At 47.1% G+C, this 65,044-nt stretch overlaps 3 protein-coding genes across 3 annotated transcripts; 1 reads left to right on the forward strand and 2 right to left on the reverse strand.

The window, feature by feature from the left end:
* The first annotated feature begins 6,133 nt into the window (after positions 1-6,133).
* On the forward strand, positions 6,134-43,722 carry LOC144160540 (uncharacterized). Its single transcript, XM_077691806.1, has 2 exons — positions 6,134-6,788; positions 43,510-43,722. The coding sequence occupies exons 1-2, from the start codon at positions 6,563-6,565 to the stop codon at positions 43,617-43,619; spliced, it is 336 nt and encodes a 111-aa protein (XP_077547932.1). The 5' UTR covers positions 6,134-6,562; the 3' UTR covers positions 43,620-43,722.
* On the reverse strand, positions 10,352-13,225 carry LOC144160539 (uncharacterized). Its single transcript, XM_077691805.1, has 6 exons — positions 12,797-13,225; positions 12,430-12,465; positions 11,345-11,485; positions 11,191-11,259; positions 11,002-11,049; positions 10,352-10,941 (listed from the first exon to the last, which is right to left on the reverse strand). Exons 1-6 carry the CDS (start codon positions 13,063-13,065, stop codon positions 10,704-10,706), a joined length of 801 nt encoding a protein of 266 aa, XP_077547931.1. The 5' UTR covers positions 13,066-13,225; the 3' UTR covers positions 10,352-10,703.
* LOC144160537 (uncharacterized) lies at positions 28,507-40,076 on the reverse strand. The gene is made up of 5 exons (XM_077691803.1): positions 39,812-40,076; positions 33,594-33,851; positions 33,217-33,477; positions 31,513-32,133; positions 28,507-28,559 (listed from the first exon to the last, which is right to left on the reverse strand). Exons 1-5 carry the CDS (start codon positions 40,074-40,076, stop codon positions 28,507-28,509), a joined length of 1,458 nt encoding a protein of 485 aa, XP_077547929.1.
* Positions 43,723-65,044: the final 21,322 nt, after the last annotated feature.

The following is a 65,044-nucleotide window of genomic DNA, read 5'->3' on the forward strand; positions in this document are numbered from 1 at the left end:
GAGAAAGGAAAATAGTCCTAGTCGTGCGAGTTTCACCGTGTGTCAGAATCTGACCCTGATACCTGCACAGCGGGACTCACAGCAGCCGTGGCGCCGGCAATAAGCGCTACCTGTTAGCACGTTGGAGAGGTAGGAGGAGCGGCCGGGTTGCGAGGCGAAAAGAGACAAGTAACGTAACGAGAAATGTTTAAGGCGTGAGGATGCGCTGATTTAAAGCACAAATGGGACTACGAGCTCGCATAGCGCCAGCATGAAGAGAGTAAAAAAGGGAAACTTCGGCAAGCTGAACGTCCGGACAATGACGCAGCAAAACGTCTACAACCAGCGTTAGAGTGGGCAAAAGACGCCTCGCCTTCGATAACGGCTTGGGAAAATCATTTAACCATACTATTGAGCGCTCCCAGTAAGAAAGGTTTTGTTAGCCATCTCGTTCCTTTGTCAATCTGCGTTTCGGCTGTTTTCCAAAGAACAATAACCGGGCCTAACCCGGTTAAACGACAGTCATCTTTTGTTTCACCACAGCCTGTCAATGCTCTATATGCTACGGTATTTCAGCAGCTGAAGAAAATACGACACCATGCATCTTTATTTCACCTCAAGTGTCACTGTAATGAAATATGTGAGACTCAAAACGACCACAACCTTACATATTGCTGTACTGATACAGCATAGGCAGACTCCAAGCAACATGCAATTATTTAGAAGCATGTACTCTCGACTGTGTATCTAACATCGTCCCGGCTACTGTGTTCGCAAAACCGACTCCCGCAGTAATTGCAGATTTTTAACTGTTTGCCGCCTGCTCACTTGTTGTCACAACCAATGCTTGCCATCTCCAGAGCCCGTATTTCTCAGATATGGACCGAATAGGGATTTCTGGGCGAGTTGGTGTTGCATTGAAGAAAAATTTATAGCGCATGCGGTCGAGGACAATGGAAGAGCGCTCCGTGGTGTCTGTTCTCTTTCCTTATCCTCGTCTGCATACGCTCTGAATATTTCTACGAATACACCGGCTTTAGAAAAAAATTCAATATTGCGGCATCATTATCGCGTTTCACTGGCGCCTAATTACAAACGTATTCACTTTACAATGTGTATTTGATCAAAGGCTACAGGTTCAGGGCCACATAGCTAGCTCTTCATACCAAATATTTTTTTACCCGCCGCGGTGGCTCAGTGGCTAAGGCGTTGCGCTGCTGAGCACGAGGTCGCGGGTTCGATTCCCGGCCGCTTTTCTGATGGAGGCGAAAAGCAAAAACGCCCGTGTGTACGAGATTTCGGCGCACGATAAAGATCCCCAGGTGGTCAAAATTAATCCGGAGCCCTCCACTACGGCGCCCATCATCGCCTGCGTTGCGTCGGCGCGTTAAACGCCACAATCAATCAATCATATCAAATATTTCTATGTGATACCACATTTTTACTGTTCCGCAAAATTTTCCGACAAAAGTTACGAATACTCCATGTCAATTTCCCCAAAGTTTAAGGAATTTTTCCGTGGATGGTTCCTTGGTGTTGATTTATAATGTTACACATCCGGGTACAACCATCAATAATGCACTTCTACCTCTTTTGTTTTCTACTATTCGCTGTTATGAAGGTACATAAACTGAACCACAAGGCGACAATTACAGGAAGCGTCAATACTTTATTTGCGATTTGTAAAACAAAAGACAAGTGGCTGGCATGCATTTAGGGAAAACACTCATGCCAGCGCAGTGCTCGTTAGTGGTTTGCAAGCGCTGCCTCTGGGTGTTTTTCAATCGTCCAGAAGCGACAGGAATGCAGGCAAGACTGGCTCTTCAAGCAGTTGCGAGAGATCGAATGCAGGGTAGGGCATTCCACCAACGGGGTTCCTGCCGGGGTCTTTCAGGGCGGCTGAAGCTTCTTCGTCGGCTTGTCCATATGAGGGAGCGTCACAAGTGACGAGTGCCTGGTCCGCGGCACTGAAGGGTCGAAACCTCTTGGAAGGCCCGGGGCCATCTGCAAGTGTGACAAAATTGAGGAAAGTATATTAGCATAACAAAAAACCGCGTGTAAAAGATTTAAATGCGGCGTTCTTTGAGTATGCATACTCTAATGGCTCTTTACCGAAAAGCGGATATGCCCTTTCTAGTGGGCACAACCCGTGGTCATACAAGGTAGCTATGGGGGTTATTCTAGCTGCTTAAGACACACACAACCACCTGAATTTGAATAAATTGCTCCCAACGCGACCCTAAATGAACAAAAACCCAAGTGTAAGAATTCACCTACACGTAGGGGAACCGCTGCTAGTTCGTCTAGCCCTTCGATCACTTATATTAGAAGCCCAGACCAACTTGGAGTTGAAAATGCAAAATAAGTAGTGAAAGAAAGGGAGGAAAAGGGAAGAAACCGCTTTGGAAAAAATGGTGAACAGAAGTAGCCGAAATTGACATCAAAGCGCCAAGACTTCAAAATGTACAAAAAATTACTTGAAGCTAGCCTAAAGGGTACAAGACTACCCGAAATGTTTTATTGCAAAAAGGGGTTATAAAGAGGTTTCAAACGCGACTAAAAATATGCGCCTCAAGGAGGAGCGAAAATTCAGACCCTTGAAAACTAACACATGACACGGGATTTCAAACCGACTTCAAAAGCTTGCCTTCCAGAAGCGGAACCCTTACGCTACGATATCAGACAGTCCAGCCTGGCCGAATAAAGTACTGGAGGCGCACATATTGTGTTCAAACGCGCACCCAGATTGCGCAATGGGTCACTTGGCAGCCTATGCGTTGTTCATTGTACGGTTTGTTGTGACAGCACTGTGTGCGAATTTATTTCAGGAAATTCAAGAAAAACAATCAGCAGAAAATGAATTTAACACAAAAGGTGAATGACGTAAAAACCTGTTATACAGGGGACCCTGCGAACACGGCAAAATTATATTAAAAAAGCAAATCAATTCCAGCACTAAAGACAAATGGAATATAATTTCGCACTTACCTTCAACTGCAGCAGGTTCGTCACCGCTGAAGCTCTCCATGGCTCCTCCCTGCGGCGCGCTGTCATCGCTCGACTGACTTCCACTAGGACCCCACGCCAGCTCAGAATCGCCCAAGGTGTGCTCACTGGTCGACGCTGCAGGTCCGTCCGACTCGTCCCCGGAGTCATCGTCACTGCTGCTGCTGCTGCTCTCCGAGGAATCCTCATCGTCGTGGGGCTGAGGCAACTCCCGCAGCAGGTTGTCCAGGAGCACGCGCCGCTGGATGCTCAGGTCTCGGGGGCTGCTCTGCAGGGCCGCGATCTTCTGCAATGCTGCGAAAAAGATAGCATCAGCGTTCGCTTCCATGGTAGGGAACGACACAGATACACGCTGACCGGGATACCTGGGAACCAAAAAAGGATGACCGAAGCGAAGCTCAGCCGGCACCAGACTGATTCTTTCCCTGCACTAGGCCCGTCCCACTTCCCCCAGTCCTCCTTTCCACCTGGGGATTCTGAGAAAGAAGGGTCCGGTCCGACGTCCTCCCGAGATATGAGTCACCTGACCTTTTGCTAAACCATCTGTGCAGATTGTGGGGGTGTGGGGGAAGTTTAGGGGAGGGAGAGTGGTGACCTTGACCCCAATATGTTTTTGCTTGTCATGATTTTACGAACAAAAGGCATTTCCTGTTGCATTCTTCCCAGTACCAACACCAGTGAAATGCCATATTGAAATATTCCGACTAAAAGGGTTCCAGAGGTTACCAGGAAAAGGGAATAAGTAACAGGTTGTGTTAGGGAAATACGTCAGGCGATCTCACATTTCCTATGCGACACAAAAAAAAAGCTAACCGAGAAAGTCATGTGTGCGAAAAACAGAGATGCATGTGCGTGGAGACTTAGGAGCACGTTAACGATTATCATATTTGAGCGAAATGTGCGTGAAAAGTGGTGTCAGTATGATTCCAACAAGGCAATGTTTCGAATGAACCAAACTTGTGTTTTGTCTCCATGGCGATTTTACGATCTTCAACCTGTTCCGAAATCGGCACACACGGGTGTTACTGCTTTTCGCCTTCATCAGAACAGCTGTCACCGCGGCTAAAATTGAAAATGCGTCCTTAGGGTGAAGGTAATTAGAAATTAAAAAAATAGAAAAAAGAGACGGAGGAGGAATACACGTTTACTGATTCGTATAAAAGGAAAATTGAGCGCTGGATAATCTTGAGTGTAGTACCATCCATGGTGGCTGGCGTCCCTAGTTCAGGATGCCATGGCCCTCAGCTGCGTGTATGGCCCTGATCACCAGGCCGCTCTGATCATCCAGGACCTCGCTGGACAGCAGGGCCTCCCACTGCTCCGTCGATGACACCATGACCTCTGGGAGTTCCTTCACATCCTCGCACTTTTTTACGCCCAGCCGTGCTTCTGTTAATATATCGCAATCATCTGATAGCCGAACTACCGCCGTTAGCTGCCGGCGGCGCAACGTGCCAAAGTGGCATCGGGAGGTGGCGAGGGGGAAAATAGTTCTGAAGGAGGTGTCAGCGGTGGTGAGGAGGAGCCCCGGTGTGGTGCCGAGGAAGTCAATGACACCGGAATGAAAACTGGGAAGGGGGGGGGGTGCAGTAAAAGCGGCAGACCACCTTCCCTAAAAAATCAATTCTCAAACGCCGCCCCTAACGTACACTTAATCACTTAATGCTGCGGAAGTAGTACCCCATTTTAGCCAGTTACGACCGTCTAAAAAAGATGTTACCGGAAGCACCAAGGGTTAATTATCGGAGAAATAGGAATCTAAAAGACATTTTAGTGCCTGCTAAAAGAGGGCCTTCAAAACAACCAATCATTCCTACCTGTCGCCGTCCCAGATGCGACACTTGCAGTCACCTGCAGATAGACTGCATTGTAAAAAGAACCGCCAGCAATTACGTTCACAAGATTAATGCCAGTGTTACGTTCACTTCATCCAACATAGTAGATATGTTAAAACGCTCAATGTGTCACAAATAGTATGTAGGAGATACGGGTAAACATATTGTTGAATTCCAATGACAGATCCGGAGCGGTCACCGTGCTCCACCGCGGAGCGCGCCGACTGCGCAAGAGCAGGTACTCCGTAGTTGCCTTTGGAACGCAGCTGCTCCCACCGGAGCAAAGTGCCGAACCGTGACGGGAACCGGAAATACCCAGCATTCTTCGCGTCGTGCCTTCCCGAAATCGTCGGGAAAAGGTTGTCGTCGGGTTCCCGCGGGCGCGTTCATCTCGTGCTGTGCGGCTGGAGTAGGCGGAGAAGGCGAACACTGGCCGGAAGCGCAGACGGCGGCGACGTTGGCGACGTCACACGGCAAAAGTCAGCGCCCTAGCGAGTTCCGGCCGACTCCGCCGATAACTTTTTTTGCTCCACGGAGAGATCTCGGCGGCGACGGCGCTCCCGACCTGCCATTGGAACAGGATTTGGATGCCCCCTATCTGCCATTGGAACGCGTCAGCTTCAGAGAGAGCAGAAACGTTGCTCCGAAAGCACTCCGGATCTCCAATTGGAATTTAACACATGATTTAAGGTCTGAGCTGTCACAGGGAAGATACTCGTAACAAAGCCCGAATAGCTGTCGAGGAGCATTTCAAACAACCAGGGCACATTTTTGATTACCTTAATTTGCATCTTCTACGGGCGGGAATTACAGAGAATCTTATTTATTTCACAAATTCAATCCGTAGAAGCTGATGAAATTAACGCTTCCAGAGGTAACTTTGAGTTTTTGCGATATCCATCGGCAATACAGCATTAGGGTTGAATCCTGGGCATGTTGGTACTCTATAACTAAGAATAATTGCGCAAAAAAACGGAGAGGCGCGGAAGAAATAAAGAACGGGCACATAGGGCACAAACTTCAAACTACATTTATTGTGCTATTGTGTGAACTTTATAAACCTCACAAGGTACAAACGCGCATGCGTAAGCTTAAACAGAGATTAAACGCCCGGCGAGCCGGCGGCAAGAAAACCAATTGCTTTTCAGTGAGCGCAAGCGAGGGTGTGCTGACACATTTATCTCCGAGTCTTGTTACCGCCTTAGCTTTCGTAGAAAACGCCGCTAGGTGGCCGACCGATGTGGGCCTGCTTCACATCGACTCCGTCAAAGACCGCCCCAAATACCCAAAAACGGCCTGCACTGCGACGAAACTATCACCGGTCGACAGGGCCTCGTCAGTGCGTTCCACGGATACCAAGCATACGTCAGGCAAGCCACTATTTTTCATCTGACAACGCCGAGAAATTTCGAAGCGGCGACTGCCACGCTAACCCTAAATGGAGGGTTAGCTGCGCTGACGTGGTGGCTCGCCTCGGCAAGCTCGCCACCTCGCTCGAGATTGCCCGCAACAAAGCCGCCGCTGCTACCGACACAACGAACAAGTAGCTGCGGTCGCCTCCCTACCCTTGTTCACGTGCTCTTTGTTCACCGCTCGCTCCGAAGACTGGGCATACGCTCACGCGACGCACTGAACTGCGCTTCAACTGCTTCGGGCCGTCGTCACACAGCTTGGGATAGCAGCGGAGCGGGCCAGCCAGGCCTGCGTTTGGCCTAGCCCGTCCCCGACCCCGCGCGCACGCCATGGCGGCTGCGCCCGCGGTACCTCACGACGAGATGAACACCCACGGAGAGGCCCCGGCGATTATGGACTACGAGGGCGACGACGTCACCACCGAATTCGAGACCAACGAACGGACTCTACCTCCACAACGCGAGCACGACCGGACGCACGGGACGGAGACGGAGGACGACGACGGCTGGATCACCGCCGGGAGGAGGCTTCGGCGCCGCGCCGCAGCACCCCTCGGTAACCGGCCCCTCCTTCTCCTGCAGCCTCGCAGCCTCGAGGTAGCGATAGCTTCGGCGCATGCCCTTGGCGCTACCGAGACACGAGACCAGTGGCGTAGCCAGGGGGGCTAACCGGGCTCAAGCCCCGCCGAAATTTTTCCGGCCGGCGCCGTGCTGCCTGTTATGCCTGGTACGTCGCCTGTGAACAAAGGGGCATAACCTTCGGGCGTGCTACTATTAAAAACATTCACGACTGAATGCCTGTCCTCAAGCATTGGTGCTTAAACAAAACGAAGCGCCCAGGTCAGGATAACTGCGGAGGGGTGCAGCTTCAAAAGCGATGGCGCCTTGGGATAAGCTCAGCCCACGGGACGCCAGAGGCGTGCGTTGTGTCCCTTTGTTTGTGGCATGTCGCCACACAGCGAATAATTGCCCGGCTGAGTCATTCTCAGCAGCGTAGATTGACTCGTCACGGTATGGCCGGGGAAGCATAGAGTGCGCAAAAAAAGAGGGACCGCCGGTCATTGATGGGTGAAGACTGGAGCGATGAATGCCCGAAAAAGAAAAGACGATCTTTGTATGCGCAAGCAGAACCACGTGTAATGGCCCGTTCACACTTGCGACAAGAGCGACGTCGCGCAGCGACGCGACTGGAGCGACCGCCACTCTCGGTGTTCACACTTGCCAGCGACACGGGCGACGACGACGACCGTATTTTTGCTTTTCTTGTTATTGTTTCTCGCTTAGAACGAGACTTCACGGGAGTTTCGGTTTCAAGGTCTCGGAGTATCGCGAATTTCGCGAGAGTTCGCAGGTGTGTCGGCGCCAAAGCGGCGTTTTGAAGCGGCGCGCTTCTTGCGTTTTGGTCGTCGTTTGCTGGCCCAGCGGAACGCTGTTTCTGTCTCTTCTGGCCCATCATTTCGCCAGAATGGATTTGGCGGAAGAAGAGCAGATCACGCTGATCTTACTTTCCACCTGCATGATGGAGCTACATGAAGTTATGCAGGAACCGCCGAAAAAAAAAAACGACGCTACTGGGTGCGTCCCTGCCTCCAAGAGTGCGATAGGTTGGGCCAAGGGAACAACCTTTTGCCGCTCCTTCGTTCCCGTGACGTAGAGTGGTACAGAGAGTAAGTTCTTATCAGAGATTTCGTTTTCTGGTTATTACTTGCTATGTGACTAACTTAAAAGTCTCCTCTATGGTTTCATGCCCTCTTTCCAGCTACTTGCGGATGGCCCCGCAAACGTTTGACTCGCTGCTCAAGCTTGTGAGCCCCCGCATTACAAAGCGGGACACGCGGTTTCGAAAAGCGATAGCCGCAGAGCACCGCTTGGCGCAAACCATCAGGTAACGTCCATGGTCTGACGAAATTTGTAAAATTTATAGAACTGCACAGGTGCGACGAGATTTCGGCGTGTGTCGAGATTTCGGCGCACGTTAAAAATCCCCAGGTGGTCGAAATTAATCCTGTTTATTAAAGCTTTTTATATTACTACAAAAGCTACCCTGAGATTTACTGTAATGCTTTGCATTGAATTCTTTTCTGCACAGATTTTTAGCTGCAGGAGAGACGCTGCGGTCGTCTTCGTTCAATTTCTTGACCGGCCGATCGACCTCCTGCCAGCTAATTTCAGAGGTATGCCAGGCCATCTGGGATATCGTCGGTCCCCTGTATGTTGTGCTGCCTTCATCACCGGCTGAGTGGAAAAAGGTAAGTTAGTAGCCGTACTTGCGTTATGCACAACCACACCTTGAGATGCATTTTTGTAAATTTTCTACATAGTATATGTGAATTAACTGCACAATGTGCATAATTGTTTTCTTCAGGTTGCTGAAGACTTCGAGGAGTTCTGGAACATGCCCCATTGCCTAGGGGCAATGGATGGCAAGCACATTAACATTGAGCGCACGGACAACTCGGGCAGCTTGGACCACAACTACAAGAAAGTTTTTAGCAAGTCCATGCTGGCTATTAGCGACGCACATTACAGGTACCGGTTTCTCAGTAGTGCTACTATTACAGTGCCTTGCGTGCACAGTTGGGTGGGGGGAAGAATTTAGAAGTAAAAACATGCCCGTAAAAAGTAGAGAGTGTTGCAAAGACCCAGATATTTCACATCTTACTGTTATCTAACTCATTCAGTTTTTTGTTGGTTACCAGCTGCCGCTTCCAGCAAAGCAATAATAAAAGCATACCTCTAACTTATACTGGCAGAAAGCCTACAAGTCAATCATGCCATGTATGAGCTGATGTGTGCACTTTTCAAGCCCAAAATAGGCAAAAAAAGAAGGGTGCCTGCCTGAATAGTCTCTTAACTCAACATTGATCGCACTTATCTACCACCTAAATAAACCAGAGGTGGGTAGCAAATAAATAAAAAGCAGGTATATAAACCACAACCAGAGATCGTAAACAGTCGAGAGAAGCGAGTCCTCATGTTGGACAGATAATTTTTACCATTCATATGTCTACTTTCATGCACCAGGTTCCTATACGTGGAGTTCGGGCACCACGGCAGTGAGTCGGACGGCGGTATTTTTGGCCGCAGTGAGTTCCATATAGCTCTGGAAAGAGGAGAGCAAGGACTCCCAGCTGACACACCACTCTGTGGCATTGGCAACACGCTGTATTTCTTTGGGGGGGATGAGGCCTTCCCCCTCAAAACGTACCTGATGAGGCCGTACTCAAGAAAGAGTAAGTTCTCACGTCTGTTCTGGTATAGTAGAATGCTTCAACGTTCCTATGTAAACGTGTACAAGTATCTAATGAAATATGGCTATAAAGCGTGCAGTCAGCGTGGTGAAACCATAAGGACAATTAAATGTAATGTATGCTACAATACACAAGTATGTAGAAGGCCTCACAATTGTTGCATGCGCTGCTTTCCTGATTACAGGTTTGCTGCCATGTGTGCAGCTAATCTACAGTTAATTTGCTGTCGGACGGGAATTTACTGTGTCCAGGATAGTGGCTGCTAGAAGAAGCATGCAGTGTACTCCAAATATCAGCGTGGTACCAGCCACCTCCACCTGATTATTTCGTAAAATTCTGCCTTTGTTGTTTTCTAGGCCTGCACTCAGTCGCTGGTGATGTTGGCAGCAGCCAACAGCTCACAGAAGTCGAAAAGAAGAGAATTTTCAATTATAGGTTGAGTAGGGCACGCCGGATAGTTGAAAACACATTCGGAATTTTGGCGCAAAGGTGGCGCATTCTTCGACGGCCTTTCAAAGCCAACGGAAAAAACATCACGAGAATCATAGGAGCCTGCGTCACACTCCACAACTTCCTGATGTCGGAGCCTGCTGCCTTCCGCACGGTATACTGCCAATCAGGCTTGACTGACCATGAGGACTGGCAGGGACGACTAGTTGAAGGCAGTTGGCGCAATGAGGACAATAATAATGGTGCCTTGCAGGATCTCCCGACCACCTCCCACCGCTCTACAAGGTATGATCTTCAAGTACAGTTTTGTTGTGACGAATGCTAATAGTGCCGCTGTGAAAAGTTTGGTTTGTGCTGAACGAGGGAATCGTAAAATTACAATTACGATCTTTCTTTTTGTTTCATTTGATCCAGGGCTGCTTACAACATGAGGGACAAGCTGTGCAAGTATTTGGTCAATGAAGGGCAAGTTCCTTGGCAAGAGGCCATGATAAGAAGCAGCAAGGCATAAAGAGGCAAGTTGTTTTTAATGGAAGTTTATTGGAAAAATTGAACATAAACATTGCACGCATGGTAATAGTACAAAATGGTTTGTGACAGGAACACGTAAAAAAGGCAAAGTAGAAAAATTAGTGGCAATATAAGCATGAAGACATTACGTTAAAGTACAAGGAACTAACGAAAGCAAAAGACAAGAGTGTGCAAGAAAAATAATGGAATACCAGAAAAAGAAATAGTAATACGAGACTGATTTCTTTTAGCATTGTAGTTCACACGCCATCTTCTGTGAGAGCCTCCATGACTTTGTTGTGTACTAGACTTTGCATTTGAAAAATTACTTCCTGTCTTTTAATTGGTGGCAAAGTCCGTATTTGTTCCGCAAGCGCCATGCACGAGTAGTGTACATGGTCATTCCGCTGCAGCGTTTCGTTGCGGAGGGTGTGGAGGTGGGTCAGGCAGGCAGCTGCCACTGTTGAAGGCAGCGTCTTCTCTGCTGTCTCTGGGCAACTGAAGCATTGAAATATATGTTACTGGTAATAGTTTCCGTATGAATAATTGTTATCTTACCTCTGTGCCTTCTTGGACAGCCTTGGGACCTTTCTTGGCCTGGCAACCCTTGTGTAAAGCAAATGAAAATAAGCTCTAATAAATACTTGTGCCAACCATTCGAGCTGTATGTATTCCACGTTTTAACGTGAACTGTGTATATAAATACTCCACAATACTACTAGACATATTGTTACAAAATAAGCTTACCTTTCAGCAGCAGGGGATGGGCGTAGCTGTAGCCCGGTGCTCATTTGCACTGGCCCTGGGCTTTCATAGCTAAATAAAAAGAGACATTTTTTCCCTGTCATTTGTCCACTGGAGGTACAACTTGTTAGTGGTAATTTCTAGCGACTGTAGTTACCCATCAACTTCTCCTTCTGGGCTCCCACATTGCAGGAGGCCACTCCGCGTGCCCTCAATGTCCTCCATGAAGCCGTCGCTGTCATTTTCTGACACTACTTCGAAAGCAGCGAGCACTCCTTCTTCCATTTCAGCTGGTTGTCTGCAGTGGTACACAAAGTAGCGTAATCAATCCAGTTGGCTGACTAGCACATGTGCCGACTGTGCTTGGGATGTACAGGTGGGGACACAACATTCCGGTCATATTTTATAGTGTTTTTTCTTCTCATGACCTTTTTGGGTTGCCCAGTGTGCTTTGTGCAATACCGCATACTCTGAATGACCTTGTGGGTGCTTTGATAGTCGTGTACAAACACTAAATGGTTGTACGGTACGTGAGGAATTGCTGAACATGTGCAATCTGTAGGAGATATGAATTTCTATGGTCAATGCTTTTGGAGAGGGGGGGGTTCTGTTGCCTTTGTCGTGCTCAAGATGTACACACTTGTGTTCTTGTTGTCATATTTTATACACTCTGTTTTTCTTCTCATGACCTTTCTGGGTTGCCCACTGTGCTTTGTGCAATACCGCATACTCTGAATGACCTTGTGGGTGCTTCGATAGTCGTGTACAAACACTAAATGGTTGTACGGTACGTGAGGAATTGCGGAACATGTGCAATCTGTAGGAGATATGAATTTCTATGGTCAATGCTTTTTTTTTGGAAGGGGGGTCTTTTTTTTTCCCCTGCTGCCTTCATTGTGCTCAGCATGTACACATTTATTGTGTGCTATCTGTATTGTGATATTTTATAGAGTCTCTTTTTCTTCTCATGATCTTTTTCGGTTTAACTCACCATGTTAGTGCTTTGATATTCGTGTATATACACTAAAATGGTGAATGTTATCTGGAATAAAATATCGTGCCCCCGCCATGGCCACAAGTTCATCAAAAACCTGCTACAATTTCCTGTGTTATAATTTACACAACCTTAACAAAACAAGCAATCAGTAGCAGACCACTGCAACACTCCTCATAAACCACGTGTTGCTTTGGAGCAAACAACCTTCCTTTGATCTTTAAATGTGCATACGTCTTGTTACTTACCGCTGAGAGTTTGTGAATGTGATATTGGAGCATACACTGCAAAAGAAGTTTTGAAGTTTCAGTTAAAAAGTTGCAGGGTAACTTTTTCTATAGCAGCATGCACACAACAGAAAAAGAATGCAATTAATTATGTTTTGGAAAACAACATTTTGATGCATGCTCAGTGCACGTGAAATGCATGGAGTATCATTTACCACTCTTGCTTTGTTTTCCACTCTAATAAACATCCACCCCTCCTCCTTAAATACTTTGCTGCCGCAGAGATAATTTCTTGGGCACTAGTTTTTTTTTTAATTTTGGACACACTCCTTTGATAAGCAAATGTAGTTTCAACAGCAGCTGGAAAAAAAATCAATCAGAAGCTTACACTGGCTCTTCGGAAGACGGCTCCATAAGTTGAGTCATCTGCGTGAAATACTTCCACTTGACGTCCTTGATGTCCTTTGCGCCGTTTCCACTCTTCATGCCTTTTATCAGTTGCATTTTGATTCTGCCGTATGTGTCCTTCAAATATTTAAACTTCTTTTGCACCGCTGCTCCTGCGGGAAAATGTGCTAAAATAAATTGCTTCCCCAGTGCAGACATGCAGGAAGCCATCACGAATTCACAACCTATATGGTGGTGTACTTTGTACATATTTGTTCTTACTTTACCAGTCCTGAATTTCAGTTTCGCGCGGCACTTCTTTAGCAGTACAATTGTTTTCCGTGTACAGACGCCAAGCTTAGCACGTGCTCACAATTTTTCATTACACACTAGTAAACAATTTTCCACGGCAGCTTGGCCTCGCGGATCTAGTACTAGAATTTCGAAACAAGGTGTCTGAAATGTTATTTCTGTGCGCGGAACTAACTATACCCTGCTGGCGCAAAGCCACCCCCACAGAATAGCTGCCGGCCGCTCAAAAAATGCAAACACGTGTGCGTACCACTCAGTCCGCCAAGGTCCTTTCCGATCTTGTCAAACAGTCGGTCTTTGTACTGGGTATTTTTATATTGTAGGTGCCCTTTATCGAACAGAATTGGGTGCTCTTTGATCATATCAATCATCATTTCAGTCGAGAACGACATCTCGCCTTCGGGCAGAACTGCAACGCGCGGTGGCATAGTGCGGTGTTCCCACAGAACAGGGAGGATGATCCGATGTATGCGATGTCGATTTGCCCGCTGTTTTTTTTTTTTCGTCCTCCTCACGCCGTTCGCGGAGGAGGAAGAAGGGTGCTTTGGCAGGATATGACGTCAGGAAATGTAGCCTTCTTCTTCCGTCGCAGCAGCGACGGCGGCGACAAAATTTGGTCGAGACCGATCGCTCTCGTCGCCGCGACAAGCGCGATGCCGAGCGACTGGAGCGACAGAAATCACGTCGCTCTTGTCGCTTTTGTCGCTCCTGTCGCAAGTGTGAACGGGCCTTAAGCGGTGGTGGTTCTGAAGATGGTTTTGCGTATTGGGTGAAACGTCTGCTTTAGCTGGATGACTGTCGAGGAAAGGGGGGGGGGGGAGGGGGAAGAGGGCATTTGTGGGTGAGGCGCACAGCAAAGTATGCTGTGTGCTCTTCCGCACGTCACCAGCAAAGTATGCTCTTCCGCACGTCACCCCTTCATTATTTTTCACGTTTTTGTGGAGCCGGGGAGGGTGTTGGCGTGGGATAATTGTATGGTCTCAGCTTGCGCGCACTGCATGTCCTCTTCTGAAAGCGGTGTTCCAGACAGACATTTTCTCCTCCGCGATTACGCCGATTCGTTCGGCGGTATTTTTCGCTAACCTAGGTAACTGGGGAACACCCACTTCACAAAAAGGGCACGCTGTCCCCAAAGTTGGCTTACATGAATGCGACAGCAGCGTATCGCATTGGTTCGGCGAATCCGGCTCGGCTTTATTGTAAGCGCGAAGGCGCGACAGTCACCAGCCCTACCACGGGGAGACGGCGGTCGCGACAGTAACCAATACCCGATGGCCATCTTCGACCTTGGTCACAACTAAAGCCCCTAGCTCCATTGCGTCCACGCCCGCTTTTTGCCTTGGCGGTGGCAGCCCAGAGCTGTGTATATTCAGGGCCTGAGTCACAACAACGCCGATATGAGAGAACGGTGCAAGGGCAGAAGCGCCCTGGCTTTGGGAAGCTCACACTCGAAGTGCCATGCAACACACAAAAGAAGCCGCAATTGTAAGTCATTTTCTTCCCTTGACCCCTGATTTATGCTTGCGTGATCACTATCTTTTAATATTTAAATAATTGCTTCCTAATATTTACACGAGGTCACAGTGACTTTATGTTTGCCAGCCGAAAAATTATATCTCCTTTTATTTCTAATGCAATTTTTGCGTTTCAATTGGTTGTTGAAGGAGCGCCAGCTATGAACCGGGTAGGTACCTTTGAAAGAGGGAAAACGTAAATTCTACTCGTATAAATGCTTAACTATCCTATGATGCACAAAGTTGACGAGGGTTACTCAAAGCGTATCGGGACAGCGTTAAGTTCATTAAGAGTTACTGACATGTCCATGAAGTACATGAAGAGTTAGAAGAGTTAGCCACTGAGCCCGCCGCGGTGGCTCAGTGGCTAAGGCGTTGCGCTGTTGAGCACAAGGTCGCGGGTTCGTTTCCCGGCCGTGGCGGCCGCTTTTCTGATGGAGGCTAAAAGCAAAAACACCCGTGTGTACAAGATTTCAGCGCACGATAAAGATCCCCAGGTGGTCGAAATTAATCCGGAGCCCTCCACTACGGCGCGCCTCATCGCCTGCGTTGTGTCGGCGCGTTAACCTCCACAATTAATCAATCAGTTAAAAATATATTTGTGTTCGCTGCAGCTTTAGTAGTTTGCTTCATCTACATTCAGGCAACTCAATGTCAGGTGCTGTCGCTGTCATGCTGTCGCATGGTGTGCCCGTTATCGGAACTTTGTTGCCGCGTTGCAAAGCGACGCGCGCATTCACTGCTACACCCAATTTTAAAATCATCATAGCAGTGTGCGCAAATGAAGGACCTTTGTACTGGCGGCGAAGAAACCAATGTGCCTTTCTAGTAGAATTTTCCTTCAGATCTTTTTGGCATTTCCTTTTGAAGTTTTGTGGGCTCAAGAGTATCGTTCTTTCAATGCTCAATCGATTTGGCATGATGAACGAATTTAGTAATTCAAAAAAACAGGCTACAGATCACAGGCCCTCTCAAGAACACCAGTACACTTCCGACCCCCACCCCACATACGGGTGCGCGCTGAAGTGATTTTGCCAGGATCCACTACTGTTATACGTCCTAAAATATCGCATGAAGTAAATTTCGAGCATTACTAAAGTAACCAAAATGACCGAGGAATTATCACTGCAAACAACTTTGCAATTTTTCGCCAATGTATTGTGTCGTAGCCTGAAACCATTTGAACATCACGGTCGCTGTACCACCTTAACTGTACCATTACTGTCCGTTGCATGCTGAAATACGGTAGTCTGTGGCATTTATGTACGGGGGGCCATGCCATTCGGCATGTTTTCTTGGTGCTGCGGGCCACAAAATGCTGACTCGTGTCGAGCATCGACCCAAGCCTGAAGGTCATGTGCAGCTTCCCACTGCACCCTGTTTTCTGGTGGACCAAGGAGCGTCCCAACATAATAATATATTTCCATTTCCCGAGTCGCTAACGAAAACAGCAAAATTCTTGTGCGTCCTCCAATTCTGTTTAATCGCTTACCTTTAAAACCGCCAGTGTGTGCTCGGCTAAACAATGGCAGCGCATGCGTCCACTAAGCCGTATGTCCTTTCATTAATGTTTGAAACCAGAATGGTAGGACCTCATTATAATTCTTTCCTGAGATCTCACGAAAAAATTCCAAACGCAGCAAGGTTTTGCTCAACTTGCATGCCTAACCGCAAGGGTATGGTCAAACAACACCGTCTTCGCGTTATTATTTGTTCTTGATAAATTTAAAGTTCGTTATTGCATTGAATAGTGAACTTTGCAGTGGTTTGCTCTACCTGATCCAGGAGTGGTACTTACACCTAAAGGGGATTGCCGCCCCACAAAAGTTACTGAATAGTGCACTCCTCCAGGCAGACTGCAGGACATTTACGCTCGAAGCATTGAAAACTTGACAGAGAATAATGCAAGGATTTTAGAACACCAAGCCCGACCTTTTTACACCAGAGTCGACATTTGGGCGTACCGAAACTTAACCATATTTGCGATGTTAAAAAGCACCAGCTTCTCATATCTGCTTGGCGTCCTTAGAAGCTATGAGGTGGACTGCGTCACAGAATCAAAACAGAAGCCGCAATTTCAACTGACATGGCTTGACAGTACCGATGGCTGAATTATTCCGCTTTGCGTGAGGGCTAATCCTACCATGTTCGTGTAATTTTCGCCGTTAACAGCGCAGTTCTCGCGCGTGATGTCTGTGTAACGCTTCTTGTATGCATAATTCATATCCTGTCGTTTTTTTTTTTCTTAAGATAAAACCTGCGCTACATATAACGTAAGTGCACAACCTTTGCCTCATTGGCCTTACACTGGAAGATTCTGTACGGGCGCAGAAGGCTTATAAGCAAAGCAATTTCTGCATTTCAACATGAACTAAATAAAAATATCTCATTTTTGCGGCCTACGAAATTTATTGCGGATGTCACAGACACCATACTGCACATGTTGAAATAAAGAAAGTAATCACGTGAAACTGTGACCATTTAGTGCAATGCCTGCACAATGTGCCCGTGCGTGCAATGTACGTCCCGTATCACGGGCGCAGATTTGCACCACGCGGTCTGCGGATTTTCGCCCAGTTTACAACTTCACCTGGCACAAATACAATCACAATCAACACCAACATCATGAGACAACCCTAAAGGGCCTATTTGAAGACAAAATACAACCTAGTTCAATTCAATAGCACTAGCCTTTGGTAACTCGCACAGCTCCATTCCAATCACAGACGTTTTTTTCAACCGAAGCAATACAACAAATGTCATAAATTTTCAAATTGTGCGCTGCAGTGAAGTAATATGGGCAGGAGTGATGTATATAGGCCAGCACTAAAACGCAGTTATGAGTATTTTAACTGCACGTTAGAATTCAAATGATAAGATCAAAGGAGGTCCCTCTACAGTAGCGCAATCATGTTCCTTGGCGGTGACTTAGGTGGGTGGGCCAATCGTACATACAAGATCCTGTGATGTCATAGTGAAACCGCCGCCGGGAAGTGGGCGGGGATTCGCCACTGCTTCAAATGTTTAATTGGCTGATGGATGAATTGTAGGGTTTTAGGCGTCGTAGTGGAGGGGCTCATGATTAATTTTGACCACCTGATCTTTATCGTGCGCCGAAATCTTGTACATACGGATGTTTTTGCTTTTTGCCTCCATCAGAAAAGCGGCTGCCGCGTCCTAGAATCGAACCTGCGTCCTCATGCTCAGCAGCAAAACGCCCAATGTTTAATTTATTATGTCGATTATTCCTTTGATTAGTCTGAGAGAGAACTGGTATCGTTGTTATTGCGACAAGACAGTCTTTTTAATGAACCCAAGATGTATTTTATCTTCATAGCCTTTAAGGGCGCTTGCAAACTGCCGCGCTTTTTTTTTCTTTCGTTGGGGGGAGGGGAGGGGTGTCGAGAACAACCTTACCCCCCCGACCAAAAATCCTGGCTACGCGCCTCCACGAGAACAAGATTATCATACGACCGCGCGGCGGGCTTAAAGGGCCCCTGAGATGGGGTTTTTTGGGGGGTCGATGGTATCGGAGCGCAACGGCTATTTCTTGAACTAATCGTGACGTGTTTGTGCGCTCTTGATTTAATCAATTTTTTACGAGCGTAACAACACCAGAAAGCTACAAAAAACATCTTTTGTGTGTGGGTGCTTTTACACAGTCACACATATTTGTTTTATACCGGAGTGTAAAGCACTTACACACCGGGCCAAACCGGGCTTGACGCTCCTCCGTTCTCGGCGGAAGGATACAGTGAGCGCAGGAGCAACGACGCTTGCAGCCAGCGTGATCGCTCAGCACTCCGTGTCTCAGTTTTCTTTGCATTTGCTTTCTTGGACGCTGTACCCGAAAGGATTCTTTGCACCATCTGTGTTTCGAGCGTAGCCTCGACGTTGTTTCAGAGGTGGTAACGAACGGCGCGCCAAGGGAGCGCCGCGCCGACGACGAAGGAGGAGCTCCGCATGCAGCGCTTGGACGACGCCGAGCACTGCTCGTGATCACGAGGCGCACGCTCAAGTGCCCTCACGCGGGCTGAATAAATCAGTTCAAGCCCAAACGCTGTCGCAGCTGATTCTCTGCGGCGGTCGCGACAAGGGCAAGAGCATGCTCATCCCGTAACGACAACTGCCAAAGAGTTTCATTTCATTGCTTCCCATCAAGTCATGATCGCAGGAAAGTGTGGTTTGCTGCACCGGCCTTCTGAATGAACCTGTTGCCTAGTGTCATTAGCGCGCTTTACCGTTTACCGTGTTAAATGAAGCAAGAATAGCCGTTTGCCGCTGAAAACGAAAGGATTGCACTCTGCGGTTTCTGCATTCCGGCTTACCGGCTCTGCCGAGTAGCGACATCTGGCGAATTTGTCGCAAAGCAAATGACACAAACGTTTGTTGCCCAGAACTGTTCGCTTACGCTTGAATTGAAATGGCTTGAATCTTAGACGTCTTAGATTGAACTCTCACAATACAATAATTTTTTTTAAAAGAGCCGTATACTTCTACTGTAGAGCTTAAAAAATCGAAAACATGACGTTGACGCCGCCATCTAGTGGGAAGAATTAGGACCAAGTATTGCATTAACCAGAATTCACGCTACCGCTAAATATTTCGATATAAAATGAGTAAGATATATTGTAATGATTCCGCAGTTACCTATATTACCTTGCCCAAGACGATTTTGAAAGCATAAAAGAGCAATGCTAGTTCATAGAGGCATCTGAACCATTGGAAGCGTGGGAAGCTGGAGTAGGGGCGGAAATTTTGCTCGCTCATTCTAAAAAAATTGTCATTTATCGTGCTCCTGATCATCATTTAGCAATAATGTAGTAAACAACATCAACTAAGATTGCTTGCATCAAGCGCAGAGCACAGCGCATTTGCTGTGCCGTAAAGTTCCGGAAGAACGCCCACCCAAATTAAATTTAAGTACAGTGATATCAAGTGAAAAATACAAGATGGGCGAAATTTCGGGTCAAGCGCGGAAAGGACGAATAAGTGACCGCATCTACACATGAAGAGATGATTCGGGTTTGTTTTGTTCACTCATCGGCGCTAAAGCCATGGATTTTACGGGGTTTGCGCGCGTCTTTCAATAAATTGAATATTTCACCCGTAAAAGGGGGTGGGCGATGTTTCGGGGGAGGGCGTTCACTCGGAACTTTCCGGTAATCTAATCAAAACGCGAGCGTACATTTCGCCGGCGCAGGGGGCTCGCTACTACAGTCGGTAGAAATTCTAGCCTCTGTATCGCTATGTAGCGACGGTAAAAATAAGTTTTCGTTCACGGAAACTCTCGCGCATGCAAGGTCGACTTCCGCAATCACCAGTATCTCCTGCTCAAAGTCCGGAAAGACTGAAAACGTAGCTTAAAAAAAAAAAAAAAAGGACGTCGTCGTCTCATGTGCGACCCACTCGCTGAAGTAACCATGGTAACGACGACGCTCTAAACCAAACCGCCGCCGTCAAAAATCGCGGACATTCCGGCGGCCAACCATGAAATGAGTGCTTCGCCTCGGACGAGGTCGGACTATGTCGTCATCGCAAGCCGCCGAGCCAACAAATAGTTGTGTCTCGTCGGGGTAATAACTTTTGTTAGCGTGAGCGAATATGCTTACTATTTGTGGACTTGTTTCTACAAGAACTATAGAGTAGATTTCTGACACAAACAAAAACACTTTGAAATCTATCTCAGGCCCCCTTTAACCATGGCCGGACTGGAGGAGCGGCGAACGCGCACTTTCATACGGCCTGCGCACCCAAAAAGGAAACGATACTGCAGATTCTTCACAGAGTGAGGGCGCTTCGAACCAACCCTCTACCCTCCCAACCCTCTTTATAAATGCAGAGCATTTCTTTAACTCACGATGTCCCCCGTTCTAGGCGCCCGTAGTAGTCCGCATCGCTCGCCTCGACATGCCCGGCTCAGACGTTTCGCTATCGGCGCGATCAACATTCGATAGCGCGCCCAGGCACGTTTCACGGACACTCTCTCCCCTCTCTCGGACTCAACGTGCGCTGAGGCTGCCAATTTTACTGCTGACGAGCGCTCTCTCGTCAGCAGTTGCCACAAGTGCAACAACATTAACGTAACGCAAACTACTTAATGTCATGCGCCCCCAGGAAATGCTCTGCATTTGATCGTGCCCCTCGCGAGGGGATGTTTCACTGCGTCGCCATGCGAAAAGTTTTCCACGCTTTAGTTTCGAGTTCGCCGCATCTTTCGCCGCCGCTCGCTTCTTCGTTCGTGCACCGGCTGCGGTTGTCAGAGAAGGCGCTTCAAATCCTACCGCGTTGGTCGCTACTTTGTAATCTGCACTTACGCTACTTTTATGTTCACTCCCACGCGTGAACTATGGCGTATGAGTCTCGTGCCACGGATATTATTATAAAGGACCTTCGGTGCGGTGTACTAGTTGTTTTGTGAACTTGTGTGATGTTCACTTCCTTTCCTCTGTGGCACATTTCGTAAATCCTGTGCCCTGTCGACCCGTGTAGTAGCTAGCTACAGCTGGTCCTAGCTGTAACTTGTTTTTAATAAATTCTCTTTGTGATCCCGCTGGTTTTCTTGCTCAATTTATTTGTTGGTTGTCTAAGTGTGGTATTTGTGTGTTGAATGTGCCCATGTCGTTCTGCACGCTCAGCCGATCCCCATTGTCACGCGTAGCTTTTTACTGGGTTATGCATGGCCAGATAGCAAAAGCACTAGTGACGTAGTTTATACTGTGGCAAGTAACTGGTTAGTGTTCTTTTGACCTTGCACTACTGTACCCTTTCCTGCTAAAGCTTTTGTTAGGCTAGCAGTATCTGCAAATTAAATAAATAAATAAATAAATAAATAAATAAATAAATAAATAAATAAATAAATAAATAAATAAATAAATAAATAAATAAATAAATAAATAAATAAATAAATAAATAAATAAATAAATAAATAAATAAATAAATAAATAAATAAATAAATAAATAAATAAATAAATAAATAAATAAATAAATAAATAAATAAATAAATAAATAAATAAAGGGGAATAGCTAAAACATTCCTTCATTCGGCTTCTACGAAATCCTGCGAGCAGAATCTCATTGCAGGTTGCCGCAATCACATCAGCCTCTTGGAAGCCCTCGATCTCCTCCCCACGTCTGTGTGAAAGTATCCCGCATAAGAAAAAACACGGGAAAAAAATTCGCTCAATACACGCTTTGGAGGTGGTTGGAAAGCAAACCTTTAAACGACACCCACCACAACTGCCCATTCGACGTCACTTGAATTCATACATGTGGCTCTGAACAGAGTAAAAGCAGAGATTTTGCCAGCAGTTACCTGGAATTCGCGGGGGCGGCGTCCCGAATTCCGCAGCAGCAGCAGCGTCGGCCACGGCCGCGCTAGAGCGGCGGACACCGCCGCTGTAGCCCGGCCGTGAGTAGGGAGAAAGGAAACGGACAGGAGCGTCTTTCGGAGGGTGACACAGCGGAACCTAGCCATCCTGATGTGCTAGCTTAGGGCAACACCACCGCTCGACACAAACGGTGACACCGAAACCACTTCGCTTGGGAGATAAGTGATTTCCATTTATTTAAACTAGTTAGTTGCGAGAAAGCTGAGGGAACTTTTATAATCGATATTTATCAGAACCAGTTGCTACTTTCGCATTTTGTAATACCTCTTGAAACACAACCGAATTGGTATTCACTGATTTAGAAGTCGGAGTCCCATTTGTGGCAAGCAGTGCGCAAAATGTAGCATTTCTCTAGCGGCCAGATGTCTGTATGTGGATTGTTCATTTTTACACCCGCCCTAAATACCAATCAAGAACGTACGTTTGCCGTACGACCACCTTATTTCGTCGGGTGTTGGTTACCCTCGAGGTGCTGTCGAACAAGTTAATCAAGTCGTGCGAAGGAACCACGCACTGGACGCGAAGCTGCCCTAAAAACAGGCCCAAAACAACCATCACTAACAGAGACGACAAAGCCGTATCGCCGACGCCGCCACCAGCGGCGAGCAGGCACTTCCGTGCGGGGAACGCTGGTAAATTTGCCGCGCCATCTCTAGTGTGCGCAGTGGGTGAAACCCTACGCTTTTTCTTAGTCGACGAATCGCCTCTGACCGAGCGAGCCGACAACGCTTGCCGCACGAGTTTTGGATCTGCCGCGGAATATAACCGGTACCAATGAATGCCTTCGCTGTTATATCTCACCAAAAAGAAGACTCGTTGTGCGCTTCAGTTGCATAATTAAGAGTTTTAGCTGTATGTTTTTGACAGTGCGCTCGCTGCCAGCTGTCCGCTCAGCCCGACCGGAGCGTAAGCAGCAGAAACACGTTTAGCTAAGCGATAACCGTATCTCCCTCGGCGGGAAATCATTCGCGTCACTGGTCGTGCCCTGTGCGCGTGCAAACCAAGACATCATTCGAAAGGAAAAATAAGAACTGATATTTCAGTCACGGAAAATGCCGCGTTTATTTCCTGCCTCGCCATTTTGATATAATACAGTCGCTGATAAGATATGAAGGCCTCGCATATTTTTCCTGATGTGTCCCGAGTTAAAATGTTTCAATTTTTTGATTAGGCGCTTCCGAGTGATAATGTTAGGCTTTTGACCCTATTAGACCAAACATTCAGAAGGGGTTAGGAGTCGCCTATTTTAATGGCGAACATGTAAATTTACACGGACAGGTATAACATGTAGCTTCGGCAGGGCTAGGGCAGTGGCAAATGCGCGCGCGCCGCCTCTCTACCCCGCCCGTGCTGCAGGTCAACTGGCGAGGGTTGGTCCGCAGCGCCACGAACTGGCGGCGGTGAAAGGTGGGAACTATACCCGAAGCGCAGGCCGTATGAAAGTGCGCACCCGCCGCTCCTCCAGCCCGGCCGTGGCTTAACGTAGCGAAAACGGAGGCCACACGCCTCATGTCAGCCTTTTTCGCAGCAGCCGGGGTTACCATGCATGAATCCAGAATAGACACTATTTGTACAAATCCGACTCAGAACATCATAGTGATCAGCACGCCCGACGAGGGTCGCGCTCGTAGCTACGTGCAAATTAGGCAGCTTCGCAAAGGCAACGCCGAGTACGAGACCTTCGCGTACATGTCCGCCCCGGACGGCACAGTAAAGGGAATCATTAGAGGCATAGACACTACGGAGACGCATCAGGATCTACAGAACAACATCGTAAACGAGACGATCCCCTTGGCACTAGATGCCCACAGAATGGGAAACACCACCACGGTTATCGTGGCGTTCGAGGGATCTAAAGTACCTAATTCGATCAAGTACGGGGCCATGATAGTGCGGTGTAGCCTGTACAGGCAGCACCACGAGTTCTGTCGGTGCTGCGGCAAACTAGGGCATCGCGCAGACGTGTGTCCGAACCCGGAGACTAAAGTGTGCCTTGCGTGTGGGAGACGCGAGCCGGAGCCAAACCACGAGGCCACGTGTAAGCCTCGTTGCAAGCTCTGCAACGGGGATCACGCAACGGGAGCCACGGGCTGCCTCAACCGATTCAAGGTGCCACACGTGGTACTCCAAAGGCGAGGGGCAAAAGAGCAACAGCGGAAGGAGGCCAAGCAGCAGCCGCCGCAAAAGACAGTGGAAACCTTCCCACAGCTGCAATCGAGAGTACACGCCCCCGTTGCGGCGCCGCGGACGAAAGTAGGCGGGTCCGTTAAGGCGCCGGCGTCAGCGGCAGTGGGCGGAGCAAAGAACAATAGAAACGGCCAGGCGCAGCCGGCGACGGGCGTGACGTGGGCCAGGGTGACAGCTGGCGCAACGAGCCGCGGCAACCGCGCACTCGAGCGAGAGCTGCAAGACGTTCGCCACGAAAACATGCATCTGAGAGCGCAAATGGAGAGGCAAGAAGAGATCATACTCGCGCGAAATCGCAAACTGGACTTGCTACTCGCAGGCAAGATACGGCAAGAGCTCCCACCGCGAACCCCAAAAGTTTCAAGGGACTCGCCACAATCGCCGCCCCCTCCACCGATTAGGATCCCACTCGAGCCCGAGGAGGTGGAAGAGACCTCCGAAAGCAACAACCCAACACCTGAAAACGTCGCGGCGAATTGCAGCGACGCTCCACGGGAAGAAATCGACACGGACAGCGAACCGACCATGAAGAGGCGGGTACTGAAGTCAAAGATCTGCGAGCAACAATACGTCACCAAAGAAGAAATCCACAGTTTTCAAGACGCGTGCGCCAAGCAATTCGAGACGGTCAACACGCGCCTATCGGCCCTCGAGGCCACGCAGGCAGACATTTCGGCTAGACTAGCCAACCTAGAGACCCGCTTCACCAACATGAAGCAAATTACGACGACAATCTACAAGAAGCTCACGGCGAAGCCGCAGCCAATACCGCTTCCTGAAGCACAGCCGTAATGACAATAAAGACCGCGGAGAAGACACACGAACTCATCATCTGGCAGTGGAACGCGAATGGGTTCTGGGGGAGGAGAGCGACATTCTTGCAGCACATTGCACGCGCGGAGAAGAGACCAGACATCATCCTCGTCCAAGAAGCGCACTGCGAGCACGCCCCGAAAATCCCGGGATACCGCTCCTACGCCTTTGCACTTCCCAAGACTCCAGAGAAGGGGGCCCGCGTGCGCGGCTGCATCTGCACTTTCGTGAAGAAGGGCATGGTCAGCCTCGAACACAGCCTCCTACACGCCAGGAACGTGGAACACCTAACGATAGAAGTGGTGATCCGCGCCAAGACCCGAGCCAGAAAGGAGCACGTGTACATCATGAACGCGTACACGAAACCCAAATACGCGAAACAACGCTACGGCATGCTGATCAGCAAGATCAAGCGGCTGGCAGGGGACCAAACAACGCTGCTGTGCGGAGACTTCAACGCCCCGCACACGGTGTGGGGCTACCAATACGACACGGCGAAGGTTCGCAGCCTCCTGGCAGAGACTCAGGCGGCGGGGTACCACCTCGCCAACGACATCACGGTCCCCACCAGACAGGACATGTCGACGGTGCGCCGAGATAACAACCCGGACCTCACCTTCAGGAACAACACGAAGGTGAAGTGGCGAAACACCCTGGAGACGCTCGGCAGCTATCACTGTATCCTAGATGTCACCGTTCCCCTCTAAAGTCGAGCGAGCCCGCATCGCAAACAAAGAATCACGGACTGGGACAAGTTTCGTGCCAACCTCGGCACCGTGCCCGAGAAAATCGAGGACATTGAGGCATGGACGGCGGCGGTGCTATAAGAATCGAAGCGGGCCACCACCGAGTTCGAGACGGAGGAGGACGCACCCGACGTCGACAGCAGGCTAGCACACCTCATCGAGGCGCGCAACTCCCTCAAACGCCGGTGGAACGGCCAGCGGCACAACCGCACGCTGCGCAAGAGGGTGTCGAGGCTAAACAGAGAAATCGAGAAGCACTGCGAGACGCTTAATCGCCAGCGCTGGCACGCCGTCTGCCAGGAGGCCGACGGGCAAATCCACAAGATCCTAACGTGGAAGTTGCTCCGACACCTGCTCGACGACACCAAGACCAAGAGCACGCAACAGCACGTCTTGGCGTGAACCCTCCTCAAGGCCCGCCGAGAGCTCGGCGACGACGAGGTCCGGCGCCGGCTCGACGCCAAGTACCTACCGGCCACGCCACCCTCGCCGCTGCTGAGCTACGAGGGCGACGTCAACCCAGAACTCGACGCGGACATCGAGGAGTGGGAAGTTCGCGCGGTTCTGCAAAAGATCAACGGAAAGTGGGGGTCGGCCCCGACGGCGTGTCGAACAAGGAGCTGCGCAACCTGAGCGACGGCGCAATCGCTGCTGTCACGTGGTACTACAACTACTGCTGGCGCAGTGACGTCCTGCCCCGCAAGTGGAAGGAGGCGCGCATGGTGCTCATCCCCAAGCCCGGGAAACCGCCAGACATCGAGAACCTGCGCCCGATATCGCTGACGTCGTGTGTGGGCAAGGTCCTAGAACACGTGCTTCTAAATCGGTGGCAACGGTATCTGGAGGAGAACGAGCTATACCCCAACACCATGCTCCTATTTCGGGCAGGACTGAGCACCCAAGTCGCGATGCTCCTCCTAAGGCACGAAACCATAGACCGTACGACCAAGAGGTCCGAAGACACAGCGGCCATCCTCGGCCTCGACTTAATAGGAGCGTTCGACAACGTACTGCACTCGGCAATACTGCGGCAGATGTCGCGCCTGAACATGGGCGAGCGATCCTTCCATTACGTCAAGGATTTCCTCAAGGAGCGAACCGCGACCATCGTGGCGGGAGACCTGGAGTTACCGACGAAGACGCTGGGCAGCGGGGGCACGCCGCAGGGAGCGGTGATCTCGCTGACACTGTTCAACCTCGTTATGATCGGGGTGGTCGAACGCCTCGGCTCCCTCCCAAGGGTACGACACACCATATACGCCGACGACATCACTATCTGGTCCACGGGCGGCAGCGACGGCGATATCGAAGAATCGCTCCAGCAGGCCGTCGAAGCGGTCGAAGAACAACTTCAAGGAACAACTCCAATGCTCACCGGCCAAGTCGGAGCTGCTGCTGCTGCGGCCGCCTCGAAGTAACAAGACCGACAACGACGAGCCGAACATCAACGTGCGCACGAGCGACGGTACCACCATTCCCAAGGTCGACACCCTGCGCGTCTTGGGACTGCACATCGAGATCACGCGCCGCAACGGTTACACGATACAACAGCTCCAAACGAAGGCACACAGGGCGATGGGGCTCATCAAGAAGATATCCACCAAGTACGCCGGCATGCGCGAGCGCAACACACTCAAACTGACACAATCCTTCGCCATCAGTCATCTGGGCTACGTCGCCGCCTTCCCCACCTGGAACGCCGCCGAGCGTAACAAGCTGAACGCTCTCATACGCAAGGCACACAAGGTCGCGCTAGGTCTATACACGCACACTAACATGGAAAGAATGTTAGAGCTAGGAATACACAACACAATAGAAGCGATTCCAGAAGCGCAGCAAACAGCACAGACGGCTCGCCTCGAGCAAACGTGAATGAACAGGGCGATCCTAGTACGATTAGGACACAGGCCGCGGCTGCAGGAGGGTAGGGACCGGCTGCCGCTTCCGCGGGGCCTGCTCGAGAAACTGCAGGTCCCGCCGCTCCCGCAGCACATGGACCCACAAGAGAACAAGGAACGACGGCTGGCCAGAGCCCGAGCGCTGACTGGCACGTACACCAACGACACCGGCGCCGTGTACGTGGACGTGGCCCGATACCCGGGCCGACGACACGCGTACGTGGCCGCAGCAGTAAGAGCAACGACGGGCGAGGTCGTCACGGCCGGCAGCGTGCGGGCCAGGTCGGCGGAGCAGGCGGAGGAGTTGGCCATTGCGCTGGCTTTCTCGATCCCGGAATGCACGACAGTACTGAGCGATTCCCGCGCGGCAGTCACCAACTTTGCAAGAAATCAAGTGTGCGTGAGTGCGGTGAGGGCGTGCGGGGCCCCAGACCCAATGCGCGCGCCGATAACGGTACGGTGGTTCCCGGCCCACATGGGCGCAGTGGGACCCGAGCCCAACGGGAACGACCCTATCGAAAAAAACCTTATGATTTTTATATGGGTCCCATAAAATTCATACGGGCCCGTAAGAATTCATATAGGGCCCTATATGAATTCTTACGGGCCCATATGATACAGACCCAAAGAAGTCTAACCACATATGAATTCTTATGGGCCCATTATAGATCCCCATATGGCATCTTACGGGCATATATGATAGGGACCCACAAGAAGTCTAACCCTATATGAATTCTCACGGGCCCATATGAAATCTCCATATGGATTCTTAGTGGCATACATGATACGGTCGCATAAGGGATCTATCCCTATACGAATAATATGGGCTTGTTTCAACCACCATAGAAAGCTATATGTGGTTCATGAAGTCATGTGGGGGCATGCGGGGCACCACGGTGCTTTCTGTGAGTGATATAAAGCTATGCACAGCCACGTTGTTACCACACTGTTGCAGATGGGGCCCGTAAGGTTGTAAATGTTTTAACAAAAATTAAATTTCATGTGCTGCATGAGCATTAATTGTGAACTAAATTACATTTATTTTTATTCACTCATGATATCTCAACCGGTGCATTAAATATGTGCACCGTACCCAACCGATTCCCCTGACCGACTTTTCTGAATTTATAAGCTTATGCATGAACCATATGCATTGTCTATATTAATAAATTCTCAATTGATGGTCCAGTGGGCATTTCATGGACCCGCGAAGCTGCTCCTGGTACTCTTAATTCACCCAATTTTACTTTCTTAAAGCTTGTTTGGTATGCACAAGGGTAAATTAATTTCTCCACCTACCTCGAAGTGTGCTTTTTGCACAACACGCCAGCTATGCAGTAAAGCCAGACACACAAGACTGTTTATATGTTTGCAGACGTTTATTTTCAAGAACAAATCACTTCACAATAAGAAATGCAACAGCGTAAGAGTCATACAAGAAATGCAGGTAACAGTAAACAATGTTCTCAAATCTACAGGAAGAAGTTAACACAAAGAATATCAGCCTCTACAGCGAACGATGCACAGTACAGCTGTCCACATACCGGAGTGATACTACGTCACGATTTAGGAAGTGGATCACACACATCTGCTTTTATTACCCAGCGTGTACATTTTGCACCCACCTAACAACACACATAGAAAAGGTAAGTAACTCTAGCTAGTAAAATGGTTCTTATATCATATCCTACCTAGCACAGCCTAAGCTATATACATGTACCTTAGAAGAACTGCCAGTTGGACTTGTTGGTATATGTTCATGGTTGAAACAGCATTACTTAAAAAGTGAAGGAGGAGGAAGACACACAAGATTAAGCGCTACTAGAAACTTTATTTTATGTTGAGAAAACGAGGATATATGTAAAAGAAAAAAATCAAGAATCTGCATCATCACCAAAACACTGATGCATGCGTAGGACTTGCAGGTAAACACCGCAGTGTTTTCCCCCATCAGCAGCCCAAAGAAATGCGCAGCTCATGCATAGGGTTGTTCGTTTTAGGGATTTATGTATTTTAAAATTTGGGGGTAAAAATTGGGTTCTATATTTCAAACTCACAATCGGGAGAAATGGGGTCTTTTTGTAAAGCCATCCCTAAATTCAGGTTTCTTCACGTTAAATACTCAGATCCACTAAGTTATATAATCAGTTTATTTTAGAAAGTATCATTACCTTCCTAACTATAACACACTAGAAGTGGTGTTTTTAGAAGCTGGTGATATTTGGGACATCAGGGTTATGGGTTATAGTTCTAGAAACTACTCTCCGAAATTTAGTATGAATCAGTAATAGTGGTAATAAAGAGCATTCATAACTGCTAAGAAATGAAATATTGTATTCGCAAAAAGATGGTCATCTTTTTTGCACATCCTTGTTTACGCATATCATCTGCATGCGAAACATGTCAGTTTCCATTCAAGACGTGTCCAGTCGTTGAACGTATCTCACCTGAGAGAAAGTTCTCTCGACATCACAGCTCCAATTATCTAAGCACAACAACGTCAGTGCCAGCCTTTTGGATATCAAGCGCTAGAGTTTTGCCAATACTCAATGAGTTCAAAAGCTGTGTTTGTGGGGCTTCCTTCTGGCAACTTTGGTTGAGAATGGTGGACCGTCAGCCCACAATTGTTCAGAACACGACTTTGGAATGGTCCATTCGAGGAGAAATCGGGTTTCACCCAATTCTCCTGAAACATGCTCGGGGTGTAAGAATTGGATAAAATCTGGTTCTATCATAAAAAGAACAACCCTACTTATTCAATGCACTCGCATGTCACTGAATTCAATCAAAATGTATACAGGTAAACCTGAATGAAACGAAGCTGACAAAAATTCGCAATTTTTCGTTCCAAGCAAGTTTTCGTGACATGCAGGTTTCGAGGTAAGGTGCACGTGTATGAAGCAGAAACGGAACCAAAATGCTAGACATCAGTGACGGTGAAATCGCCCTTCATTAATTTATTTCACAGTGCACAATGGCGTCATTTACGCCTGCCGCTTTTCAACGAGCTTAGTCACTACACGGCACTTCAAAGAAGCAATGTCACTCAGCCCTGTATTCCGAAACATAACTTAAGTAGCACTTTTGACTTTTAACACTTTTTGGTGCCTTAAGCGTTTCAAGTACTAAACTTGGGCTGAAAGGGCGCATTAACTTGATGCTTTTTTCTGCTCACAAAATTGGTCAGACGGTTCTAGCTGGCATACTGTACCGGGCGGCTACGTTTTTTCTCACCGGCGGAGACGATATTTCAACTTGCGAGTTGTTTTGGAAAGACAAACTTTTCATTTTGTAGCAGCAGAACTCAACATCGACAAACTAACACCACAGATAGCAGTTAAGACGCGTGGCTACGCGCCAAAAAGCATACCTAGAGCCTAACCAACACCATACTGACACGCGCAAACCCATGGTAGTTTCCGGTGTGGACGAACCTCACTGAACTAGTGCATTTATCCACACAATTTTCTAGAAAAAGACCAAAAAACAATGGCTCATCAGTGTAAAGAATTTGTTACATCAAGGTTAACAGTCTCAACGCCTTCATTACATAAGCTAGGTCATGAACACATGGGTTTCAGTGAGCTGGCAATGGGGAATTGAAAAACTGAAATCCAAGAATTTGTTACTTTGATGTTCATTACATCTAGGTTTAACTGTAGAAGGAATACTGAACGATCGATCTAGTCTCGCTCGATGAAGTTTGGTACAGTGCGTATGAAACCCTCTCTGTCCCCAAATGAAACAAAAACACACGGCTTGGCTATTGCACTCAATTTTAGTGCAATGACAGGTTGTGACCGCGAAAAAAAGCAATAGCTAATGTGATCTGGAAGATCTGCATGGGTGTACTCACGCACAACTTCGCCGCAAAGCAGAATCTCCTCCCCGTTTGCTGTGGAGCGAGCATCTGTCACTTCCAAAACTCTTTTTATCACACAGCAACCACCATCATGGGCCTCAAACACTGCGCTGTCTCGTTTCCCACTACGCTTATACTCCTTACTGTGAAAAACAGTGCCCGCATAAGCGAACCTAAAGTGCTCCTGCACATCATGTACATCCCCGACCAATGAATTGACTGAGGCCGCTTCCATAGATGACAGGAACAGTACTCTCTTTGGCCGGCCAAACATGCATGCCCCCCCAACATGGTAGGCCTTCTCTAGTCTCGGGTAACCAAGGAAGTCTTGGCACAGCTGCTTTACGGAGGGTGGAAATGAGGCCAAAGATAACAGCAGCTGCAGCTCCTGGTGCATGACAACACGCTCAATGATCTGCTCTTTCACACCATTTGCAGCGGTCACAAGCTTCACAAGACCGTTTCCACTTTCGAATGTGAAAGCGGAATGTGCCCACAGAGGGCCATACTTGCGTGCAGCTTGTGCTAGGTGTGTCAATTGGTGAACGTTGAAGGTCATGCAATGATCTCCATACAGTCGTGCAGCACGACCCACAAACTCTTGGAGAAGACGATCTGAAAGGAAGTAATTAGTGGTTGGTTAATATTACATCTAGTTGTTTTTCACTTGTGTTTCGTAAAAAAATGCAGCATACCATTTCTACTGGGTTCTGCATATAAGGGATCAAAATTCAAAAGTTGAAACAAAAGCTACCGACCCACCGTAAAGTTACGAGAGAACGCCCTCCCGCGAAGCATCGCACGCCTCCCTTTAGGTGTGAAATATTACAGCGAAGCTGTCAGCCTCTAGTTGCTAGGAAGATTTCATGTCGCAAACAAAAAAACCCAGGCAGGATCCAGCAGTTCCCGCCTAAGACACCGAGCGCATGAGTCAGGCTAATCAGGCGTGCAGCATAGAGCTCAGTATTTGTGTAAAAATCCTCAAGAGAAGTATCTAAGTCACATTATGAATGATAAGGCAGCTGCGAACAATGGGAACCACACCCCCTTGTGTTCCTGGTAGAGATTATGTTTGCAGATTACGTTTGAAGACTAGGCAGGGGCTAGTTTCACTAAATAGAGCAGGTCTTGCCCAAGGCACTGAGCACATGCATCAGGCATGGTAGGACCCTGTATTTGGCGCCAGAAAAGCCGAGCGCAAGCGAAAAGCCCTGCCAAGACGACGAGGAACATTTCACACTCTCCCCCATCAGCATTTGCAGGGGTTTACAACAGCTTCGTTGGACATCCACTTTCACAGGACAGGATGGCGACTTTTTTCCAATTTGCTAAAACGCACCACAGATTCCCCCCCCCCCTTCTAAAATCGCACTAGTTCAGCACTTTTGAAATCTCGGAAAAGTTCCTCCGTGAAAACGTCCCGTAGCCGGGAACACCACCGATGTCTCTATTTTCAACAAAAGAGACACAACCTGTCCTAGCTTTTTTCACTTGATAGCTGCACAGTTTTGGCTGGCAATGTGGCTGCTTTTTTGTAGTTTTTGTCCCTGGCCCGAAAGTTCGTCGATCCCGTATTTTAGGGCACAGCATTTTTGCGCCTGCCACAGTGGCTTGGCGGTGGCGACGGCGTTGCAACTGAGTGACCGAAGGCTGAAAGAATACAAAAGTGGCTACAGTTGGAGTGATAATATGCTTTACCTGCATGAGTGATGGCAGCATCAGATAGCTCGTCTTGGAGCAGAATGAAGATCGCTTCAGAGAGGAAGGCAAAGTGCTTCAGGTAAACTGGCGGCAGAATGCCCCAGCAGCAAGGAAGGCAGTAAAATAGTAACCAATTCCGCCATTCGTGCGCCTTCCAAAAGCACCGCACACGAAGCGTGCGGGGTAGGCGGGTGATGTGGTGAGGTGGCCGGATCCTCCGGAGGCGCTTGCTTACGGCTTGCAGAGTGGATGGTTGCACTGCACAACATTATGACACACCTTTTAAAAAGTCGTTTGCTTCACATAAACCACACATATTCATACATTCATTTAGCATACAGCTTAAAATTCATTTCAGTACAACTTATTCTTACCTATGTAGTAATCTTCATCAGAATTCACCGAGTCCACCCAATATTCGGTGAACTGCCTCACCACACCCAGTAGCACACAATGCATGTACTCGACAGTGTAGCACCACACCAAGTCCAAGTACGGCAATTTCGTCAGTGGCGAGGGTCCTTTCACACCATTCACTGGTGTGTCCAGCTGCATGGCGAGCTTTGCATCCCGTTGAACTCTCTCTGTTGTCCTTTGTACAGAGGGCTCAGTCTGCAGGTAAAGACGCCGTTCTGGACAAAAGTGTTTACAAGCGGTTAAGAATACACATAGTAACAAATGTTTGTAGGCATAACGTGAGCATATATTTCCAAAATGCCAAAGCAAGAAGGTGAGCAGGAGTAACAAATAAAAAGACGTTGCACGAACATTCTTTTTAAAGGAAACAAGGTCATTTACTACTGATGAACAAAAAGGCAACACAAGGATGGTGCTTTGCTAACATGCAACATTGATGCATTTGGGACTGACTTCCTTGCAAACATATACTCTTCTGCCCAACTTGGTGATGGATGGAACTCGATTACTGGGTTGACGATGAAAACTAGATGTTCCATAACACAGTAAAAAAAACAAAAGGCATAGCCTTGCTCATAAAGAAGTTGGCCCCTCATTCCTGATTTCTTGTAATTGTTACACGTGGAGACAAAATTTTGTCGTTTACTTATTGTGAAACCGATTCGAGCCGTTTGGGCATTTCACAGCTGTCAAAAAGGGGCAAAGCCCTACAGCCAAGTTAATTCTCGGACCACTACTACCTGTACTGTACTTCTCAGCTAAATAGCGGTGTATTACCCTCCCCCCCTCCCCCTTGTGGTGGCTGTGTGGCTAGGAAATTGTGCTACTGAGCCCAAGGACGCAGTTTGATTCCTGGCCCTGGCGGCTAGCTGCTTTTCTGGTGAGGCTAAAAGCTAAAACGCCAGTGTGTTCAAGATTTTGACACTTGCTAAAAATCCCCAGGGGGTCAAAATTAATCTGGAGCCCTCACTACGGTACGCCTGATTATCCTGAACAGCATCAGCGTGTAAAAAATGCGGTGTATGGTTGTTTTAGGAAAGCAGCGAAACAATTTCTTCACCAAAATGGTTCGAAATAGAAAACCAGCAAAAAATGTAACCAAATGTTTTCATTATATATAAGGACCGACGCAGCTCCACACAGCACATAACGGAGCGATCCAGGCAGCCGCAAACACCTCGGTGGCACTAAGCGTGTGCTTTCCCTACTGCAGGTATGGCTTCACATATATTATTTCTGTAACTAAGCAAGGGCTCCTGGATCGCTTCGTTTGTTTCGTTTGTTTTGTTTCGCTTGTTTTGCTCACTTGTTTTCACTAGTAGTGTCTATGGATCCGCCGACAAACCCTTTGACAACCCTTGGCCAAGCGCTCGCTGACAAACCCCCTTCAAACATTAAGGAACTCTCCAAGGCTCTCGTTGAATTGGCGCTAGGGATCGAAAAGGTTACCACTGGCATTCGAAACGATATCAAGGGTATTGCCGATAACAACAAAACTTCTCTAGATGAAATTCAGGAGGTAAAAAAATCCATGGAATTCATGAATAAGACCTTCGAACAATTACAGACTGACGTCAAAAAAACATGCGCGGAACTTTCAGTGGTAAAGGAACAGCAAAAGGTAAAAGAGGCCGAAGCGAAGCTGCTGCAGCAGCAAGTCCAGGACATGCGCAGAGAAATCGTGGAACTGAAACAATACAGCAGGCGTAACAACCTGGAGATAAAAGGCGTTCCTTCCTCTGCCGAAGAGTCATTGGTTGACGTAATGGCAACGATTGCTACTACGTTAAAAGCTAGGCTTTGTCCAGAAGACATCGATACGATTCACCGCGTTCCAACTAAAAAAAACGACCATGAAAACATTGTTGTGAAATTCATCTCGAGGACCAAAAGAGATGAAATTCTACAGAAGGCACGTAAGCAGAGGCTCTTGGCATCTACGCTCGGGTACGAAGGCAACGAGCCAGTGTATGTGAACGAACATTTGTGCCCAGAGAATAAGGTGCTCCTTGGTAAGGCGGTGCAGAAAAAAAGAGAAATGAATTGGAAATTTGCTTGGGTCTCCCAAGGCAAAATCCTGATGAGGAAGACCGAGAATTCTCGGGTTCTGCACGTAGCGACTGAGGAGGACCTGGCTAAAGTAAACTAAATGTCTGCAACTTCTTTGTGGTACCACATCTAGCTTCATATGGCCTTTACGTGTAGCCAGGTTAACCAAGAGTTTTCCAAGCATTCATATTTTTCCGTCGTTCACTCTAACATTCGAAGTCTGCGGAAAAACGAGAACTTGCTGTTAAGTTTTCTGAGCAGGCACCAGTTTAGCTTCGATGTTGTTGCTTTATCCGAAACATGGTTGAAGAACGGGGAGCATATTTCTTTCCATGGGTATAATTTCCTGTCATCTTGTAGGGATACATCATCGCGTGGTGGTGGTGTAGCACTTCTTATCAAGTCTTCCGTGCTGTATAATGTTAGACAAGATGTATCGGCTATTGACGATGTCTCAGAAACCCTATTCGTAACACTAACATCTGGAACAGTTGTAGGCGTCGTCTATCGACCTCCTAGTTCTAGCGTACCGCTCTTCCTTGACAGAATGGAAAATATTCTAAACGTTTTGAGCTTCGGCAATAAGCATCCTGTACTAATTACAGGTGACTTTAACATTGACACCTCAGCTGGACAAAACATTGATTATACATTACTTCTGCAGTCATATAGTTTTTATAACCTGAATAATGTGCCTACCAGAATCACAAAAAATACCGCCACGACCATTGACCATATTTTGTGTAACATGGACTCAGTCTTTGCTGGCGTTTACGATGAATGCGTGAGCGACCATGCCCCTGTGTTTGCTTTGCTTCGCACTGATAAGGCCGCTCCCGATAAAAAGAAACCTACAACGTATGCGAGGATCAATTATGCCCAGCTGCGCACTAAGCTTCAAAACACGCACTACCATGACATCTTGTCTGAAGACGTGCATACAGTTTTTCAACTTTGTTAGTTCTTTATCGTCCATAATTTCCAGCTGCACAACCCACCATAGCTGTAAGTACGAGCAACCACTCTGCCCGTGGATGACAAAACCAATACTGAACGCCATAAAAGAACGAAACGCGTGGTATCGTAAATGGAAGCTACATAAACAGAACGACTTCTGTGCGCAGCAATTCCGACTCGTTAGGAATAAAGTGGTCGATATGATAAGAAAAAGGAAGAAAGAATACTATACTTCACAGGTGCAGCAAGCGAAGGCAATGCTAAAAAAATGTGGGATGTTATCAACAACGTCGTAGGCAAACCCACTAAAACATCTGTCATTCCAGACTCAGTTGATACTAGTACCGTAGAAAATTTTAATTCATACTTTACCACCATAGGGTCGCACTTAGCTAGCCAGGTTCCTTCGACGCAATGGGATGCAAGCGGCAATGCGAAGTTATGCTCCTTTACAATTGACGAAATTGACTATCCTGAAATTGTGAACGTGATATCAAGGCTGGCAGACAGGAAAGCCGCCGGTCATGATGGTATAACCGTTCGTGTACTGAAGGACAATATTGATGTACTTGGGCCCCAATTACTTCGTCTGTTTAATTATGCCATAATTAAAGGGGTATACCCTGACAACCTAAAAGTAGCAAGAGTGTCACCAGTTTTCAAAAGCGGTGACCGTAATGAACCAGGCAGTTATCGGCCAATATCCGTCTTGAGCGTTATAAACACTGTGTTTGAAAAGGTTATCTCTGTTCGTCTACGAAAATACATAGAACATAATAAAATTATAACGTCAGCCCAACATGGATTTACTACAAATAGGTCCACGTCCTCTGCTGTAATGGCGTTAACTCAAGAAGTGTACTCCTCCTTACATAACAGCGAAATAGCGGGTGTGGTTTTTCTTGACCTCAAAAAGGCGTTTGACTCCGTAACGCACTCGATTCTCTTAGAAATCTTAGAAAACTATGGGTTTCAGGGACGCACCCTACAATTCTTCTCCAGCTACTTGTCCAATCGCAAACAGTATGTTTCTGTTGCCGATGTTTCATCATCACAATTAGAAATATCAACAGGTATCCCTCAGGGCTCGGTCCTCGGTCCGGTGCTATTTTCCCTGTACGTTAACGACCTTTCTACCTATTTGACATCATCCAAGGTTATAATGTATGCGGACGATACCGCAATTATAGTGAGTGGTAAATCAGCTGAACATGTAGTAAGTGCGATAAATCATGAGTTGTTGCGATTGTCATATTGGCTTAACGGTCATAAATTAACTCTAAACAGTTCGAAAACGAAGTATATGCTTTGCCGTTCCCCGCATAGACAATTTGATGGAGACTCCATGAAAGTATATTTTAATAGTTGTTTGCTGGAGCAAGTTGATTCCATCAAATATCTAGGCGTGACTCTGGACTGCCATATGAACTGGAAAGGGCATATAGAAATGATCTCCTCTAAACTTGCATCGTCCTGTTTCGCCCTTTTAAGAAGTAGAACGTACTTCAGTATCTCCATTATGAAGGTTATTTACTACTCACTGTTTCATTGTCACTTGACGTATTGTTGCGAATCTTGGGCATTTACATATCAAACGTATTTAGACCCCATCGTGCGCCTTCAAAAACGAGCATTACGTATTATGACATTTTCTAACTCTTGTGTTCGCAGCCGTTCGTTATTCTCTGAGCTTCAAATACTTCCATTCTTGCATGTCCGTGAAATGAAGGTCTGTATAGTTGTCAACAAAATTATTCTCCATTGTCATCCTTTTTCAATAAATTTGTTTGTGTTACCTACAAGGAACACTAGGAATGCAAGTAACGTGAATTTTAACTTGCCTGTAACCCGAAATACCTACGGTCAACGGCTACTACAATATTACGGAGCAAAAGTTTGGAACACTTTACCTATAGAAATAAAAACAGCTAATAACTTTGTATTTACACTAAAAAGGTACTACCTATCCAACATCGCATGAACCCAGGTTCCTTTTGTCATGTTCAATTTTTTTTATTTGGTTTTCCTGCAGTGTTTTTGTAATCAGTACCTTTTCACTCACCTGTTTGTTTGCTGCTGTATTGTGTATTTATGTAATGGGCCTAAACTAGCTTCGGCTATTGGCCCAACAGTTTGTGTTATGTATTTCGTACAACTTGTTGGTGAATAAAAAAAAAAAAATTCTAAATATCCGTTATTTCTCTAAAAGTGTCACATTACAGTGACAGAGCAATTTCTTTTAACGTATAATTTTTGTGCAAAGGTAAAACAGAAATAATTTACAATATTTTTAGAATTACGATGGATAAACACAAACAGTGCGTAAATTATTTGCATGATGAGGCTAAAGATGAAAGCATTTTTTTCACAAGGCATTTACCAAATGCTCTGTACGGAAACGTTGACTTTGTTTTTGTAATTTCGGAGGTTTAGCATGCCGAAGCTACGCCTGGGCTTTGTGGCATGCCACTGTGGAGGGCTCTAGATTAATTTTGACCACCTGGAGAACTTTAATTCATCCCAAAATCTCAACCATAGGTCTTTCCTTCCTTCACCTCTACTTGAAAACTGGCTACCATGGCTTGGATCGAATCCACGTTCTTTGGTTTAGAAGTATATTTTAGCCACTGAGTCACTGCGACGGGTTTTAATAATTGTTGCCTATGGACACTAGAAAATGATGTGCAACTGAGCTAGAAAGTGTAATTACACAAGCACAGATTCAAATGTGTCTGCACTCGGAAAAAATGCTTACTGTTGTCAAGTTTTCCACACGCCAGGCACCAAGGACATCCAAACTGGCCATTGAATTGGTTGTGGTTCCCAACCGCAGCTCTAGCAGGGGCATGAACACAGACACAAACAGGATACACCTTGGAGCGTAGCTCCGCAGAACCACATTTCAACATCAATTCACCCACAGCCTTCACTTCTTCCACAAACTTGGACAAGAAAAGCAACATGTCTGGATGCTTGTGTCCAAACCAAAATCCAGCAAGCACGGTGTGTTCTGTTTGACTTGAAAACGGCAGCTCGTTGACGAAAAACTGAATAGGCCATATTGACGCATTTGTCGACTTAAACAAAGGGCTCCCATCTGTGTTTATAGTAACCGTCAGGTCACTCCAGCGGACTTTACCATCTTGCCGAAGCGCTTTGCATGCAGCACCATCTGCGATGCCACTAAGGGCAGTGGTTCCTGCGTCCAGGCGTTCCTTCAGTTTGCACAGGTTGCTGTGCAGGGCATCTTTCGTCTGCGCCACGATGTGCCGCAACTGTTCTTTCAGATTCATATTCCCAAAAAGGCAGCCCTTCTTCTTCACCTCGGCGATCGTGGAAGTTGTCTTGCACAGCTCACACCGTAAGCTTCCCCCACCTGCTCTCGGCTCGAGCAGCGAGGTGCACGCATCACAGTAGTAATAGCTCTTCGTCATTCCTTTACACTTTGGCGCCCACAGCTTTCTGAGCAAGTAATTTGTGCCTGGTAAGCCGGTTTTCTTAGCACCAAATAGTGCATCTATCAGCTTCAGGAGGTCGTCGACTGCATTCCATGTGAGGCCGTGCGCCACCACGAATGCCATGATCAAAACGATTGCCGCAGCAACAGTCGTTCCGGATCCAGGAAATGTTTGGTTGCCAAAATTGCTGAAACACTCCGAGATAGTTTAGATCTCATCAAAGAACGGTGCAGCATCATCTTGACTGGAAGCGTCATCGTCACTTTCACTTTCTTCATCTGCGGTGGCAGCGCCATTCGAGGCGTCGCTGGCGTTGTCAACATATTCGGCTTCGTGGGAACAGCACGCGGGATCAGTGCAATCAACTGAGTTGAGCAGTTCGTCCGCCGTTGAAAATTAATTTCTTGGCTGTTCCTGTGCTACACCAAGGTGAAGATCTGGCACCGAGTTGGGCGTAGCCGAGGTAGCTCCAGTTGAGTCGCTTGTCGTTATACCACCGCGTTGACCGAGGAACTGCAAAACGTTCGTCGGTGTTTAAGTAGACTTTCCGGTGCTTTTTCTCCGTCTCCTGACTCATAATGACGTTTATACTGAGCTGTAAGCAATGTATAATGACATTATACTGCCCAGCGGATGAGTGATTAGAGAAACAAGCGCGTTTTTGACAGTGGATCGATGTGAATTTACCCTCTGTACTTTGGCCTGATTTGGGTGAAATCAGAAAGAAGCGGAAAGCTTTTACGTATTTTTGGACAAAAACTCCCAAACTATACTTCATAAAATAAATTAAGAGACATTATAAAGAAACAATAGTTTCGTAAAACATTGTGAATATTCTCAGGGTTATTTACGAGCAAGACGATGAGGGATAAATCAAACCAGGCCCGTCAAGCTCCGACGTTCCCTGTCTTCCCTATAGGCGGCGTAAAAATCGACGTCCCACGTGACCAACCTACAGCGGCAGTTTTTGGACATCAAGTCAACGAGACGGCGCAACCGAAAGGTTACTTTTGGTAGAGAATACAAAACATTCATTCCGTGACTCAGAGAGCCAACAAAGTTCGCTTACACTGTGTTGTTTAAAAAGATTATTAACAAGTTCCGCATCAAACATTTGTTGAGCAAAATGTACGCAACTTTTTACGAACAGCCGACTGGTGCACCACCTCGCTTCTGAATTCGGAACCACAAAGCCATGCCAAGCCAAGCTGGATTGCGGTTAAGTTATTCTCTGTGGTCTTGTCAAATCTAGTTTTCTTGAGTATTTCTGTGCTGTGAACATGCAGGAAGTGTGATACGTGCCACCGCGAAACTTCAGCGACCCGGGTGAGCCTGTTGGAGCCCGTGTTAGCGGGGCCGCTGTACTGCCGCATCGATTTGCTGTGATGGCGCATCTAGGCCTATAGCCAGGCTGCGACTCCTCTTGCTATTGGCATCACTCTTCGTTTTACGTACTCGCCTCGGTCCAGACCTCGCCAAACGTGCCTGTTGCTCCTCACGACGGATGCGCCCGTCCGAGCGTGCTCGCCACTACAAGTCTGTCTCGCGCGCTGTGCACGGAGTTGGTTCCTACCACCTCGCTGAAGCATCGCCCCAAGGTCTGCCGCCACATGTGCGCACCCCTTTCTGGCCGCCCGACAGTCACGCTGTGCCTCTTGCTCGCTGGAGACATTGCGATCAATCCCGGCCCCAAGCGCACGTCGTCACGTCCTACTTGCAGCCGCTGCGAAAAGGTTGTGTATGACAACGTCGCCGCTCTCCAATATGATGGATGCGGAAGGTGGGCACATCGCACGTGCGAACTTATGACGCTCGCTGTATACCGCCGCCTTTCATCGTCGACTGAGTGCTGGTTGTGTGCCCTTCGTTCGAAATCTTAGCGCAAGTGAACGAGTTGTTATGGCAAAAAAATGTCACGAAAGCGACGTACAATTGCAGCGATCGAAATGAAATGATATCCTGGCCTATGTAAACTTGCGGATGTCAATAAACGATTTGTTCTCACTTGCTGCTCACTGTGGTCTGTGCCAGTCGAGGCCATCTGGTCACCTGGCGTAACATCACTTCACTAGCGCGGCGCAAGTAAACACGCGGCCAGCGTGCCAGCCAAGAACCAGCAGGAGCAGCGCGGCGGCGGCCGCCGTACGAGGGCAGCCATGTCAATAAGGAGCTCAAGCGGCCTGTGCAAAAAGCATCCGCCATGTTTACAAAGCCTTGTTTACAGCGCCACCAAGCGGGCGCCCTCGGTAGTTCACGACGCCGCCACTACGCTTTTTCTGGCAGTACAGGCAAAGCTCGACCTTCGCTTCGCTAAAATCCTCCCTATTCTCTGATCAAACAAAGCCAATCCGCAGCAGTAGTCATTTCCCGTGTGGGTCTTTGTTGTGTGCATGCCTGCGGGATTTTGCGGCGGTGTGCGGTGTGCGGTGCAGCACGTTTCTATGGCTCCAACAGTACAAACTTTCGCCTATGTCGCGTATAAGGACGGCCACAAAGCTATTGTAGCCGTTTCTCTGATAAGAAATTACGCGCCGTCGTCCTTAACGGACGTACAAAAGGACAAAGACGCGTATTGGCGTTCCCGGGAATCCGAGGACGAGGGCTTTTACCCTGCCGACGTTCGCGGAACTCGGAGGTAAGTTTTTATTTCACCACATAGTTCATAGTAATGTTGTCCGTATGGGACGTTATGACAAGTGGGAAATGTGGCGGCACACTTCGTTTGGCGTGTAGCCAAACGTAAAAGCTTGGGAACAGAGCATCAGTTTTGTAAAATTGAGAACGTTTGGCGGAAGGCGTGCCATTCTGTAGTGTTTTCTTGTCCTGCAATTCAACGAAGCATTGTTGCATTGTATACTTGTCGCGTTTCCAATAACGCTGTGTATGAAGGTACAGTCGCCCAAATGTTATAACTAGCGTGCGAGAGCGACCACTGTTGGCGCGCGAGCGACATATGACGGGCCAAGTTGAAAAGTGGTTGAGGCTAAGCGCATGCTCAGAATGCGGGTTCGGCTGGGCTCGTCGTCTGCACGCTCTTCCTTCTTAGATTGTCACCCCATACAACCGCGCTGCAAGCGATCAGGCAGCGTGACTCAGCGAATTATTTGCTCGTATTTTATGTTCCGAAGATTAACGGTGCCTGCCAGTACAAATTGCGCAAATGAAATCTTACGATACAAAGAACACGCCCAATCGTGAAGTAAGCCAACGAACATATAATACTCATTTGCTAGTTCCTCATGCAAACGCTTTTTTATGTGTACAAAGGTCAGTTATCAACCGTGTGTGCTGCAAATGTTGAAATGTCGCTGCACACTTCAAAGGGTAATTTTTAAAACTCATTGATGGCCAACTTCTGTCACTTTTATTGCATAATACCAGTATCAGCAATTGTGCACCTCACTTGCAGTCACCCAGACCGACCTTGTGAAGCGGCTAGCGAAGCGCCGTATAGCAGTGCCTGACAACATTTTTGAAGACGTGCATGCAACGGAGGTGATGAAGAAGGTAAGAACTTGATTTTCGTGCCGAGCAAGTAGTCAAAGGTTTTGGGAATGGTTGTTTCTGCTTTTTGGATTTTTATGTTGTCTTCCCACAATTCTTGAGGAAAGCAGTAGTGACGTACCTGGCGGTTTGAATAAGCACGCCCGCTTATGCAACTTTTCTCATGACAGAAGCACAGGTGACTTCTGTTAACTGCATCTGCCCAAGTAGCAGCCCTTCTAGAGGCATTACTCAACAGGGCTGTGGTGGCTTACTGTTTATAGTTTTGCATCAAGAGTTCACAAGTTCCAAAACAAACCAAGTTAAGTGAGTTAAAAGTTGTAGCTGCAGTCACTTTTTTAAGCAAATAAAAGCTAATAACACTGCGAAAGGTGGGATCTCAGCCGAAATTAGAAGTTCTTTCAGCTGCTACTGTGCTTTTTGAATAAGTCTATGCATAAAAGAAGTAGTGTTATAATGAACATCAGCAAAATAAAATCACAGGGTGGAAAAAGCGGTTGAGAAAACAGTTCTGCTGTAGAAATTAAAAAAAATGCAGGGAAGCTTGCACCACCACATAATTGAATGGCAAAGCTGCTGTAGGTGAGCATTGCCGGACACATGTATGCTAATTTCTAGTATCATTGCTTATTTGTGTAGTTGTGGTGCTAGTAATTGTCGTCATATGCGTCGAATACGTCGTCTTCTTCGCGGCGAGTGGTGGATGCAAAGTCATCCTCAGCATTGTAGACTTCCACCAGCTCTTTGTCATTGAATCGCGGGGGTGGTGGCGGGATCTGTAAGTCGTCTCGGGTGGGATTGGGCCCGTCTTAGCCATGTCTCCCGTTATCCATGATGGCTGCTGGAGATTGCGGCCGCAGTGACCTCTCCCAAGCTGGCTGTCTTTTCACATTTAGCATCAGCACTGGAGTTTTGTTTTTTTACATGCGAGGCAGCACTTGACGACAGTGCTGCTGTTTTCTGTTTGTTTGTTTTGTAAGCTACTCGGTGGTGGCCGTGATGCTCTCGCTTGGTATTTTCCTGGCGTTTTTTCCCCTACAACACCAAACTTACAGCTTGTACAACAGCTCCACTGTTAAATTTCACACAATATCAATCGCTAATATAGATGGAACATCTGTAGCGGCACTATGAAGTTAGGTGTGTTGTGTTCTTTCAGGCTATATCTGCAAAAGATGCGGCTGCGAAGGTGCGAGCTGCAAACAAAAAAAAAATGCAGCGGCTGAGGCAGAACAGCACCTCCTCCTCCTACGACGACAGCGTGGTGCCCAGGGCGCTTTTACTGGACGAGCAGCAGAAAAGTGCTGCTCTTCGACGGAAGCTCGCCACAGTACGGCAAGAATACCACGAGCTGCAGGTGTGCCACAACAGCCTGCAGGACCGACATTCTAAATTAGCATATGTCCTTCTGCCCAAGCTGGGTAAGTGGCAGCCATACTTCTAATAGAGGCTTGCAGGGGCCGTTTTGTCAGATGAGTGCAAAAAAATAATAAAAAGCAGTGCCTTTCCACTCATAAAGACGACCAGTGAAGCTGCGGTGCGTAATTTTTCAGCGAATAATTGTCATACACTTTGTTTCCGAATAGTTCCGGTAGGATAATGGCCATGCTTAACTGCGCAACAAGCAATGTGGGAAAGCCAGCTAATACAGATGAAGCTTACACCGGTCTCATTAATGTCGGCTTCACCTCTAAACACAAATGCATTGCTAGGCAGACATTTTTACAGAGGTTTTGTAAGCACTTGTCAAAATATAAAAGGCGTAGGATCATCTTTTTTGTATTTATGCTGTACTGCGAGCTTCTTTTTATCGCACAGAAACTTCCTCCAGAGGGAGTGTGACATGATACCAGCAGATACTGTTGCCAGGGCGACCCGCATAACACCTCTTCTGTTAAAAACTTCTGTATGCCGAGATTGTAGCCCAAGTGCTTTCTCAGGTGGGCTAAATGGACCTTTTCCACAACTTTTATCTGCCCAAGCACTTGGTATGTTTACTGTCCAGGTTCTTCTGCAGTTTTTCCATGCAGCACTTTCTTAGATATTGTAGGTACCGGGCAGCTGGACAGGTGGCACCACCACTCGGTGCTCCCCTCGTTAGTGGAATGAACTGGTCCATTCGACTACGCAGCCTTCCGTTGTTTTTGCCGTGTTTGCTTCGTTTCTTGGAATGTTTGGGGGTGTTGTGAGCAGATATGTATGGTGAAACGAAGTCTAGACAGATGTGTTGGGTTTTTAGATGCACTAATGACTGCGTAAACTTGTCGGACGCTTCTAAGGTTGGATATGGGCTACGTTAACATGAGTGCTTCTTGCAGTGGTCTGTGCTTGGTTCCGGCGATTTGTGCGAATATAACTATTAGTATAATTATTCATTTTTTCTTACATTCACTAAAGGCTACGTAAACTTGTTGGGCGCTTCAAGGGTTGGGTATACGTGCTGCATTGACATGCGTGCTTTTTGCAGCGCTCTCTGCCCGATCTGAGTAGAAATATAGCTAATAGTATTGGTATTCATTTCTGCCACTTTAAAGTTTCCACATGAGACTTATAATGGTGGGGTACCTCGATATGTATGGTTTGAAGAGAAAGGAACTTGCGAATGAGTTCGATTACCGTGTTGCCATGGGAACGTCGCGGCAGTTTACACTTTCTGTAACCGTGAGCTTTGATCCTTAGGTTTTTATGAGTGACCACACGGGAGCCTAATAGCCGAAGAGGGACTCCCATGTTTGTAGTGGTTATATTACCGAGAGCCAAAGTAATTCAAACACCAAACAGCCCAAAGCTAAAAATCTTGCCTCATCCGCTGCCCATTTTTCCCCCTGCATGGAATAAAGGCTGGCACTGATAGTATTTTTTGCCCCTGTATATGTGCAGTTAGAATTTGTGCAGTGAGAGACAACTGCCTGATTTTGGTGTTTGGAGCTAGAATGGTATATACTGAACTACCTTAACTGTAAATATATTAGTGGGCAGCACGATGGTGTTAAAGTGTTGCAATGAATTTCAGTGCCAGTAGGAACGAATTTTTTTTGTGAGGTATCTGCCGACTTCCGGGAAGGCCAAGCTGTTGTACCTGGTGTAAGCATATTCCTGTTTCTAAGCAGATTTCGCTGTGACATTTTCATTGCACGCCAGGCCTTCACCTTTAATATTTTGGGTGTTCTTTGTCTTGCTTTTTTTGGCCCTACTGCATTGAAGCAGTAACCACACACATACCTTTATGGGCCTGTGTGTTTGTGTTGTGACGTGACTGATGAGGATAGGGACAACCAGAACATCGAGGTGTGCGAAAATGCATGCACTGCTTCGCACTTGACGGGACCGCCTTGTTTGAAATGGCCCCATTATACTACTCTAATGGCGTGTTAAGTTGTCAACACTGTTGTTGTAACGCGAATAGGCGTCCACTTTTCATTTTAGCACAGAGCAACATTATCTGAAATAACTAAGGTTTTTACTGAAACAAAGCAGCATTGGTGCATTCTCAGTGCATGTTGGCAGCCAATCCAAAGAGAAAAGTCTGCCTCCAGCTGGTAGAGTTCCATCATGTGCACGTTTCTGTTGGATGCTTTGAAATAAGAGAAGGGTATGCACTCAATAAACCTTGTCTAACAGTGCAATTTTGCTTGCTTATCACAGGAATCTGAGAGAGAGGACAACGGCAGCAGCACTGCTGGATGCTCCAGCGGCTGTCACGGGTCTCTGGGCCTTGTGAGCGACAGCACTGATTTACCGGAGCTGGTAAGCAGCTTGGAGTGCACATCCAAGTATCTGGCATTGCTAGGTCTTGCAGAACCTGCTGTGTTTCACCTTGCGCATCACATGTGGCCAGTCAGTGCGAGGTGTCGAATAAGCTTGAAATTTGGCATACAAGTGTGTGCATGTACCTACTGCTAATCATGAATCTGTGTTTTCCCCATTATATCTTATATGTTACTTCTTTATATTGCTGTTCTCTTGTCCAGCAATTAACTAGTCCTGTTTACTTTTTGATATTCCCGTTCTTGACTTGTACTCTAGTTACACGGGTGCAGTTAACCACGGTTAAGTGAACCACGGTTACACAAAATCAGTTTGCTGCGTTACATGACAGACGAGATTTCGGTTACCCCGCTAACCATGGTTAATGCAAACTGAGCTTGGCCACTTCAGTTCGGTCATGCTAACCACAGTTACCGCAGCCGCAGTGCTCAAAATCGCACAAGTCAGTCCGGACGCAAGTGGCGGCACATCAGCGGAGGCGGAAAAAAAAATCACCTGGCGTTCGGAGGAGACGAAGGTTCTCAAATAGCGGGCGCCCCAAAGCTGCCCCCAAGAGGCGCTTGCATTCATTGCATCGCTCTCGCAATCAGCACGACTGCCCGTCAGCAGCGGCTCGTTTCCGAATCCACCCGATCAACTACAACAAAAGCCGTGCTAAATTTGTAAATTTCGCACGTCTTCTGCTAAAAAAGTAGATAAAGCAGGCAATCATGAAGCGTTTTCACCACTCGGAGACAATCGGCGCGCACGTTGGTCGTGCCTGCAAACACACCGGCGCGCCTGCCTGCACGGCACTGCAAGTGGCTCGAACCGGCCCAGACCACGGCAGTAACAGCTTATCGCCGCTCTTTGAAATTAATCTGATCACGGAAAAGAACTTCCACATGCGAGAAAGTGGATGTTAGTGCGGTGACGAATTGTGCTATGGATTGTAATTCGCAGTTGTAGAGGTAGCGGCGGTCACATATCCACCGCGATGCTAAGCCTAAAGTTCCCAACGCCGAGCAGACCTGAGCAAACCCAGCTGGTTGCGAGCTGTTGGGGAAGCTCCTCGCCACGCGCGAGTGCGTTGCGTTTGGGTCTGAAGCGGCTGCTTTAGCGATATTTCCTTTTGTCTACATTGCTTCTCTTTTGTTTTTAATCATGCAGTTAAAAGTGTCGTAATTTATTTTTGTTACGCTCACAACCAAGTGACCGTGGTCACCACACTTGGACTTTCGCGTGTAACAGCCAAAACCACAGTTTGTGATAACCGCGGTTAAAGTTTAATACCCACAGTTAAACTTAACTGCAGTTACTTCCGCCGTGTAACTAGGGTAATATCTGACTTCCTCCAACAGCCAGAAAACAGAGGTGATGGCGCCCATCTGCCACCAAGACCCACCATGCTCTGCCACTTCCCCCCCCCCCCGCAGCACCCACCACAGAGACCACCCTTCAAGGCCTTGCATCTTCGAGTGCTCTGCACGATGGAGAGGTATGCAAATGCAATATCAATTGCCAAAGTGTTTTGCTACCCAGCCCACTATTACATTCTGTGCTTTGGTGTACTCAAAGAAATGTGCATTTAAATAGTGCACTGCCTTAAGTGTTAATTGTTGTTCCGACGGTTCATAAATATTTTTTAGGTGTGGTATTAGGTGGACCTTTTTTGTGTGTGCTGCTAGGTTTGCACGGGTGATGCTTTGCAGGCAAGTTCCAGCGGCTACACAACTCCAGGAAAACCAATAAAAAAGGAAGCAAAGCCTTTTGCAGCCATGTTGCTCGAAATTCAACCGTGAGAGCTGTCTGGGCTTGTTTTTGGCATTATGAGCGAAATACTGTCCAAGAAAAAAATTCAGTTTGGTTCACTGACATATATGTTTCCCTCTTTCAAACTGGCTCGAGTACACAGGCGGAATGTGCAGCAGATGTGCAATTTCAGATAGTAAGATATTAATTTATAGCTTTAGTAATATAAGGCAAAACTTGGCAACACTATGTGAATCTTTGAAACAAGCGCGGAAGGACGGTTGCTAGTAGCAACCGTCCTTCCGCGCTAGTAACGCGTTGTCCTGTGTATATCTTTTCTTAGTCAACATCCTTTTGCACCTGTTTTCAAGATGAATGAACACCAACTTGCCAACTTTCCATCCTGTTAAACTATCTGAATGTAATGCAATAATTTATTTTAGCAGAAGCTATACCCAGCCTGTGTGCAGCAATAGAGTTCTAGTGTACTGACCCTGTCGTTACCATTCTTCCATGGCATGTCGCTCATGGCTGCACATAGAACTCTTTCAGTCAAGTGAAACAAAAAGTTGTTTTATAGCACTCCGTAGTGCCATTCCATGCGTATGATGTGACAGCTGGTGGATGTCTGCAAGGGCAAGGCTTGCATCGGCAGCAGCAGCCCACGGTTGTGGCTTAGTTGTAATGTCATCAGTGATCACACTTCCTGCCTTTTCACTTTAAAAATTGAACTTCCTCAACGGTCCAATAGTCTCGAGGCCGTAGATTAAAATAACTAATATTTTACTGATATTTTATACTTTTACCTTCCGGTTACTGAACGTTATTTCTCCATAGGATTGCATGAAGAGCTGACGGGATCCTCACTTCATTTGTAATTAAGAATTCCTATTAAGGGACTACATATTAATACAAGGCGCGGCACGCAGCATTTTTTATGCCGTGCTGTGTGAGATGAATAGTTGTGCACTTCAGATTTGAGCGGGGGTTTCGGTGCCCACATTGACATTTTGTGCAGTGAAAAGTTGTTTCCATTTCTGGTTTTACTAAGAATGCACTTGTGTGTTCATGTAACTCACAAGTGTCATTCATTTACAACGTCAGTAACAAACAAGCACTAAGCTTGTCTTAACACTTTGAGTGTTGCTTTGCTTTTGGCAAAAAACGATAGTTTTGTGCATTTAGTGTGAAATCATTCATCCATGAAATAAATTATGAAGGAGCTGCTGTTTTTTTTCTTCCAATTTGTACTTGTCGTGCCACGTGTCCCCTCGAAATTCCAGCCTGGTGTGCTTTTTATAGTAGTTGTTTCTCACCGTATAATCATAATTGTTTGCTCTGATGTTGCCAAACGCAGGATGACATGGACCCAGCCAGCACATGCGCAGCGAGCACATCCCAAACCCCTGGCATTCTGGCGATAGTTGGCGACCAGGTATGAGTGTGTTTTGCGGGTTTCAACTAGTCTACCATTATATAAAACAGTGTTTGTGTCACGATGCCAGTGAACGCCAGAAAGTGGTGGTGTGATTGCAGTGCAATCTAATGCTCTTTTTTTTACAAGAAAGACCTAGATTGTTGCTGCCTGCATAGTGCAGTACCTTAAAGTATGTTGTGTTCATGGTTGTTACGTGACCATGTGCGCCTTAATTCTTCTGACTTCAGGGCTACCAAATTACCATAATAATTCGATTCTAAGCAGCCCTTTTTTCCACAATCGCGATGCCCAAAGTGTGGGGTGTTTGGTTCGGAAAACCTTAATTTGTTTGTAGCCTGTTGAGTTATCTCGGAAGTGGCAGAGAAAGAGTTAAACTAGTCTAAACCTGCCAAAGCTTAGTGCGAGTGGTATCAGTACCTCTGCTCTTATTTTTAATATCTGAATAGTTTTAATGTTATTTTCAGTAATGTCCGTGTGCTGGACATTGGAAAGAGAAACAAAAAAATCGATAGTACACACAACATCCATATTTAGGTTGTGTCACTTGCAATCATTTTTGGAAAAAACTGTGGTTGATTCCTCTGTCATAGAAATCGGTAAAACACGAAAGTGAAATGTGCAGTGAAATCGGCATGCAGCAAAAGGAGCATGATTATCGGCTCTCTTGTCGGTGTGCTTGGTTAGTTATGTCCTGCTAGCGGGTCGCTTCAGGAAAATTGCGAACACTTTGGTCCTGCTCTGTGGCGTGTATGGCAGATGGTTGCGTTGCGACAAGCTTAGCTTGTGTATTTGTCTCTTTTCAAAATTGTTAGGTGGCACTGCAATGTAGTAGGCTCGTACGGCTAAACTCACTTCTTAGCATGACGGCGGCTTGGTGAAAGCTTGCTGGGCACAATTCTAGCGCATTGTACCTTATTCCTGCAAGCAGGGCTACCATAGCGAGTTAGAACATGATAACAGACTGCAAATGAAAGTTCTGACTGATAAGTGAGGATCAAAACGTCAACATGCATCCACCACAGAGTTTGGTTTATAACACCAAGTGGATTTTTTCACATTGCTTGCCTTCAATAGCGTTCTCGTCATAGTCATTGACCTGGTATTTTACATCACATGGAGGCTAATTGTGGCCTTTATTGATGTCAAATCACCAGAGTTCTTCCACAGAACCATCCAAAATAGCAAAATTTGAAATAGAGATTGGGCTTCACCGCAAGGCATGGTCACCACGTGTGCTAACATTTTCTTTGACATCTGACAGATTGTACTGCGCAACTCAATTGTTTTTCTAGGGCGTGTTTTTGAAATGGCTAACTATAAAATGTGTATTTTTTCCACTACTGGCGGTTTAATATACACAACTACATATTTTTTATTTTCTTCGACGCCTCGACAAAAATTTCAAATCTGATCATTTTTTTCGCGATCATTATTTATGGAAACATTAAAACTGGTGTGGAATCATCCGTGAAAGCGCGTGGAATCATCTGCATTTTATGTCACTGCAATGTGTGTCTTAGCAATATGTATAGCACAGAAAGAATGTTTTGTTAGACCCCTCAAAATTGGTCAATTTCCCACACTAACGAAATAGTTAACCCGACTGACTGTCGCTATGGCATTCCTGGAACGCATGAAAAAGGAATGAAGAGGAGTGAGAAAGCAGACAGAGATCTCATTGAAGTGTTGTTTCCTTCGCGTTTGGGGCGTTCCAATTTCCAGAGACTATGTGGGCACTGGACCTCTACTTGGTCAACATTTCTTGGTCAACTTTTTTTGCCGTAACAGAAGCGGACAGGCCATATCCTAGTCCAAAGGAATTTGGCAAGTAAGGGGTAATTTCCATGAAATTACTGGCCTGAAGTAATTTATTACATTAATAAATTACCAACACTCATAAGCAATTCATTACAGCAAAAAGTAATTTAATTAGTGTAATTTCATTACGGCCGAGTCAAATTTCTTGTAAAGATAACTGCATCAATTACTCTAATTCGGCTGGCCACTGTTACTTTTATTCCTTTCCTTTCATTATCTGTGTATTTTTGCAAACCAAAATATTTTGTCCTGCAGGTTCACCTTGGCAACAATGTCTTTGTGTCCGCCGAGCGGTGGGAATGGCTGCTGTCGAGGAAGAAGGACTCGTTGTTCGTCAAGGAGCGGACGAAGGCGGTTTGAGGGGTGGCGAACCCGCGACCCACTGTGCCTCGAACGACCAAGACCGGCAACGACGGAGTCGACGACGGCGAGAACGTCGACGGCGACGACACGGAGGGGGAGGAGCCCGCCCCGGTTACCACGTATGGAGGGGTTCTGGAGTGGTACCGGGAGCGTCGCAGGCGCTACCCGGGGCCGCACCGCGACCTCACCAGGCAGAAGGCGGTGCTCCTCCGCCAACTGCAAGTGAGAGCAACGTGGACTCCAGTGCGGGCCGTACACGCGAGCCCGGAGCTCTACGAAACCGATGTGTGTGCGGTGTGCCGGGCCGCGAGGGCCACGCTAGCCCACATGATGTGGAACTGCGACGTGAACCCTGACTCATCCGAGGCGCTCCCGCCTCACCTCGCCCGTGCGGTGGGCGAAAGAGATCTGGACTCTCAACGGGCCGCCGCGCAGTTTGCGCTGAGGGCGGTCCAACGCCAGCAAGCGCGGGTAGTTGCCCCCTCCTAATAGGGGGATAGCTCCTGTAGCCGAAAAGCAGGCAAATAAAGATGTTACACCCCCCCCCCCCTTAGCTTTCGTAATTTCTCGCAAATGTTGCGTCCGGCCACGGGATCAATTTGTACACTTCTCAAATACAGGTTTACAGCCGAATCTTGAAATGGGCTGCCAAGAGCCCACCAGTGCCATATTTAATGTTATTTTAAATCCATTTCAATCTTTGCCCTCACGAGAAAGCCCAGAGCATGCCGGTATGACCTAATCCTTTCCTTGCCCCAAACTGCCGATGTCCTGGCTCCCGTGACTTAGGGAACGCGCTGGCTGCGGTTTGCGCACGCTGCTACGCTGTGTGAATCACGTCATGATTTTGAGACTAATGTCATGCTGCCCCGGCGCGTGGGGATGGAGAAGACCTGAGCTGGTCTGGGAGGGCGCGCTCGCCCGCGCGTCCAGACCGTCACGTCAGCGATGCGACAACAACGGGGACGTCACGTGCACCCTCCTGTCATGGTGGCAGCTCGGCGTTCGTTTTGTCGAAACCGAAATGGACACGAATAAGCGACGCCGTAAAGATTGTTTGCGCTGCGATCAACCATCTAATGTGCCATTCTATGATTACTGGGCTGGTAGGCACCCACAGTAGTGAAGAAACCGTAACAGGAAAATTTCGTGTCAGTACTCCTAAAGGGACACGGAAGTGAATTTGCAAAGCTCCCGTTTTTTCTTTCACTACGGAAACTGGCTCAAGTGAACACACTTTTCATCGTTTATCCGTGCGATAAGGCGGTATATATTTTATAAAGCCTGAAAGAAGAAAAATTTCCATGCGCGATTTGCGGCGCCTGCACCAACTAACCGCAGTGACGTCGAAAAGGTGCTACGTGAATAAAGGAGCCATGAAGAAAAAACAAGTTTGGTTCATTCAAAATATTGCCTCGTTAGAATCATACTGACACCACTTTTAATGTAAACTTCGGTCAAATAAGCTTTATAATCAAGAAAAAAATTCACAGCATATCCACGGGGTGAATGATGAGTGGGCGAAGCTCCTGAGGGGAAATCATCGGTAAAACCGTGACTCCTCAGTGAAAGTTCGCCCACTACATCTGTGTCCGAACGTAACGTCTAGAAAGTCTCGCTAAAACCGCGCGTCGGCACCTTGGGGCTGAGCTCGCCTGATGCATTTTGCAGACGCCTCACGAGCTCTCACTGCATCGGGGTCTGCCTGCCGATACGCGCGCTTTCTCGCCGCTTCCCGTTCTCTGACGTTTTAGAGATCCTGTTCGCGCCGCAGCCGCGCCGCTTCGGGTACGGAAGGGACCTCGCGCCGTTGCCGTGACGCTTGGGCCTCTCGTTCTCGAACGCTGGGATCTTGGCGGAGTCGTCGCGCAGCCAGACGACACGCTTCGGCCTCCCGCTCTCGTACGGCAGGATCTTGGCGGCGGCGTCGCGCAGCTTCACGGAGCGCTTCTGCCTCGCGGGCTCGCACATCTGCAGCCTTATCCATCGGGCGACTCCGAGCGCGCGCCAACAGCGAACGGACTTTATTACAACGCTCCCCGCCATCTACTAAACAATCCAAGAACTAAACTAGAGGTAGCCACGCCATCTAGTAAACAATCCAAGAACTAGAGGTGGCTACATACATACGTCGAGGATGGACAGACCCACGCCCTAAGGAGCTTCGCCCCTAAAAAGGAAATGGCCATGCGACCCACTAGCTCATTTCCCGCCACAGAACCTATGAAGTCATAGCAGGCTGATCTGCGATAGGCGGAGGCCGGCAAACGCAAATTAGGCAGAGCTTATAATTGATTGATTGATTGTAGGCTTTAACGTGCCGACGCAACGCAGGCGATGAGGTGCGCCGTAGTGGAGGGCTCCGGATTAATTTTGACCACCTGGGGATCTTTAACGTGCGCCGAAATCTCGAACACACGGGCGTTTTTGCTTTTCGCCTCCATCAGAAAAGCGGCCGCCGCGGCCGGGAATCGAACCCGCGACCCGGCAGAGCTTATAAGCTTTCTGAACGAGCTATTTGCGCCTAGAGTGTAATGCATATCCATTTTAAAGCAGTAAGAATGGTCCGGCAAACAGCAAATGTTACGAAAATATTGTAAACATAGAAGTACTGATGCGCACTGCCGTTGGTACTGGACGCACTATGCTTGTTTTAGCTGCACAGCAGTCCGACGCTTTGGCGTTGTCTTATACGACGCTGGCCGATTGGCGTATAAAACGAATAATTTCTATCGTAACGAAAACCAGCCAGTTGTAAATACGGTCAAAAACAAAACAACGGCGAAGTGCTGAGTACACTAGCGCCATCTGGGAGGTTTGACGGGAAGCAAGACTGTAGAGCCGTGGTCTCCGCGATCGGCTACCGGCGGCGCGCCGCCGGCAGCAAATCGCGGAGGCCACGGTAGAGCCGAATGGCGCAGTGGTATTTCTTTTGTATACGCACCGTTATCACTTCATTGTAGACGTCATCAAAACACAATTTGGGGGGAGAATCAACATTTTAACCAAAATTGATTAATTATCTCAGTGAATAAGGCATCATTTGCTGCCGCGCAAGCACTGGGGACACTATAAAACATGAAATCTTTCAAATAAAACACTTGTATTTTGTCTTCATGGCTCCTTCAAACGATGTTCAAGATTATCATTAAAACAAGTTTCGGTTTCGGTTGTGCGAAACAACATGCTTGTCTTCCGACGTTATCGTTGGATGTTCATTCTTCATATATCAGTAATCGCTATACCGCGCTTCTGTCATGTTGTCGGCTGTAAAATGCCTTAGACAAGGCTACCAGAACGTCTTGAAATCGTAGCAATCACTAGCACATGCCTCTGCTGTGGATGAACGCCCTCCGGGTCACCGCAGGCGCTCAAATGCCATGCGCTCTTCCCCCATCTTTGGAGCTTGACTCACTCATGCCTGTATCGTAAAACGCTTGCTCGCACCAGGCGACCAGGCCAAGGGTCTGCTGATTCTGGCCTGTTCCCCATTGCCCGCAAGCAGTCGGTACTAATGGCAACAGCATGCCAACGAGAACTCTCTTGCGCGTCAGTGTCTGTCTGCGCTAGTTCTGCGAAATCGTTAATCAAGCAATGAACGTTACGGCTGAAAAATGGTGAATTCAGTATAGAAAACATCGGCCGAAAACGAAATCAACTTACAAAAAAAAAACGATGTAGCCTGGGGGAGTCCAAATTGCGATTTGCAAAAATAACATACCTAGCGCTCCAGACCACTCGGCCACGAGCCAGAGCTACAGCGTGTTTGAAATATATTATATAATGTACAACCAGTTTACATTTGTATTTACTTTTAGCATTTCAAGGAGCTTAGATGACTGTTGTATAACACTCGGGCAGTCGGCCTCCCAAAAATTTCCACAATATCTCACGCCTAGCAATTACATTTCTTAGACGGAGAAGCGTTCGCAGATCTGTGGTTGTGCTGCTGACCGCTGTGCTTGTTCACCCAGCGCAAAAAAGTGCTTCTTGCAGCCTATTTTTTGTTGCACAGTAAATGTTTCACTTGATCTTGTTTTCTTATATTAACTTCGCTGACTTTTCTCCCGCCTTCAATTGGCCTTAGATTTCCCTACTAGCGTAGCAGTCAGCGAAGCTTCTGCAGCGCTTCTGCAGGGCTTCTGCAGCACTTGTGTGGAGCATCCTGGACTCGGAGCTTGATGCAGTGTACGAAGTAACAAGCTAAACAAAGCCACATTTTTCCGTTCAATAACGTGTCGTGGCTTAGTTTAAAGTTAGCGAACGAATTGCGATGACCCGTCGGCGGCCGCCGGACTAAACGCTGGGCCGACTGGCTCTTTCGCAAGGTCGGCGAGCCGTGGAGTAGCGCAGTCAAGCCAAGTAATTTGTTCCTGACGTCACACGGAAAAGCCACAAAAAATGGGCGAAGAAGCAGAGGGGAGGAAAGCCTTTTCGAATTGATTTTTCTACTGAATAAATTCGCGCAAGTTCACTCAGAGTGGTCGAAACATCACCTAGCAACTCCGGAATACAATTTGCGCTAGTAATCCCGCAATGTTTACACAGCGCTTCAGTGTCCCTTTAAGAGGAAGTCGTTTAGTTTGGAATCCAAACACCAACTCCCGTGCCGGAATGGCGTTATCAGATATACGTCGGCCCCAATACGCGAGGAAGCCAGGTTTGAATCCGAGACGGGAAGAGTTTGTTGTTTAGAGGCTCTTGACGTGCATTTCTGGGAACACGTTATCATCATGTTCCCTACCGCTGTGGTAAGTTGACGTTCGTGCAATGCATTTCCGCTTATACTCGCCATCAGGAAGGCTCGCTTTAAAGAAACCCTGCAACACTTCTTTTAACTTTCTTGAAATCTTAAATGCTTCTAGAAAGTAGTCACCCAACCCACCCAGTACTTTGATTAGGGGGCCGCTAAGTACCTTAGCCATAAATTATTACTCTATCCCCATCAGATAACTTCTAAACCTGCTGAAAAGGTTCTTCTGTCCTTCCCGGTCTTGACGTTCTTCGACGGATTGAATTACGTCACTAAGGCCATGTAGCGGCGGATGGCCGGTTTTCTCTTAGTTGCAGCAATGAACGCCTTTCGATGGCAACTTAAAAAAAAACAAGCCGCAAAAAACACCAGAAATGGAGGGCGCATCTGGTGTGACGAGCAAATCATTCAGTGCCACTTCCGGCTGAGGATAACTGTAGCTTTCAAAGTGGTTCCACACGCGAAGGAAAGAGTGAAAGTGCTTGCCGTAAGTGTTGCAGGGTCCCTTCAAGAAACACTGTTTTATCTCATGCTGTGGGATACGATTGTTAGCGCCGACTGCTTGGTTTTGGTTTTTAGGTGCTGTTGATTATTGAAAGGACAGGACAGCGCTCTGTCCTGTCAATCTCATGTCCCGTTTAAGCGCTGTTGTTCAATTTTGTTTAAGTGATTGTTGACAGCATCCCAAAAATACCTCAAGTGAACCACATGAATTTCGAATACCTAATGGTCGACTCCGACCATTGGAGTCTGCAAAGAAGCTACAAAAGACGAATTGCTTTTGTGGATTGGTAGTCATTTGTTGCGGCATACAGCTAGGTAATATTTAGAGGCGCCGAAGCATCTTAAAATATTTGACTAAAGCATTTTGTTAAACCAACGCATGAGCCTAACGGTGAAGTGCCCGGGAAGCTGCAGCGACGCTCAACCTGAGCGACGCAGACCACAGTGGCTAGAGGCCCGCAGACGACGTCACTACGGGAGGCGCCACAGAAATATGTCACCAGAATTGCCTCAGTTTCGATCACAGTCGAGCAGCATGTAAGCGTGGCTTGTGAACGTTTTTTAAGGTGTATTAAGTGTTTCTGTGTAAAGCTTCATAATGGTATTCTAAAGTTAGTTAAAACCTTTTTAAGGCTGTTCTCACGGAATATGCAAAATTCATTTCAGTGCAAACAAATTGTACTTATTAGGCAGCTCCTCATCGCTGTTAGCCGTAAAATCGCAGCACTTGCTCAGCACACCTTTACCACGCAGTAATAAATTTTGTATCAAATTATAGTTCTGAAATAATCGTTTTAGCAGAACATAGTAATTCCGTTGAAAACGCTTCATTCGCACAGGAAGTGTCACCAATAGTTACACCATCGCAGAGGTCTGTTTTCGATATCACTGTTGCTGCTATTTCTATGTTTCTGGTAAACGTGAAGCCGTATTTAGCCACTTCTTGTCCTGCTGTTGCATAAATATCAACGACAGCGTCCGAACCCTATTTCACAGACGTACCAACCATGACACAGCAACTCATGCATGCTCTTGTAAGCTGACCAAGGTTCCGGCCACGAACAAGGTCAATCCCCACATACATACACACCTCTCCCACTTTTGGGAAGCCAGCGCTTTTCTCCTGAAACGATGGGCGCAGCAAAACAAACAGACGCCGTTCTCGGATCAATCAACTTAACGAATCAGTCATCTGAACATTCAACAATACTCAAACCACCTCCTCAGGGAACACTGAAATACCGTGTGTGATAAACTTCAGGACACCATGGCCACTAGCAAGACATGCCGTATCTTCAAAGCTTTAATAAACCCCGACTCTACAAATGTTATGTTCACGTAGATGACCACTCGCCTCACCAGTCAACACAAAGACCCAACCAATCTACTTACTACCATGAAGAAACTTGTATCCCTTCTGCGCGTCAACCGAGGTACGTTGAATATCATGGCTCTGCAAACCCCGAGCTCAATGAGGACTTTACCATGGCTGTTCTTTGCATCACCCTCCGCATGTGCAGAGGCAGGAAATCTCCTGGTCCCTACTTGATAACTACTGCGGTACTTCGGAATATATCAGTTGCTTACACACAGTAACTCTCAGATGCCATCAACCTCGTTTGGACATGACAAATATCTTTTTGGCACTTGTGGTGGAAGGGCCACATGATATTTATTCCAAAGCCCGGGAAACGTTCAGATCGCCCTAATCTCCGTACCATAGCACTTACCTCTCACGTTGGCCAAGTTATGGAGCTAATGGCCCTCCATCGGATTCAGCAAAATCTAGAGGATACTTGAGCACTCCCACACTCTATGATTGGATATCGGTCACAGCTATCTAGTGAAGACACACTGCTTCGAATATACGAGGATTCTTCCAGTCTGTAAGCTCAGCCCAGCTAAAAGCCATTCTCGCTTAGACCTCATGAAGGCATTTGACTAGGTGATAACTAGAAGATAAACTAGAAGATAAAAATTGCTGCTCGACATGTACAGTTACGTCCGGGACTTCCTTCAATCCCATACTCTGACCATACACATTGGCGACGACAACCTTGATGCAGTACCTCACCCACAGAGAGGTATTCCTCATGGAACGGTCTTCTCTCCTACATTGTTTAACCTCGCCATGCACCCTATCCACCACGCTCCGGAAACTTTATCTGAAATTCAGTACTCTCTGTATGGCGACCATATCACTATCTGGATCACTCACGGCAGTCCCGGATGAGTTTGAAGCAACCTGACGCCCTTTTTTCATCCTTAACCCCCTTTTTCAGTCCAAACATGTTTTAAAGGTGTGCGCCTTCATACAAGATTGCTAACCCTTATAAACCATAAATCGGGTAAAAATGTTTAGTGCGCATTATCAGTAAATACGGGTGCGGCGTCGCAACGACGTTGAAGCTTATCCTAACGCATTTTCTGATGACGCAATAAACGCATCATGACTCATTTGTATAGTCCATTTTGCCGTGCCCTAGGTGTTTTACCACGAAGCTTTTTACCTCTATACCTCTACACAGCCAGTCGGCTACTTGCGGCCGGCTCTCGCCCCCCCAAAAAACTCCTAAAATAGCCCCGTTGTTGTGCCTGAGCAATGTAGGTTTAGATTGGTGGGTCTTGGAGTGGACACCCCGGTTTCGAGCCCCAGCGCTGCCATTTATTTTTTCAAAGAGGTTGGCGTTTTGGTATTTTGAAATGGTCACTTACCTCAATTGGGCGCATTCTTTTCGTAAATAACAGCTTATCTTTTAGGACGCGGCGTGTCACCACGTTTAATTACCGTTTTGCATTGCCCTAGAAGCGGCGGCCTTGTACCTATTTTGATACGGAATATCGCCATAACCTCCCTTACAATGCCTACTGTCCATCCTTTCCCGAGATTCTCCAGGTGTCAGGTGTACCGTTACACTTGAAAGTCTGCGAGATTGACACGAGATTGCAAATTGATATACAATGTGTTGGACGATGTGTTTGATGTTGCTTTGCGTGTTTTTACCACAACGTTAGGCCTACAAACATAAATGGTACAGATCAAGCTTTAAAACGTTCGGCTATGAAGCATTGCATACCGCCGTATGGAGATGTCCTGGTTTTCGAACAGCTCCTTTTGAGGTCAGCTTTCATGTTATTGATGGCGTACAATTTTTACTTATATCCTAAAAAGGTCGTGTTTTAGCCCTTAACAAACCGTATTCCAAAAGCGCTATATGATCCGTGCCCAAAGTGCGTGGGCCGCGGAATACAATGTGCGTGCAAAACTCGTTTGCATATCAAAACTTCCGTTGTGGTTGCGGGTAACGCGGGTATGTGCCGGTCCAAAGTCCGCATTGGCCTTGACGTGTCATGTGGCTACGGGGCGAGGGTCTCTTCGTTAGTGGGTATAAGGCCGCCACTGGGTGCACGCAACCAGCACCACTTACTGATTTGCTTCAAACCCTGCTTCTATTTTTTTGAGATTCTGCTAAAGGAACCCTCCTTTTCGGCCCCAGTAGCGTAGGTGTAGAATCGCGGATTTTGGCACAGGCGGCATGGTTTCAGCAGCCACAGATCAAAATTTTTGCAAGATCTGCGATTTTTTTCATTGTAATATATTGTTTATTCATTTATTTATTTATTCATTCAGCATTCTTAATTCGCCCAGAGGCACTGTTGCAAGAGGTACATAAAAAATTGTTCAATCCAGAAACGGAATCATGAATCTCGTAGTAAACAAACATATACAAACTTAAAAGTCAACATTGACATTTTTAAAAGCTTGCAGCAAAGTGCATTGTATAGCACCAAACGACAACACAGCCGAAGGCAGAAAAAAGAAAAGAAAAGAGAAAAAAAGGAAAACAAGATGAAAGGTGAAGTAAACAAAAATGAACATCCTATAAAACGAGCCACAGCGGTCAGTAACATTGCAAGGGGCAGTAACACTCAGTAGCAATAATGCATAAAAAAACAACAAATAAATAATTGACCGTAACAAGATCACGGCAATTCAAGAAACATCGTTTTCAATGTCGCCACGCAAATAACGCTTTAGAGCGGTGTCAAATCTTACACCAGCTGTGCACAACGTTACGTTGGGTGCGCATACAACGTTTTCCGCGAGCGTGGAAAAAAACGATTATTTAAAAAGCAAGGTGTGGCAATAAATAAATAAATAAATAAATAAATAAATAAATACTTTTTCTAAATTCTGCTTTATATTTTTGTAAATAAGTGTGTTTGGCTATCGTTTAGGTCGGTCAAGCAGGGAAGCGGAGAGCGGCATATCAACCAATTTAATTAACGATAAGAATCTCACGGGAAATGTCATCGGCATAGAATTTCGCGGCAGCGAATTAGTGTGGTTTCGCATATGTATTCGAACGGGTATGCTCCAGCCCGACGTCCTCATTTTCTTCAAACGCGAGATGCGCCAGCTTTTCGTACCCACTGTCTGCGACGCCTTGCCATAATCTTCATCACGTCATCAACTGGCGTAGCAAGTTAGGTATTTTAGCCCAGCTAACATCGCCAGACTTCATTAAAGATCGCTCTCTCTCACACACGTAGTTGCGACTAACGCCGCCTAACACTCCACTTGGTATGCGGCGGCCGGACGACACGCGTAACATAACGCCTAAGGTTGAGCGTTGTGAACCGAGGCCCGCAGACTCACGCGTAGTTACTTTGACCTGGCGTGTAACGGCATTAGGTTGAACGTTAGTATTACCTAATGATCTGGATAAATATATTACTACCAACATCTCGACGTACTTAGCGAAGGAAATTGTGCAATGGCGACGACATTTGCTATCAGAAGCTCAGGGCGGGATTTTTTTACCGCGAGGCTGTCTATGGGTAGGATACAGCGATTATCTCGAACAACAGAGGGATGTAGGCAAGAATCGCATGCAAGCGTAGCGCCACCTTGGCGCCCAATAATCGTAAAACTTCGTGCCACAGCCATCAACGTATGAAAAAAATTATTAAATCTTAATCACGCGTCTTAGGGCCATCATATTTTAACAAAAGGCTTTTACACTGATCCGTACCTAACGGCGAAATTTTAGCCCTCGAACATAATATTGCTTCTTCATTGTACAATAATAAAAGACCATGCTTGCTAACATTTTTTTATGAATAATACTTTTTGTGCTTCCCCCTTGTTTATAGTACTCAAACCTTTTTTTCCCGAGATAATATTGCATAATTTCTTGTTATAGTGTTTGCATATTCAACTAGCGTGCTAAACTGACCCATACCTCGACTGCCTACATATTTTAACAATATTTTCGCATTAATGAACAAGAGGTCCCCCTGACAGTTTTACTTTGGGACCTCTTTCTGTACTAATACCTACGTGCGATGTGTATGCACCGAAAAATGTTAAATAAAATCCTTGAAATCCTTAAGGGTGTCTTATATTGCCCCCAAGATATGCCTTCCCAGCAATACATTTGCGCGCAGAGGTGGGGCGGACTATAAGGAGGTCAGTGTAAGCCAAGGAGGTTGGTGTAAGCTTGGTCTTTGTATGCTGGCTTCACTACATTACCTGTTTTGCAGTGAAGCATGGCATCTACGGAGGGAGCATGGTTACACGAAACGGTTGTCGCGGTTGTTTTGCAGTAACTACCAGACAATAATTTTATGTGACAATGAGAGGCTAAGACTACTCTAAAGTTACGCAGCACCGATTTGCTGGTGGTCCTTCTTCCGAGAGTCGAAGAAACCTAAATGTTTTTAATTCACGTCAGGCTGCGACGTCTACTTATGCCCACCCATGCTCACATACCCACTCATGGGAAACGGCGAGAACGGTGACATCTGCCGCTAGGTGGGTGCAGCCGTTTCATCGCTCTTCATTGGTTATGGCGTAGACGTGCCCTCCCACTCAGATGCCTTTTCCCATAACAGACGTAGAGTCCTAATGTCTCTCAATTTTTATCGATAAGTGCAGGAAAGCATTGCGGGGGTATTTTTGATTTTAATGTCACGTTGGTGGTGCAGCCGGTCGAACTTAAACGACTAATTTCTTTGGTATCATCAGGGCGAAGAACCAAGGTGTATTGCCCTTTTGTAATAAAACGGTTGAGCTTCAGATATTAAAGCCACTTCGTCCAATGCCACGGGAAAGTGTGCAGGATTCATGATTTGGTAGAGTGGATGAATTTTTGTAGCTCATATAAATTTTACGACTGGTATTACTTGGACGCCTCCGGTTTTAAATTCCTTCGCCGCGACTTTTACTTAGGCCACGGTTTGTTCGCGAACAACGGCTTTTAAATGCACCGCCACAAAAAGCACCTTGTGAGCCCTATGAAACAGATATTCGCCTCAAGATGATTGGAGTGGGCTAGCTCCGTTCAGCTCTCAAACTGCCGGCATGAGTAGTCACTACCGAAAGAAGCTCCAACGGGTCAAAAACGTTAACTGCCATGAGCTCGTTAGCCGTGCTTACGGCTAACGTAAGCATTACTCTAATTACGGTTGTAATCATCCCTTGATTACAGCCAACGCAATTTACGGCTTTTAATGGTGGACGCGTCTAATGTTTAGTCAATAACAAAGGGTAGCCCGCCCTAACTCTTCTGTGTTTCAGGGAACGCGAATTCTATAGGGTCTAAATTTTACTATTCTTGGATACAATCTAATATTACCATTGTACATTATCGTATACGATCTAAACGTTCCTTCCAAATAACTTGAAGGTACCTTTTCGGGCTCTTGCAGGCACCAAGAAGGACAGCGAAATAGGTTTATGTGGTAAAAAAAAAATTGACATTGTTAGCATTGGACATTTAATAATACGATTGGGGCAAGTTGTGGATTGCACCAGAATAAGACGCAAATGTGACATAAGCGCTTTACAGCGGTAGAACACTTTATATCACTTTCAGGAATTAAACGAATCACCCTCCCTTAACCTGGTAATGTGAAAAGCGTACGCTCCTCTTAAGATGTTTGTACTGCTTAACATTTAGTAGTAGGGTCCCTGAGATCTGTAGTTTCGGTCATAGTACGAGCCGCAACAAAACTGCATGACAGGAAGCAGGGCCGACTAAACTTCTGCAAGTTTAGTGC

The sequence above is a fragment of the Haemaphysalis longicornis genome, unplaced genomic scaffold (genome assembly GCF_048455015.1).
Source record: "Haemaphysalis longicornis isolate Haplotype H1 unplaced genomic scaffold, Haemaphysalis longicornis Haplotype H1 scaffold_105, whole genome shotgun sequence".
Taxonomy (NCBI): Eukaryota; Metazoa; Arthropoda; class Arachnida; order Ixodida; family Ixodidae; genus Haemaphysalis; species Haemaphysalis longicornis.

What these genes read in the sequence shown, in the direction of transcription:
- LOC144160539 (XM_077691805.1), bottom strand. Translation starts at nt 13,065, where the DNA reads ATGTACAAAGTACACCACCATATAGGTTGTGAATTCGTGATGGCTTCC. An exon ending in CCGTCTTCCGAAGAGCCAGT is followed by an intron (nt 12,466 to 12,796) that starts GTAAGCTTCTGA and finishes CTTCTTTTGCAG; the next exon opens with TGTATGCTCCAATATCACAT. An exon ending in CCATCCCCTGCTGCTGAAAG is followed by an intron (nt 11,050 to 11,190) that starts GTAAGCTTATTT and finishes GCTTTACACAAG; the next exon opens with GGTTGCCAGGCCAAGAAAGG.
- LOC144160540 (XM_077691806.1), top strand. Translation starts at nt 6,563, where the DNA reads ATGGCGGCTGCGCCCGCGGTACCTCACGACGAGATGAACACCCACGGA. An exon ending in CCGCGCCGCAGCACCCCTCG is followed by an intron (nt 6,789 to 43,509) that starts GTAACCGGCCCC and finishes CCTCACTTGCAG; the next exon opens with TCACCCAGACCGACCTTGTG.
- LOC144160537 (XM_077691803.1), bottom strand. Translation starts at nt 40,076, where the DNA reads ATGACGAAGAGCTATTACTACTGTGATGCGTGCACCTCGCTGCTCGAG. An exon ending in TGCTGCCATCACTCATGCAG is followed by an intron (nt 32,134 to 33,216) that starts GTAAAGCATATT and finishes ACTTCCTTTCAG; the next exon opens with ATCGTCTTCTCCAAGAGTTT. An exon ending in GCTTTGCGGCGAAGTTGTGC is followed by an intron (nt 28,560 to 31,512) that starts GTGAGTACACCC and finishes TATCACTCACAG; the next exon opens with AAAGCACCGTGGTGCCCCGC.